This window comes from Triticum urartu, chromosome 3 (assembly GCF_003073215.2).
Source record: "Triticum urartu cultivar G1812 chromosome 3, Tu2.1, whole genome shotgun sequence".
NCBI classification, from domain to species: domain Eukaryota; kingdom Viridiplantae; phylum Streptophyta; class Magnoliopsida; order Poales; family Poaceae; genus Triticum; species Triticum urartu.
The window spans coordinates 652461352-652533440 of NC_053024.1; positions in this window are offsets into that span (position 1 = coordinate 652461352).

A 72089-nucleotide genomic window follows, 5' to 3' on the forward strand; every position below is an offset into this window, starting at 1 on the left:
GAGCTAAGGGTCGGAGCTGATGCGGGCACGGCCTCTGAAGTACCATCCGGTGGCAGAACTAGGTCATACGCATCGCGACTGTGCGGCGCGCCCGGCTGTGGCTCGGATCCGTCGAAGATCAAGTCCCCACGAATATTGGCCGCATAATTCAAACTTCCAAATCTGACCTGATGGCCACGGGCGTAGCTTTCAATCTGCTCCAGATGGCCAAGCGAATTAGCCCACAGTGCAAAGCCGCTGAATACGAAGATCTGTCCGGGGAGAAAAGTCTCACCCTGGACCGCATCGCTATCGACGATAGTAGGATCCATCAAGCCTAACGGCGACGACACAGAGGAACTCTCAATGAAAGCACCAATGTCTGTGTCAAAACCGGCGGATCTCAAGTAGGGGGTCCCGAACTGTGCGTCTAGGCCGGATGGTAACAGGAGGCAAGGGACACGAAGTTTTACCCAGGTTCGGGCCCTCTTGATGGAGGTAAAACCCTACGTCCTGCTTGATTGATATTGATGGTATGGGTGTTACAAGAGTAGATCTACCACGAGATCAGAGAGGCTAAACCCTAGAAGCTAGCCTATGGTATGATTGTATGTTGTGATTGTTGTCCTACGGACTAAAACCCTTTAGTTTATATAGACACCGGAGAGGGTTAGGGTTACACAAGGTCGGTTACAAAGGAGGAGATATCCATATACGTATTTCCTAGCTTGCCTTCCACGCCAAGTAGAGTCCCATCTGGACACGAGACGAAGTCTTCAATCTTGTATCTTCATAGCCTAACAGTCCGGCCAACGGAGATAGTCCGGCTGTCCGGAGACCCCCTAATCCAGGACTCCCTCATTAGGTTATGACTGTTGGGGAACGAAGTAATTTCAAAAAAAATCCGACGCACACGCAAGGATCATGGTGATGCATAGCAACGAGAGGGCAGAGTGTTTTCTACGTACCCTCATAGACCATAAGCGGAAGCGTTTATCAACGCGGTTGATGTAGTCGTACACCTTCACGATCCGTCCCGATCAAGTACCGTACATACGACACGTCCGCGTTCAGCACACGTTCATCTCGATGACGTCCTCGCCTTCTTGGTCCAGCAAGAGGGGCCAAGTAGTATATTAATTAGTTTCGGTAGCACGACGGCGTGGTGACGGTGTTCGTGAAGAACAATCTCCTCAGGGCTTCTCCAAAGCACTACGAAAATTATGACGGGGGATAAACTAGATAGAACGGGGTTGCCGGCACACGGCTTGGTGTTTCTTGATGTGTCTTGGGTGCTAGCCCTACCCCTCTATTTATATGTTGAGCCTTGGGGTCGAAACTTGGAGTAAAATCCTCCACAAAGTCGGTTTCACCCGAAAGGCAAGAGTCCTTCTCGGACTCCAGGGCCAGATGCCAGGGTTCCTGGTGTCTGGACCCAGATGCCAGGGACCCTGGCATCTGCCCTGTGGACTCCGCAAAACTTCCTTTTGCGCTTTCCAAAAACCTTGTGGGCTTTCCCCTTTGGCCCAAATAAAGTGTTCTCGTACCCAAACATTTCGGGAAACATCCGGATCACTACTGGAATCAGCTAGTTTGCCATCTGCCAGTTCTTTGCCGTCCGCTAGCGGACGGCAAAGAAGCTCTTTGCCATCAGCTTCCAAAAAGCAGACGGCAAAGAACTGGCTGATGGCAAAGACCAAGTTTGCCATCAGCCAGTTCTTTGCCATCCGCTAGCGGACGGCAAAGAGGGAGGGGCCGGCAAAGTGCCGCGGACGGCAAAGAGGGAGGCCCCACGTAACGTTAACGGGGCCGCGCCCCACACCCCCCCCCCTCTCTCTCTTTCTCTCCCACCTCTCGCCACCCCGTCGCACCACGCCCTGCCGCCGCCCCAGCGCCCCCCGCCGCCGCCCCGGCACCCCCCGCCCCGCCGTCGCCCCAGCGGCCCCCCCGCCGCCCCCCCCGCCCCGTCGCCCCCGCCGCCCCCGCCGCCCTGCCGTCTGGGCGCCGGCACCTCCGCGCCCCGCCGCCCCGGCCGGGCCCGGCGCCGCCGCCCCAGGCCGCCCCGCCCCGCCCCAGGCCGCCCCGCCCCGCTCCTCCGCCGCCCCAGGCCGCACCGCCCCCTCCTCCACCCTGCAGGTGAGCTTCTTCCTTTTTTTCCTTTTTTCTGTTTTTTTAGTTTTAGGTTTATGTTTAATTTAGATTTAGTTTTAGTTTTAGGATTAGTTTTTAGGTTTATAGGTTTAGTTTTAGTTTAGTTTTAGGTTTAGATTTAGTTTTTTTCTTTTTCTGTTTTTTTAGTTTTAGGTTTAGGTTTAGTTTAGTTTTAGGAAAGAAGAAAAAGAGAAAAAGAAGAGATCAGGAGAAGAAGAAGAAGAGGAGGAGGAGAAGAAAAAAGAAGAAGAGGAAGAAGAAGAAGAAGAGGAAAAAGGAAAGGAGGAAGAAGAAGAAGAAAAAAGAGGAGAGGAGGAGAAGAAGGAGAGGAAAAAGGAAAGGAGGAAGAAGAAGAAAGAAGAAGAAGAAGAAGGAAAAAAAGGAAGAAAAGGAAAAAGAGGAAGAAGAAGAAAAGGAAAAAAAACCCGACCCGACACGGTACCCTGACCCCGACCCGGCACCCTGACACGACACCCCGACCCCGAGACCCCGACCCCGACACCCCGACTCCGACCCCGACCCCGACCCCGACACCCGACCCCGACCCCCGACCCCCCAAGCCTGACCCGACACCCCGACCCCGACCCGACCCCGACCCGACACGGTACCCAGACCCCGACCCGGCACCCCGACACGACACCCCGACCCCGAGACCCGACCCCGACCCCGACACCCCCGACCCCCGACCCCGACACCCCCCCGACCCGACACCCCAGACCCCGACCCCACCCACACACACCCCGACCCCGACCCCGACCCGACCCCCCCGACCCCGACACCCCGACCCCGACCCCGACACCCCGACCCCGACCCCGACACCCCGACCCCCCGAGCCTGACCTGACACCCCGACCCCGAGCCTGACCCGACACCACACCCCGACCCCGAAACAACACCCCGACACCGACACGGCACTACCCCGACATCGACACGACACCCCGACCCCCCGACCCCGAAATAGCACCCCGACCCCGACACGGCACCCCGACACCGACAGGACACCCCGAGCACCGACACCTCCCGAAAAGGTGTTCTTTGGCCTTCCAGAGGCCGACGGGGTCCTATATTTGTGAATTATTAGTTAGGTCATATATTTTTCGATTTTGTTATGAAAAACATCATATATAATTGTGTTGATCGTGTAGTTTTAAATGTGCAGTTGTTTCATCGCTGCGAGGTTTGGTGTTCGACGACCTCGCCGTGCGTTTGACGAGCTCTGCCCCTTCGTTCGTGGGTGAGCACAAATGACAAGTCCTCCTCCCCCATTAATTATTTGATCTATTCCGATGAAACTTGATAGCTAGCTATATATGTGTCTTGAATCATCAGTATGCGTAACCAATATGTGTCTCCCGTTCGAAAGCGTCATAGTTATAAATATGCATGCATTTGCATATTTATAACCTTGATTCTTTCGAATTGTCCAACGCTATCCATGGACAGCCCGAGTATGTGTAGATTGGGTTCATTTTTCCATATGCTTTGCTCCGGATCCGACGCATATATTTCGTCAGTGCCTCCCCTGTTGTTCTCCGGGTACACATCCTCTTTGTTTATTGCAGAGACGTGTATCAGGAGAACAACTGGGAGGTGCTGCCGAAATTTTGCGTCGTATCCGGAGCATAGCATGGGAAAATAAACCCAATCTACACATACACGGGTGGGATTAGGACCTATCATTACCTATTAGAGTGTAGGTTGCATGGACGTAATAAAATTGACAAAGTAGATCAACTGATGAATATATACATGGTGAATTACATATATAATTGTTGTGTGTCCAGTAGCTCTGAAAGTCAAGATGAGTGACCGTGCTTGGATGTATACCGGTCACACTGGTCAGAACAAATGGAGCGCTGAATGGTTCACAAAAACTAAGGGGTTTGTGCAAGCCGCATTTGCAAATGGCCAATAGAAAACCTGGTGCCCCTGTTTCCGGTGCGGCAATTGGGAAAAGAAGACAGAGGCTGAAATGGGCAAACACCTGCAGAAGAGTGGTTTTACGCCCGATTATACGGTGTGGACATTTCATGGTGAGTCTGCCCAACGTGACCGAGCTGAGGTGGATTGTCGTCGCACCGACGAGCATGGTACCGGGATGGAAAACATGGTGCAAGGCTATGATGACGCTCGGGATTCGGACGAGGAGATGGAGGAATCTGCAAAGGCCTTCAATGAAATGTTGGAGTCTTCGAAACGTCCGCTCCACAAGCACACTGAGCTTTTTCAGTTGGATGCCATCTCACAAGTAATGGCTCTGAAGGCTCTGTTCAACATCACCCCAGAGCCGCTATACTTCACCCCAAAACATTGAAGTAGACCGCTATACTTCACCCCAAAACATTGAAGTAGACAGCGACAATGAATCCGACATAACCCCAGAGGAGGAACAAGAAGAGCCGGAACAAGAAGAGGTTACTGCTGCGGATGACCTGTCAATGCTTGACCGATTACGTCAAGGTGGCCTTGCACATGTTGATGCTAATGAACCCTATGAGCCCGTCATTGATTATAGTGATGATGATGATTATGCATTTATTGATGATACTGATCGAGATTATTAGTAGTGTCAGGTATTACATTTTTTTATGTTGTACTTGATGATGATACACTTAAGTGATACACATATTATTATTCATGTCGGTCTTTTTTTATGTTGTACTAATTTCGTTTACTGTTTGTCATGGCAGGTGTTGAAAGATGGTGGGCGCTGGTCGGGAGCGTGGTCTGAGGTCTTCCATTCCAGACGCACCTCTCCGCCGAGCGTTGCTGGACAGTATGGCCACACCGCCGGGCGCTTCTTCGTCGACCGCGGTGCCCAGCAGGGGACGAGGTAGGAAGAGAGGAGGTGGGGCACGTGGTCGTGGGAGAGGAGGTAGGGTGACTGCTACGGCGCCTTCCTCGCCGCCACCCCCAGCCGTTTCACCCGAGCACGTGACTGCTAGGGTGGACTCGTCCGAGGAGGAGGCTACACAGACTCCGGTCCACGAGCCTCCGGTCCACGGGTCTTGGGCCCACGAGCCTCGGGTCGACTGGCCTTCGGCCCATGAGATTTCGGCCCACGTGACCCCGGAGGAGCACACGTCCGGATGGGGTACCTGGCCGGATCAGCCCGAGGAGCCGAGTGGCCATGCTGATGATGGCGGGGAGCCGACTGATCTTGAGGAGGAGGGGGCACCGTCTACCAGCGTGGTGCTACACGGCTCCCGTCCGTGCCGGTGACCCGCGAGCAGAGGTGGTTGATTTTCCCTGATGGGGAGAGGTACGTAAGTGCATTTAATATTTTTGTACCTTGTGCATTCACGTTTTTTCAAATAACTAATGCGTTGGCCTTGTCATGCTGCAGGGGTTGGGACCACCATCATAGTGTCCGCCGGCCCAACTCCGTCCTTGGAGTTCTTTGCCGGCAAAACTTCCTGGGGTTTGTCACGTTGCCTGGTGAGGTTCGGCTTCCAGAGCTTGGATTGAGCTGGGAGCACTACGTGGCTGCCCCGGCCCCGCCGGATGAGATTATCGACGGTGTCGTGTGCAACACGAGGGCAGGCATGGTGATCAGAAAGTTCTGGGTAATTTCTCCTTTACACATTTAAAAATCTTCAACTAGCTAGTTATTAATTGTACTAATCAATATTGTCTCATTTGATTGCAGACATTCTACAGGTGTGAGGAGGGATACGAGGAGGACGCGGCACATGTTATCGAGAACGTCTGCAAGCGCCTACTCCAGAACTTACGGCACGAGGCTCGGGTGCAGGCTGTTCGAGACTACTACGCCTTGCGTGGTATCAAGAAGACCAAGCCGGCGTGCCGCGATAAGTTCCTGAGTAAGGAGCAGTATATGAAGGTAATTCTTAAGGCCTTCTCTACTTAAGTTCCTTCATTTAGTAATTCTTAGCCGTAGCGCTCAAGTTTCTATTTGCTAACTTAGGCGCCTCTGAGATGGTGTGCGGATCGGATGGATTGTTGGGAGGTGTTGGTCGATGAGTGGTGCTCACAACGATGGCTAGCCCTCCACAACGAGGCCAAGGACAAACGTGCCCAAATGGAAGGTGTGCCACACCATCAAGGCAGCTCCAACTTATATCAGTTCGGGCGCAACTGGGTATGTGGTTTGCTTCATGATTCATGCAATTCATTCATCATGCTAGCTTGAGCCCTTTAATTACTATTTTTCATTGTTTCTCTCTTTCAGGCACGCTACAATAAGGCGGATAAGGTGCCAGAGGTGTACGACCTGTATGCCATGGCCCACACTGCCTCTTTCAAGAAAGTCAAGGCTTTCTCTCAGCCTGACCTCGACGATGCAAACAACTTCACCAACATCTCCTCCCACAACAAGCTCGTGAGATATAGAGATGAGGGGAAGGCGAGGAAAGGGGAGGACTTTAACCCGAGCCAGGGTCCCATTGATCCAGAGCTGTTGATGATATCTGGTGGCGGGAGGTCCCATGGCTCCATAGCCATTGGAGATGGACTTATCCGTTGTCCTAGCACTCTCCCGGAGATCAAGGCGTGCCAGTCGAGCTCCGCTCCTGAGATAAGGCCTCGTGAACGGCCAGTGCAACTCGCCATCAAGGTTAGTGATACGTCTCAGTTATCTTTCTCCATTACATTGTGTGCGCTTCCATCAATGATTACAAATGGTCATGTGAGTGGTGTTGCAGGCTGCTATACAGAGTGAGAGAGATAGAACGGAGAAACTTCTGGCGGAGGCGGCGGAGAGGCAGCGGGAGTTGGAGGAGAGGACGACAAAGATGATGGAGGAGGAGAGGGCACGGAATGACATGCAGGCAAGGGCCATGTACGAGCTCCTTGTGGTAAGTTTCTTCTACAGATTAGCCAAAACATTCATGTAGTGTTTGTCTCATTACTAACTAGTATGACTGAGTCGTCAAAACCAAATGTGCAGTCTGTGTGCGAGAAGACAGGTCAGACCGCTCCGCCGATGCCAGTGATTGCTCCTGGGACCACGGTGAGTTTTACTGAATGGACATTACTTGCTAGTCTTAACATTTGAGTGTCATCATGCTAACAAGACATTGGAAATGGTCTTTGGTGCAGCGTAACTCCAAACAAGCATCGCAAGATCCTTCTCCAGCTACCGACATGAGCCACCCCGCTCCTACACCTCCTACATCTTGGTAAGTTTATCTAGTGTTTTGCTTAACACATGCATAAAGACCTAGACTTAGCTTTATTTCCTCCAATGCTTACCATAATGACCTAGACTTAGCTTCTTCACCTCCAAAATGACTTAATAAGCTTACTGACCTCCAAAACCATCCATTTTACCTAAGTTAGCTCTAAAACGATCTGTACTTAGCTTACTTATGTCAAAAATTGCATAATTAGCTTAGTTAGCTTATAGACGATCCATTTTACCTAAGTTAGCTCTAAAATGACCCATTTTACCTAGGTTAGCTTATAAATGATCCAGTTCATCCAAGTTAGCTCAAAAATGACCCATTTTACCTAGATTAGCTCCTAAATGATCCATTTTACCTACGTTAGCTTTAAAATGACCCATTTCACCTAGGTTAACTCCAAAATGACCAATCTTACCTAGGTTATCTCATAAACGATCCATTTCAACTAATTTAGCTCATAAACGATCCATTTCACCTAGGTTACCTAAAAAACGATCCATTTCACCTAAATTAGCTCTTAAATGATCCATTTCACCTAAGTTAGCTCAAAAAGATCCATTTCAACTAAATTAGCTCATAAATGATCCATTTCACCTAAGTTAGCTCAAAAACGATCCATTTCAACTAAGTTAGCTCATAAATGATCCATTTCATCTAAGTTAGCTAAAAAAGATCCATTTCACCTTAGTTACCTGAAAAACGATCCATTTGACCTTAGTTAGCTCATAAACGACCCATTTCAACTAAGTTAGCTCATAAATGATCCATTTCACCTTAGCTAGCTCATAAACGACCCATTTCAACTTAGTTAGCTCATATATGATCCATTTCACATAAGTTAGCTCATAAATGACATACTCTTCTTGTTCTAGTCTTCTTCTTGTTCTACTCTTCTTGTTCTAGTCTTCTTCTTGTTCTACTCTTCTTCTTGTTCTACTCTTCTTGTTCTAACTTTCTTATTTTTCATTTTGCAGAGTTCATTCACTTGACGAAAGCTTGCATAGATGGAGTGCTCCTTATCCCTTTCTCTGTTTCTTTTGTATCGTTGAACTATGCATGTATCGTTGGATGAAACTATTGTAATATATATGGTTGGATGCCTCTATGTTGAACTTGTTATGTATGATGGAACTATGCATGTAATATATATGGTTGGATGATGAAGTTATGTGTTGGATATCTTATATGTTTGCTCTGTAATGGCCTTTTGAAATATATCTATATATGTCATCTATATTTGTGATGAAAATTGTTGGATTTAATAAAAAACAGACAAAAGAGCCAATATGCAGGCTCTTTGCCGTCTGCCACCGACGGCAACGGGCTCTTTGCCGTCTGCCGCGGATGGCAAAGAAGACACGTGGCATCCAGCTGTGCTTCCTGGGAGCTGACCCATTTGGTCAGTTTGCCTACAGTGGCAGACGGCAAAGACTTTGCCATCAGTGGCACACGGCAAAGAACCTGCCATGTAGTGACGTGTAGATGACATCATACGGCGGACGGCAAAGACACTAGAAAGTTTGCCGTCAGCGGCGGACGGCAAAGTAGCTGTTTATCGAAGCCTACTTTGCCGGAGCCTTTTGCCGTCCGCGGCTGACGGCAAAGGCCTTTGCCGTCCGCCGTTCATGCCTTTGCCGTCCGCCGTGGCAGACGGCAAGTAGCTGATTCCTGTTCCGGACTATTCCATATATCAAACTTTATCTCTGGACTATTCCGGAGTTCCTCGTCATGTTCGTGATCTTATCCGGAACTCCGAACAACATTCGGTTACCAACATACATAACTCATAAATACTATATCATCAACGAACGTTAAGCACGCGGACCCTACGGGTTCAAGAACTATGTAGAGATGACTGAGACACTTCTCTGGTCAATCACCAATAGAGGAACCTAGATGCCCATATTGGTTCCTACATATTCTACGAAGATCTTTATCGGTCGAACCGCCTAACAACATACGATGTTCCCTTTGTCATCGGTATGTTACTTGCCCGAGATTCGATCGTCGGTATCTCAATACCTAGTTCAATCTCGTTACCGGCAAGTCTCTTTACTCGTTCCGTAATACATCATCCCGCAACTAACTCATTAGTTACAATGCTTGCAAGGATTATAGTGATGTGTATTAACGAGTGGGCCCAGAGATACCTCTCCGAGAATCAGAGTGACAAATCCTAATCTCAAAATACGCCAACTCAACAATTACCTTCGGAGACACCTGTAGAGCACCTTTATAATCACCCAGTTACGTTTTTAACGTTTGGTAGCACACAAAGTGTTCCTCTCGTAAAAGGGAGTTGCATAACCTCATAATCATAGGAACATGTATTAGTCATGAAGAAAGCAATAGCAACAAACTAAACGATCAAGTGCTAAGCTAACGAAATGGGTCAAGTCAATCACATCATTCTCCTAATGATGTGATCCCGTTAATAAAATGACAACTCGTGTCTATGGTTAGGAAACATAACCATCTTTGATCAACGAGCTAGTCAAGTAGAGGCATACTAGTGACACTATGTTTGTCTATGTATTCACACATGTATCATGTTTCCGATTAATACAATTCTAGCATGAATAATAAACATTTATCATGAAATAAGGAATTAAATAATAACTTTATTATTGCCTCTAGGGAATATTTCCTTCGGTCTCCCACTTGCACTAGAGTCAATAATCTAGATTACACAATAATGATTCTAACACCCATGGAGCCTTGGTGTTGATCATGTTTTGCTCGTGGCAGAGGCTTAGTCAACGGGTCTGCAACATTCAGATCCGTATGTATCTTGCGAATTTCTATGTCTCCCACCTGGACTTGATCCCGGATGCAGTTGAAGCATCTCTTGATGTGCTTGGTTCTCTTGTGAAATCTGGATTCCTTTGCCAAGGCAATTGCACCAGTATTGTCATAAAAGATTTTCATTGGACCCGATGCACTAGGTATGACACCTAGATCGGATATGAACTCCTTCATCCAGATTCCTTCATTCGCTGCTTCCGAAGCAGCAATGCACTCCGCTTCACATGTAGAACCCGCCGCGACGCTCTGTTTAGAACTGCTCCAACTGACAGCTCCACCGTTCAATATAAATACGTATCTGGTTGGCGATTTAGAATCGCCTGGATCAGTGTCTAAACTTGCATCAACATAACCATTTACAATGAGCTCTTTGTCACCTACATAAACGAGAAACATATCCTTAGTCTTTTTCAGGTATTTCAGGATGTTCTTGACCGTTGTCCAGTGATCCACTCCTGGATTACTTTGGTAACTCCCTGCTAAACTAATAGCAAGGCACACATCAGGTCTGGTACACAGCATTGCATACATGATAGAGCCTATGGCTGAAGCATAGGGAACATCTTTCATTTTCTCTCTATCTTCTGCAGTGGTCGGGCATTGAGTCTTACTCAACTTCACACCTTGTAACATAGGCAAGAACCCTTTCTTTGCCTGATCCATTTTGAACTTCTTCAAAATTTTGTCAAGGTATGTGCTTTGTGAAAGTCCAATTAAGCGTCTTGATCTATCTCTATAGATCTTGATGCCTAATATGTAAGCAGCTTCACTGAGGTCTTTAATTGAAAAACTCTTATTCAAGTATCCTTTTATGCTATCCAGAAATTCTATATCATTTCCAATCAACAATATGTCATCCACATATAATATTAGAAATGCTACAAAGCTCCCACTCACTTTCTTGTAAATACAGGCTTCTCCAAAAGTCTGTATAAAACCATATGCTTTGATCACACTATCAAAACGTCTATTCCAACTCCGAGAGGCTTGCACCAGTCCATAAATGGATCACTGGAGCTTGCACACTTTGTTAGTACCCTTTGGATCGATAAAACCTTCAGGTTGCATCATATACAACTCTTCTTCCAGAAATCCATTCAGGAATGTAGTCTTCACATCCATTTGCCAAATTTCATAATCATAAAATGCAGCAATTGCTAACATGATTCGGACAGACTTAAGCATTGCTACAGGTGAGAAGGTCTCATCGTAGTGAACTCCTTGAGCTTGTCGAAAACCTTTCGCAACAAGTCGAGCTTTGTAGATAGCAACATTACCGTCAGCGTCAGACTTCTTCTTGAAGATCCATTTATTCTCAATGGCTTGCCGATCATCGGGCAAGTCAACCAAAGTCCACACTTTGTTCTCATACATAGATCCCATGTCAGATTTCATGGCCTCAAGCCATTTCGCGGAATCTGGGCTCACCATCGCTTCTTCATAGTTCGAAGGTTCGTCATGGTCTAGTAACATAACCTCCAGAACAGGATTATCATACCACTCTGGTGCGGATCTTACTCTGGTTCACCTAGGAGGTTTAGTAGTAACTTGATCTGAAGTTTCATGATCAATATCATTAGCTTCCTCACTAATTGGTGTAGGTGTCACAGGAACCGGTTTCTGTGATGAACTACTTTCCAACAAGGGAGCAGGTATAGTTACCTCATCAAGCTCTACTTTCCTCCCACTCACTTCTTTCGAGAGAAACTCCTTCTCTAGAAAGGATCCAAATTTAGCAACAAAAGTCTTGCCTTCAGATCTGTGATAGAAGGTGTACCCAATAGTTTCCTTTGGGTATCCTATGAAGACACATTTCTCCGATTTGGGTTCAAGCTTATCAGGTTGAAGCTTTTTCACATAAGCATCACAGGCCCAAACTTTAAGAAACGACAAATTTGGTTTCTTGCCAAACCATAGTTCATAAGGCGTCGTCTCAACGGATTTCGACGGTGCCCTATTTAACATGAATGCAGCTGTCTCTAAAGCATAACCCTAAAATGATAGCGGTAAATCAGTAACAGACATCATAGATCGCACCATATCTAGTAAAGTACGATTACAACGTTCGGACAAACCATTACGTTGTGGTGTTCTGGGTGGCGTGAGTTGCGAAACTATTCCGCATTGTTTCAAATGTAGGCCAAACTTGTAACTCAAATATTCTCCTCCACGATCAGATCGTAGAAACTTTATTTTCTTGTTATGATGATTTTCCACTTCGCTCTGAAATTGTTTGAACTTTTCAAATGTTTCATACTTATGTTTCATTAAGTAGATATACCCATATCTGCTTAAATCATCTACGAAGGTGAGAAAATAACGATACCCGCCGCGAGCCTCAACATTCATTGGACCACATACATCAGTATGTATGATCTCTAACAAATCAGTTGCTCGCTCCATTGTTCCGGATAACGGTGTTTTAGTCATCTTGCCCATGAGGCATGGTTCGCAAGTACCAAGTGATTCATAATCAAGTGATTCCAGAAGTCCATCAGTATGGAGTTTCTTCATGCGCTTTACACCAATATGACCCAAACGGCAGTGCCACAAATAAGTTGCACTATCATTATCAACTCTGCATCTTTTGGCTTCAACATTATGAATATGTGTATCACTACTATCGAGATTCAACAAAAATAGACCACTCTTCAAGGGTGCATGACCATAAAAGATATTACTCATATAAATAGAACAACCATTATTCTCTGATTTAAATGAATTACCGTCTCGCATGAAACAAGATCCAGATATAATGTTCATGCTCAACGCTGGCACCAAATAACAATTATTTAGGTCTAAAACTAATCCCGAAGGTAGATGTAGAGGTAGCGTGCCGACCGCGATCACATCAACTTTGGAACCATTTCCTACGCACATCGTCACCTCATCCTTAGCCAATCTTCGCTTAATCCGTAGCCCCTGTTTCGAGTTGCAAATATTAGCAACAGAACCAGTATCAAATACCCAGGTGCTACTGCGAGCACTAGTAAGGTACACATCAATAACATGTATATCACATATACCTTTGTTGACCTTGCCATCCTTCTTATCCGCCAAATTCTTGGGGCAGTTCCGCTTCCAGTGACCAGTCTGTTTGCAGTAGAAGCACTCAGTCTCAAGCTTAGCTCCAGACTGGGGTTTCTTCTCTTGAGCAGGAACTTGTTTCCGTTCTTCTTGAAGTTCCCCTTCTTCTTCCCTTTACCCTTTTTCTTGAAACTGGTGGTCTTGTTGACCATCAAAACTTGATGCTCCTTTTTTGTTTCTACTTCCGCAGCCTTTAGCATCGCGAAGAGCTCGGGAATTGTCTTGTTCATCCCTTGCATATTTTAGTTCATCAAAAAGCTTTTGTAGCTTGGTGGCAGTGATTGAAGAACTCTGTCAATGACACTATCAACAGGAAGATTAACTCCCAGTTGAGTCAAGTGATTATGATACCCAGACATTTTGAGTATATGTTCACTAACAGAACTATTCTCCTCCATCTTGCAGCTATAGAACTTATTGGAGATTTCATATCTCTCAATCCGGGCATTTACTTGAAATATTAACTTCAACTCCTGGAACATCTCATATGCTCCATGATGTTCAAAACGTCGTTGAATTCCCAGTTCTAAGCCGTAAAGCATGGCACACTGAACTATCGAGTAGTCATCAGCTTTACTCTGCCAGACGTTCTTAACGTCATCAGCAGCATCTGCAGCAGGCCTGGCACCCAGCGGTGCTTCCAGGACGTAATTCTTCCGTGCAGCAATGAGGATAACCCTCAAGTTACGGACCCAGTCTGTGTAATTGCTACCATCATCTTTCAACTTTTCTTTTTCAAGGAACACATTAAAATTCAACGGAACAATAGCACGGGCCATCTATCTACAATCAACATAGACAAGCAAAATACTATCAGGTACTAAGTTCATGATAAATTTAAGTTCAATTAATCATATTACTCAAGAACTCCCACTTAGATAGACATCCCTCTAATCATCTAAGTGATCACGTGATCCAAATCAACTAAACCATGTCCGATCATCACGTGAGATGGAGTAGTTTACAATGGTGAACATCACTATGTTGATCATATCTACTATATGATTCACGCTCGACCTTTCGGTCTCAGTGTTCCGAGGCCATATCTGCATATGCTAGGCTTGTCAAGTTTAACATGAGTATTCTGCGTGTGCAACTATTTTGCACCCGTTGTATTTGAGCGTAGAGCCTATCACACACGGTCATCACATGGTGTCTCAGCACGAAGAACTTTCGCAACGGTGCATACTCAGGGAGAACACTTTTATCTTGAAATTTAGTGAGAGATCATCTTATAATGCTACCGTCAAACAAAGCAAGATAAGATGCATAAAAGATAAACATCACATGCAATCAATATAAGTGATATGATATGGCCATCATCATCTTGTGCTTGTGATCTCCATCTCCAAAGCGCCGTCATGATCACCATCATCACCAGCGCGACACCTTGATCTCCATCCTAGCATCATTGTCGTCTCGCCAACTTATGCTTCTACGACTATCGCTACCGCTTAGTGATAAAGTAAAGCATTACAGGGCAGTTGAATTGCATAGAATAAAGCGACAACCATATGGCTCCTACCAGTTGCCGATAACTCGGTTACAAAACATGATCATCTCATACAATAAAATATAGCATCATGTCTTGACCATATCACATCACAACCTGCCCTGCAAAAACAAGTTAGACATCCTCTACTTTGTTTTTGCAAGTTTTACATGGCTACTACGGGCTGAGCAAGAACCGTTCTTACCTATGCATCAAAACCACACGATAGTTCGTCAAGTTAGTGATGTTTTAACCTTCACAACGACCGGGCGTAGCCACACTCAGTTCAACTAAAGTTGGAGAAACTGACACCCTCCAGCCACATATGTGCAAAGCACGTCAGTAGAACCAGTCTCGCGTAAGCATACGCGTAATGTCGGTCTGGGCCGCTTCATCGAATAATACTGCCGAACCAAAGTGTGACATGCTAGTAAGCAGTATGACTTGTATCGCCCACAACTCACTTGTGTTCTACTCGTGCATATAAAATCTACGCAGAAAACCTGGTTCGGATGCCACTGTTGGGGAACGTAGTAATTTCAAAAAAAAAACCTACGCACACGCAAGGATCATGGTGGTGCATAACAACGAGAGGGGAGAGTGTTGTCTACGTACCCTCGCAGACCGTAAGTGGAAGCGTTTATCAACGCGGTTGATGTAGTCGTACACCTTCACGATCCATCCCGATCAAGTACCGAACCTACGGCACCTCCGCATTCAGCACACGTTCAGCTCGATGACGTCCTCGCCTTCTCGATCCAGCAAGAGGGGCGAAGTAGTAGATGAGTTCCGGCAGCATGACAGCATGGTGACGCTGTTGGTGAAGAACAATCTACGCAGGGCTTTGCCTAAGCACTACGAAAACTATTATGGAGGATAAACTAGAGAGGACGGGGTTGCCGGCACACGTCTTGGTGTTTCTTGATGTGTCTTGGGTGCTAGCCCTACCCCTCTATTTATATGTTGAGCCTTGGGGTCAAAACTTGGAGTAAAAGCCTCCACAAAGTCGGTTTCACCCGAAAGGCAAGAGTCCATCTCAGACTCCAGGGCCAGACGCCAGGGTTCTCGGCGTCTGGACCCAGACGCCAGTCACCCTGGCGTCTGGACCCTGGACTCCGCAAAACTTCCTTTTGCGCTTTCCAAAAACCTTGTGGGCTTTCCCCTTTGGCCCAAATAAAGTGTTCTCGTACCCAAACATTTCAGGAAACATCCGGAACCCCTTCCGGTGAATTCCGGAACCCTTCCGGAGACCAAACACTATTATCCCTTATATCAAACTTTATCTCCGGACCATTCTGGAGTTCCTCATCATGTCCGTGATCTTATCCGAAACTACGAACAACATTCGGTTACCAACATACATAACTCATAAATACTATATCGTCAACGAACGTTAAGTGTGTGAACCCTACGGGTTCGAGAACTATGTAGACATGACCAAGACACTTCTCTGGTCAATAACCAATAGTGGACCCCGGATGCCCATATTGGTTCCTACATATTGTATGAAGATCTTTATTGGTCGAACCGCATAAGAACATACGTTGTTCCCTTTGTCATCGGTATGTTACTTGCCCGAGATTCGATCGTCGGTATCTCAATACCTAGTTCAATCTCGTTACCGGCAAGTCTCTTTACTCGTTCTGTAATACATCATCCCGCAACTAACTCATTAGTTACAATGCTTGCAAGGCTTATAGTGATGTGTATTACAGAGTGGGCCCAGAGATACCTCTCCAACAATCGGAGTGACAAATCCTAATCTCGAAATACTCCAACTCAACAAGTACCTTCGGAGACAACTGTAGAGGACCTTTATAATCACCCAGTTACGTTGTGACGTTTGGTAGCACACAAAGTGTTCCTCCGGTAAACGGAAGTTGCATAATCTCATAGCCATAGGAACATGTATAATTCATGAAGAAAGCAATAGCAACAAACTAAACGATCAAGTGCTAAGCTAACGGAATGGGTCAAGTCAATCACATCCTTATCCTAATGATGTGATCCCGTTAATCAAATGAAAACTCATGTCTATGGTTAGGAAACATAACCATCTTTGATCGACGAGCTAGTCAAGTAGAGGCATACTAGTGACACTATGTTTGTCTATGTATTCACACATGTATCATGTTTCCGGTTAATACAATTCTAGCATGAATAATAAACATTTATCATGAAATAAGGAAATAAATAATAACTTTATTATTTCCTCTAGGGCATATTTCCTTCAATGATTGTTACATGATCGATTGCATCTGGCATAATTCTCCATCACCGATCCAATGCCTACGAGTTTTTTCCTATATTGTTCTTCGCTTATTTACTTTTCCATTGCTATTGTTACAATCACTACAAAACCCAAAAATATTACTTTTGCTACCGTTACCACTACTATCATATTACTTTGCTACAGATATTAAGTTTCCAGGTGTGGTTGAATTGACAACTCAGCTGCTAAATACTTGAGAATATTCTTTCGCTCCCCTTGTGTCGAATCAATAAATTTGGGTTGAATACTCTACCCTCAAAAACTATTGCGATCCCTTATACTTGTGGGTTATCATTCGCTTTGAATAAAACTCCACCAGCAAGGCCCAACCTTGGTTTTACATTTGCCTAACAACCTATTACCCTTCCCTTAGGTTGGAAAACCCGAGGTTCATCTTTAGTTTAAACCCCCGGGGCCAGTGCTTCTCTAAGTGTTGGTCCGAACCGAGCTGCCTGCGGGCCACCTCGGGGAAACTTCAGGGCTGGTTTTACTCGTAGCCTGTCTCATCCGGTGTGCCCTGAGAACGAGATACATGCGACTCCTATTGGGATTGTCGGCACATCAGGTGGTCTTGCTGGTTTAGTTTTACCATTTTCAAAATGTCTTGTGCACCGGGATTCCGAATCTGATCGGGTGTCTCGCGATGGAGGATTGTCTCAATGGATTGTGAGCTTGTGATGGGCTAAGTTGGGACACCCCTGCAGGGTATAAACTTTTGAGAGTCATGCCCATGGTTATATGGCAGATGGGAATTTGTTAATGTCCGGTTGTAGAGAACTTGACACTTGACTTAATTAAAATGCATCAACCGCGTGTGTAGCCATGATGGTCTCTTTTCTGCGGAGTCCGGGAAGTGAACATGGTTCTTGTGTTATGGTTTTGCATAAGTAGTTTCAGGATCACTTCTTGATCACTTCTAGCTTCACGACCGTTGCGTTGCTTCTCTTCTCGCTCTTATTTGCGTATGTTAGCCACCATATTTGCTTTTGCATGTTGTAGCTCCACCTCACTATCTTATCCTACCCATAAGCTTAAATAGTCTTGATCTCGCGGGTGTGAGATTGCTGAGTCCTCGTGACTCACGGTTACTTCCAAACAGTTGCAGGTGCCGATGATACCAGTGGAGGTGGCGCAACCGAGCTCAAGTGGGAGCTCGATGAAGATCTTTGTCGTTGTTTTGTGTCTTTTCCGGATGATCAGTAGTGGTGCCCAATTGGGACGATCGGGGATCTAGCATTTGGGGTTGTCTTCTTTTATTTTGGTTCCGTAGTCAGACCTTGATTGTACTCTGGATGATGTATGTTTAACTTGTAATTTGTGTGAAGTGGCGATTGTAAGCCAACACTTTATCCCTTTATTATTCAGTACACGGGATTGTGTGAAGATTACCCTCTTGCGACAAAACCACCATGCGGTTATGCCTCTAAGTCGTGCCTTGACACGTGGGAGATATAGCCGCATCGTGGGTGTTTCAAGTTGGTAATCAGAGCCATCCCCGACTTAGGAGCCCCCTGCTTGATCGAATCGTTGACGTTGTTGAGTCTAGAACAAAAATGTTTTGAGTCTTAGGATTATATATATCGGAGAGTAGGATTCTTTTTACTCCTCAGTCCCTTCGTCACTCTGGTGAGGCCTCCTGACGTAGAAGTTTTGACTTTCCTCTCATCAAATTTCACGAAAAAAATTTAGGATCACGCGGGTATCTTGGGATCGTTCCGATAGTCTTGTGATGAGAACATTGTTCTTGGTGCCTCCTAACATTTAGGGGTTGTGGCAGTGTCCCGGGGAGTTGAGGTCCAAGGTGTTGTCGTCACAATTTATCGTTGCAGTTCTGGAATACCTGAGTTCGCCGACATCAAAAATCTCTTTTATGCAGTTGTTGGTGAGATAACCTCGACGCCACCCAGTACTGGGGTGGGAGTTCGGGAGTATTGCCATAGCTCGTATAACGGATGCTTTTCGAAGGTTGAGGTACATGATTTCCGAAGGTTTCTTGGTTATGTGTTGAAGGATGGATACAACTAGATGTAGGGATTGTTAGTTTGGGTGAGATATTATGCTTCCCCTGTATCCCCAACACCAGATTGCATAACCAGAAAGTTTCGGGAGTTTTATAGGTGGGAATTCAAGTATCACGTAGCATATCCTTCCAACATACACATGATACGATATGGGGTCTATCATATGTTTGTTTCCTGCTTATTCTGCAAGCCAAATACTTTGTTTTGTTTTGAGTTGTGGTATTTGAGTTGCTTCAATGTCAAGTGTTGATTCCATACCTTCCCTAAGTAGTGTTCTCATATATCTATGTGGATGCTAATCTTTCTTTTTTATCGAGATTGTCATGTCAATTCTTTTTCAACCGGTGTGTTTCTCTTCAAGTGGATCCGATCATTTCAACATCCGCAAGATCAACTCTAAGTTTTCTCGATGGTATCCATTCCATCTGCCCAAGTTGCCTTTGTTTTCCCACCCTCCCACCCTTTTTCTTAAAGGACTCAGATTTCTTAATCAAGTATCCTTTTTATTGATGGGAAGTCTCTTCATTCTTTTCCATCAATATTCTATCCGGTGATTCTCATGAAGATACTAAGGAAGCTTCAAGTTCGTCATTCTTCACTCCTTTTCTTATCTGGTGGATTCAATTCAAGCTTTGTCGGTCATTTCTTTTTCTTCATTTCAAATGTTTTCTCATGCCAGTGCACCTCTTAATCATCCACCTCTTGATATTCTTATTTATCTGGAGGGCTAAAGATATCACAGAAGATTCAAGTTTCTATTCATAATCCTTTCAAGCTATTTCGAGGTCTTAAATTATTCAAGCCATTTATTTCAACCGACGCAATCTATCTTTTAAATTGTTCAATGGTGTTTCTTTTGAGTGGGCCCTAACCCACAGGTCTTTTCACGGGATCTTACCTGACTCTTCTAATTTTTCCGAAGCTATTCTGAAACTCATTTCAAAGTGTGACGTAAGAATGGATTCCATCAGTAATATGCCTTTCCAAGATTGGTTCCAAATTATTTTCATTGTTGTTTCAACCTCTTCGCTTTTCATTCTCTCAGAGCATCTCAACAATTTTGGTGGTGTTTCTCGTCGTCATTCTCGAATTTGAAGACCGAAGAAGAGTTTTTTCCTCCAAATCTTGCTCCGTTCACGTGAAGATTCGTGGTTCTAGCTTCGTGCCATCCTCACAATTATTTTCGATTGTGAGAATTCTTTTCACCCATACGGAGCAACTCAAGAGTCTTTTCAAATTGATTCTCTGTAGCCCATCATCTCAGAATTATTCATTCAAGCTTTCAGCTCCCGTTCTCCAAATCATACCGGTGCATCATTCAAGTACTCTCTAATCAGTTCGTGATCTCTTTGTCATCTTGTATCTAAATTCTCTCAAGTGTCTTCGTGCATTTTTAATGCTTCCCGGAGAGCCATTCTCTTTTTTTCAATCGTTTTTGATTCTTACGGTGGTATGTTCAAGATTCCTCTTCCTTTGCTATCATATCAATTCATTCGTTCTTCCCAAATCCTAGCGGTGGTTTGTTGAAGACCTTCAAGTTGAGCTATATCTCTCCATAATCGTTTCCACGAGAATAAGTAGTATGACAAATCCGTTGCTTTTCATCAATTTAAATTGATGAAGGATATGCAAAACGTAATTCTTATTATTGTTTCATCCAAGTGATATAGTTTCTTCTTTCCAGAGCGTTCATCGTGACACATTTCGCGGTTCGAGATACTTCATCTTTTCTTTTCCAGAGTTCCAAGCTTCCCGCTTTATCTCGTCATGAAGCTCCATCTAAATCATCGCAAGGCTTCACCTTATGTTCTCAACTTCTCTTTCTTTTTATCATCCTTTTATTACCGGAGTTCTTCATGGAGGCTCTACATGGTTTTTCGTCAAGGATTGCTTTCATTCTTCAATTGTTCTTCAAGATTTCTCTCGAAGCTAAGATCCGCCAAGCTATACTCTAAAATAAACATGGTGTTCAGCACATGAATTATCTGAGGAGTTCAAGCATTCTTCATCTTGCATCCGAAGTGCACTCCTTCCTATCTCATCTTTTGAGGTGGTGTTATGCCATTGTTGATAATTTCCCTTCGTGTTTCATGATTCACAAGTTTTCAAGAGTGACATATTTAAATCCATCATTTTCTCTTCGCTCAAGACATCTTTTAAACCAATCAATCTCTTTGTTAGAGTTATCTTGGGTTATATTTCACCTACAGCCTTCCCTAAGGAATGTTGTTATTGGGGTGCTTAACAATGATCCAAGTTATCTCTTTATCATCTTCGTGGAAGAAGTTTTTCATCTCTTTGGTGCTCTCAATCAAATCTTTTTTCCCGTGAGTGGCAGGTTCTCACCTCATAATGAGATGTTTTCCATAAGTCCACAACAAGCTTACTCTTTTCGTTGTTGGTTTTCCAACAACTCCGTTTGACCCTTCTCCTAGACATGCTTTTTCAAGCTCATTTCAGGTAGAAGATGTTGTTTTCTCCTCCGTTCTTTTGATACCATTCTTACATTTGTTCCGGAGGCATTGTGATGTTGCTCTCTTCGACCCATCATCTTGTTATGTCAAGATCATTTTCAATTACTTCCATTTACAGTCAGAGTGATGAACAAAATTATATCATTCTTATTCCTTCTCTATCTTGTTTTAACCGGAGTGTTGTGTCTATCATTCCTCTTCTAACTGGACTCTCATCCAAGTGCTTTCATTTTGCCAAGTTCATATTCTATGCCTTCAATTTCCAACCGAAGTGTTGTCGTAATTGATCTTTATCGTTCCTTGTACATCTCGTTTCAACCGGATTGCTTGCATGTACTTCTTGTCCATTGCAACCCTTTTCTTATGCCTTTCAACCTAAAAGGCTCTAGTAAGGTTCCTTGTTCCTCTTTTCTAATGGAGTGTTTTCAACTTTGTTCATCTTTGTTGTATTTTTTCTTTCAATTTGTTCAACTTCGCAAGGTTCTTCAGTTTCACACATTTGTCAAAGAAGCAACTTAGTTTTACCTCTTCCCCTTCCTCTTCCGTCGCCATCCTAGATCTCGGGACGAGATCCTCTTGTAGTGGTGGAGTGTTGTAACGCCCCGAGACCGTTGCGTCAGGTGTCTTCCAGTTATTCGCCGTTGTTTCCTCGTCATTCGCTTGTGTGTTGCATGTTGCCATGTCATCATGTGCATTACATAATCATGATTTCAAAACTTGCATCTGTTCGGGTCCCCCATTTTCTTTGTTATCCGTTCTGAGCCCAGGCACACTCGCATGCGCCCGCGGCACGTCCGAAATAGTATTTTATAAGTGGCCGGAGAATGTTCTCGGAATGGGATGAGAGTTGGCATGCGGTCTTGTTATGTTGTAGGTAGGCCTCCTGCCAAGTTTCATCGCATTTGGAGTCCGTTTGATGCCCTAATGGATAACTATAGCGGCATTATAGTCGGTCAAACGTCGGACGTTTTCGGTCTCCGAAAACTGCTATCGGGCCTCTCTCTTCTCTTCTCTTCTCTCAGCCCGAGGCCTTCTGCACAGCCCACCTGCAGCCAATCTAGTCCACCTGTGTCCGGAGCCGCACAAGAGCAATCCGAGGGTCCAAAAACCACCAACCCCCCCTAACCCAAGCCACCTACCCTATATAAACAACCCCTAGTCCATTTTTGGACAAACCTAGCTCTTCCCATACCCCTAGACCCCTTCTCCTCGGATCCGCCGCCACAAGCCTCAGCCAACCCCCTCCACCTCGAAATCCGCCGCCGACCAGCATCCCTTTGCCACTTGGCGCATCCCCAACGGTTAGCGCCGCCGCAGCCGCCCGCCCCAGCGAACCACCGAGCGCCACGTCGCCCCCTCAGCCTCCTCCACCACTGTGGCCCTCCAGGCCTATCCAAAGGCCCACCCGGGCCCAAATCGCGCTGCCGCTGTGCGCCCGAGCGTGCTCGCTCGCCCGCTCATACGCCTCCTCCCGCTGGAGCCCCGCGCCGCCTCGCGCTTCGCCTCCATCCTGCCAGCCACTGGAGTGCCGCCGCCGGCGACCTCCAGCTCAGGCCAGAGCTACATCGTCCCTGCCTCTTCTCTCTCTCTTCTCCTCCCATCGCTCACCTCGCCATCTCTCTCTTTCTCTCCTGCAGGTAACAGTGCGCCCCGCCGCCGTTCATCCAATGCTCTGCCTCGCCGCCGGTCGGATCCGGCCACATTCGCCTCGGATCCGTCGCCCCGACCCGTTTCCGGCCTCCCTTACCGTTGGCTCGCCCGGATCAGGTGGATCCGGCGAGCTCTTCGCTGCCGCCGTCCGCATCGAGCTTGTGCTCGATCCTCGCTTCAGGAACGAGACGATGAGCGCTCAGCAACCGCGTTGACCGCTTTGGTCAGATCCGATGGGCCCGCGCTGCTTCCCCGTCAGTCCAGTGCGCCTTCTCTCCAAGGCCCAGCCATGGCCTCCTCTCTGGCCCAGCTTCAGTTTTGGCCTGCTAGGACCGATGTGAGCAGCTCCCCCAAGCCCTTCACCCACATCTATTTTTTTCCCTGCTGTGAATTTGTTAATTATTCCAGAGAAAACCTGTTTTACAGATTAGCCCCTAAAATCTTCATGCATTTAATAACCCTTGAACCATGCATCGGATTAACATAAGTTATATATGAAAAATGCTTAGATTTTTGTCTAGTTTCATAATATGCCACTTTCATGCATGCTTAAAATGTTTAAAATGATGTTTGTGTTTATTTTGCATAATGCCATGTTAAAATGTTTTATTTCATAACTAATTAACCGTAGCTCCGAATTTAATAAACGTTATATGTAAATAGGGTAGAAAAATGCCTAGTTTAACATGTTGCACTTATCTTGCATGTTTAACAACTCTAAAATATGGTTTAGGGCATAACAGTACCAACTCTAAAATTTGCATATGAGGATTTTCCGGATTTGTTGTTTGTTGTTACGGCCTCATTTAAACATGCCTAGATAGGTAGTTTTCATATGCTTCACCCCTTTCCATGTTTAAACAAATTTAATATTGTTGGGTACATAAACGAGAGTGAACTACATGATTGAATGTGGTGTTTCGTCAATATGCAACTCGTTGCATATTGAGCTCCACTTAATTTGGAGTATTGTTTGTGCACTTTGCCATGCCATGCCTCATTAAACCGGACATGCATCATACTTGGTTGTGCATCATGCCATGTTCATGTGATGGTTGTTTACTATGTTGCTTGCTTCTTTCCGAGTTGCTTCTCTCATTAGCTTCGGTTTCGTCCGGAGTTGTGAGGATTCGTTCAACTACGTTGGGTCGTCTACTTCTTGGACTCGTTCTTCTTCCTTGCGGGATCTCAGGCAAGATGACCATACCCTCGATATCACTCCTATCTTTGATTGCTAGTTGTTCGCTCTATCGCTATGTCGCGCTACCTACCATTTGTTATATCATGCCTCCCATATTGCCATGTCAAGCCTCTAACCCGCCTTCCTAGCAAACCGTTGTTTGGCTATGTTACCACTTTTGCTCAGCCCCTCTTATAGCGTTGCTAGTTGCAGGTGAAGCTAAAGTTTGTTCCATGTTGGAGCATGGATATGTTGGGATATCACAATATTTCATATTTTAATTAATGCATCTATATACTTGGTAAAGGGTGGAAGGCTCGACCTTATGCCTGGTGTTTTGTTCCACTCTTGGCACCCTAGTTTCCGTCATACCGGTGTTATGTTCCTTGATTTTGCATCCCTAACACGATGAGGGGTATGGGACCCTCTTGAAAGTTCGCTGTGAATAAAACTCCTCCAGCAAGGCCCAACCTTGGTTTTGCATTTGCCTAACAACCTATTACCCTTCCCTTGGGTCGGCCAACCCGAGGGTCATCTTTATTTTAACCCCACCCCCCCGGGCCAGTGCTTCTCTAAGTGTTGGTCTGAACCGAGATGCCTGCGGGGCCACCTCGGGGAAACTTGAGGGATGGTTTTACTCGTAGGATGTCTCATCCGGTGTGCCCTGAGAACAAGATACGTGCGATTCCTATCGGGATTGTCGGCACATTGGGCGGTCTTGCTGGTTTAGTTTTACCATTATCGAAATGTCTTATGCACTGGGATTCCGAGTCTGATCGGGTGTCCTACGATGGAGGATTGTCTCCGCGGATCGTGAGCTTGTGATGGGCTAAGTTGGGACACCCCTGCAGGGTATAAACTTTTGAGGGCCGTGCCCGCGGTTATGTGGCAGATGGGAATCTGTTAATGTCTGGTTGTAGAGAACTTGACACTTGACTTAATTAAAATGCATCAACCGCGTGTGTAGCCATGATGGTCTCTTTTCGACAGTCTGGGAAGTGAACACGTTTCTTGTGTTATGGTTGTGTGTAACTAGTTTCAGGATCACTTCTTCATCACTTTTACCTTCACAACTGTTGCGTTGCTTCTCTTCTCGCTCTTATTTGTGTATGTTAGCCACCATATTTTCTTAGTGCTTGCTGTAGCTCCACCTCACTACCTTATCCGACCCATTAGCTTAAATAGTCTTGATCTCGCGGATGTGAGATTGCTGAGTCCTCGTGACTCATGGTTACTTCCAAATAGTTGTAGGTGCCGATGATACCAATGCAGGTGGCGCAACCGAGGTCAAGTGGGAGCTCAATGAAGATCTTGGTCATTGTTTTGTGTCTTTTCCGAATGATCAGTAGTGGTGCCCAGTTGGGACGATCGGGGATCTAGCATTTGGGGTTGTCTTCTTTTATTTTGGTTCCGTAGTTGGACCTTGATTGTACTCTGGATGATGTATGTTTAACTTGTTATTTGTGTGAAGTGACGATTGTAATCCAACTCTTTATCCCTTTCTTATTGAGTACACAGGATTGTGTGAAGATTACCCCTCTTGCAACAAAACCACCATGCGGTTATGCCGCTAAGTCGTGCCTCGACACATGGGAGATATAGCCGCATCATGGGTATTACAACCCTTCCTGAGGTTCGAGCGCTAAGAGGAGGAGCACTCCTGAGCTCGGTCCGCAGGCAGGGGCTCCCGAGGCTGGTGGCTTGAGGAGCTCCTCCCAAGGTGGCGCCGGCTCCGCGGGCGGAGGTGCCACCGAAGGCTAGAATAGCCGTTCCTTGAAGATGCCAGGCTCTTGGTGTAGCCGCTCGGATGCGCTTTTAGCGATGTCGTCGGCCTCCTTGTTGTTGCCATGGGGCACATGCTGTAGCTCCAAGCCTAGGAAGTGCTTCTCCATTTTGCGTACCTCTGCGAGGTATGCCTCCATTTGCTCATCCTTTGGTTCATACACCTTGTTGGAGAAGTTGAAGAGGAGTTGTGAGTCTCCCTTGATCGTGAGGCGTTTCAGCCCTAGGGCCACCGCAGCCTTGAGGCCGGCGATGAGACCCTCGTACTCTGTGATGTTATTGGAGACCTTCTCGCCCCGCTGGAAGCAGAGCTGCATGACGTAGTAAAGTTTGTCCTGAGTGGGCGAGATGAGCACGGCTCCAGCCCCCGTGCCCTGGCGTGCGAACGCGCCATCAAAGTACATGACCCAGCCATCCGGCGCTTCACTCCCTGGCGAGAGGGATCGGTTCTCGCCTGCTTCGAGCTCCGGGGTGTCAGTCCATTCTGCCACAAAGTCGACGAATGTAGCCCACTTGATGACCCTGGTTGTGCTGAACTCCAGGTCAAACGCTTGCAGCTCGATGATCCATTCGGCGACTCTTCCCGCGGCATTGGGGCTCCTGAGCACTCTCTCCAATGGGTAAGTTGAGACGACCTTGATGGGGTGATCCTGGAAGTAGTGGCATAGCTTACCCGAGGCCACTAGGAGCGTGAGCAAGAGCTTCTGAGGCATGGGGTATCGCGCTCTCGCATCTCGTAGCATTGTGCTGACGAAGTACACTGAGTGCTCGACGAGGGCGGGAGAGCTGACGAAGTTTTTGGCTCCCGGGGGCTGAGGCTGCCTCAGGAGCATAGCCTCGATGTTGTGCTGCCTCATCCGGCTTGGCAGCTCCACTTGGCGGGCCCTTGACCTAGGGCTCCTCTTTGAGGGCCACCAAGGCCGCGTTGGCGGAGTGGGGTGTGGCAGACATGTAGAGTACCAAGGGCTCGAGAGGACGAGGCGCCACCATCACCGCGGGCTGGTCAAGTATATCTTGAGGTCTTGAAATGCCAGTTCGACCTCGGGGGTCCACTCGAATGGACCCTTCTTCTTCATCAGCTTGAAGAACAGCAAGGCGCACTCCCCCAACTTGGAGATGAAGCGCCCCAGCGAAGTCACGCAGCCCGCAAGCTTCTGCATCTCCTTGAGGTTTTGTTGTGGGCTCATGTCTTCGATTGCCTTGACCTTCTCCGGGTTGGCCTCGACCCCCCTGTGGGACATTAGGAAGCCCAGCAGCTTGCCAGAAGGAACACCAAACACACACTTCTCCAGGTTGAGCCGCAGGTCCACCTGGCGCAATCTCGCGAAGGTCTCCTCTGGGTCCTGAATTAAGGTTCTTGCCTCCCAAGACTTCACCACAATGTCATCGACGTAGGCCTCAGCGTTTCTCCCAAGCTGCCGCCCCAAGGCGATGTGCATCAGTCGCTGGAAGGTCACTCCCGCATTGCGCAGTTCGAATGGCATACAAGTGTAGCAGTATACCCCGCATGGGGTCAAGAAAGCTGTTTTCTCCACATCTTCCACCGCCATCTTGATCTGGTGGTAGCCCGAGAACGCATCCAGGAAACATAGCAGATCAAACTCGGGGGTGGAGTCAACAATCCGATCGATGTGCGGCAGTGGGAATGGGTCTTGAGGGCAAGCCTTGTTGAGGTTGAAGTCGACACACATTCGCTCCTTCCCTCCTTCCTTCGGCACGACGACCGGGTTCGCCAGCCACTTTGGGTACCGGACCTCGCGAATGAAACCCGCTGCCTCCAGCTTGCGGGTTTCCTAAACGATAAAGGACTGCTTCTCCGTGGACTGTCGCCTCGCCCTCGGCTTCACAGGGCGCATGTTGGGGCATACCCTCAGATGATGCTCAATCACTCCTCTCGGGACCCCAACCAGCTGCTTGGGCTCCTAGGAGAATACTTCCTTGTTCGCCCGCAAGAAGCCCACCAACTCCATTTCTTGATCTGGGGCGAGGTCGGCGCCTATAGTAAAGGGGGCGCCAGAGGCCCCGTTATCGTCGACCGATATCTGCTTCATCTTGGCTTGACCTTGAGTGAATAGCTGCTTCTTCTTGGTCGGCGCAGCCCCCTTGGTTCTGGACACGGCCTTGTCGGCCGGGCAAGCTGCCGCTGTGGCCCTGAAGGCGAGCTTGAGGGCCGCCACGGCTTCCTTGGTGTCTCCGGCCACGGTGAGGACGCCCTTGCTCCCTGGCATCTTCATGAGGTTGTAGGCAGGATGGGTAGCTGCCATGAACTGGGCCAGCACCGGGTACCCGAGGATGGCGTTGTACAGTAAGCCGATGCAAGCGATGTCGAAGTCGATTAGCTCGGTGCGGTAGTTGTCGCGTGTGTCGGTGGTCACGGGGAGACGGATCTGCCCCAGGGGGTTGGAGGAGCCGCCGCCGACTCTAGAGAAAGGATTGCTGGGGCGGAGCCGCTCAAGTGGTACATGAAGGAGACTAAAAGCCTCCACAGAGAGCACGTTGAGGACGGCCCCGCAATCGATGAGGGTATTGGTGACGGCCACGCTGCAGATGGTGGGCATGCAAAGCATCAGGAGCACGCCCGAACCGATGGTGGTGACTGGGTGATCCCTTGAGTCGAAGGTCAGGTCGGCCTTGGGCACCGCCCAAACCGAGGAAACCCCCTATCGTGCGGAGGTGGCGCCGATCTGGTGAAAGAGCAGCTAGGCATGACGGTCCGAGGGCGGCACTTGCGAGCCACCGAGGAGAGCCGCGACGATTGGGGGTGCTGGTCCCTCGAAGCGCGTGATGAAGAGATTGCGCAGCTCCTCTCAGGAGGCCACAGAAGATTCCAGCAGATGGAGGAGCCCGGCACGCGGCAGGCCAGCATCCGGCCTGCAGGACGACCTCCTCGTACGCCAGCAGGAAGGCTGCGAGATCCGCCACACCATCATAACGGGGCGACATCTCCGGCTTGAACTTGTGCGGCCACCACACCCGCCGCAAGGCGGGGATGAAGGCCCAAAGCCCCACGGCGTTGTGGAGGGCGCCCGTCGATCCAGTCAGAGAAGCGGCGACGTCCATGAGAGCCGGTCGAAGCGGTGAGGCCGTCGGGGGCAAGCTTCGGCGTACCCCTACCTGGCGCGCCAAATGTCAAATTTTGGGTTCCGGCAAAACCCTTGAGGTTCGAACACTGGGGTGCACACGAAGATCTCTCCCCCTCTAGCTCGCACACACCATGATCTCACGGCCTAGCTCGGCGAACCCAAAGAACACGGGACGCAAGAGTTTATACTGGTTCGGGCCACCAATGCGGTGTAATACCCTACTCCAGTGTGGTGGATTGCCTCTTGGGCTGAGGATGAACAGTTACAAGGGAAGAATAGCCTCGTAAGGAGAGGTGCTCTTGTGCTTGGTGAGTGTGGCGGCTTTGGTGGAATGGGTCTGGTCCAAGATGAGACCATCCTACGGTGGTGGCTAGTCCTATACTTATAGAGCCCCGGGTCCTCTTCCCAAATATCAGGCGGAAGGTATCCCACAATGGCCGATTGGAAGGGGGACAGCTAGTACAAGCTATCCTAACAAAAGTAGTCTTCGCCTGCCAAAGGCTCTAGTGGTGACGCCATCTTGGGCTCCACAGTGACCTCCGTCCTGCTGTTCTTGGTCTCGTTGCACCGATATGGAAACCTTTGCCTGACGCCTTGGGACTCCTTGCCTGCGCTTGCCTCTTTAGCACCAAAGAGAAAACAAGGACACTACGTGTGCTGGCGCCCGCCTAGCTCCAGTCGTCATGGCTTGTGTCACACAAACCTCAGGAGGTGTCCCTTGCCTTGATCTCTCCGCCCCTCGTGAGCCAGCCTGGTGAGGCCGTCCCTGAGGAGCTCTTGCGTCATCCACCTCGCGAGGCTTGGCCCCCCGCGAGGGTCTTGAGTGTTTGCTAGTGACGATGGGTCGTACATCACCGTTGATGGAGCCACGCTGTGGGCCGCAGGCAGGCAAGTTTGGGGACCCCCATTCGTAGAACGCCGACAGGTATCAATGAAATGGGTAGTATCGGTGGACTGAACTACAGAATGCCATAATAAGAGGGGGATAGCTAGTCCTATCGAAGACTACGCTTCTGGCAGACTCCATCTTGAAGCATATAGAAGAGAGTATATTGTAAGTTAACCAAGTAACATCGTGTAGCATAATTGTCGTGGAAAAATCACGGCAGATGTCCTTAGTGTCAGGACTTAGTCGCGAGGCCAACGCATCTATGTGGTAGCTTGAGAGGGGTTGAGCGGGACGAGAGACGCGATGTTTTACCCAGGTTCGGCCCCTCGCGGTGGAGGTAAAAGCCTACATCCTGCTTCATTGATATTGATGATGATGATGATCATGGTTACAAGTGTGCTCTCTCTCGAGAGCTATGGTCTAAACCTAACTTATCAAACTTGTGGAACTTGTCCCACTTTGAGGAGCCCTGCCCCTCCTTATATATGTTGAAGGGGCAGTTTACATGTGGAGTCCTATTGGGATTAGGACTAGTCTATCTCTAATACAAACCGGATACAAGTCCAGGTCTTAACTCTTTGTAAGACAAATATTCCTCATGCCTTTCCTCTTAAACCGGCCCACCATTAAACGTGAACCGGCCTTCTGGGCCTTGGGCCTTGTTATCCGTCTGTCCCGCATGCCGGATCACCAGTGAGTCATAATGACCAGGTGGGTTGCTTGTAATCTGCCAGGTCAGGGCGGGTCGCCAGTAACTCGCCAAGTGTCAACGGGGTCTTCAGATAAACCGCCAAGTCCTGGCCGGGTTAACTTCCGGCCGGTTTACGCCGCGGGCTATATCCCCGACATTAGCCCCCAAGTTTAGCTTGGATTTATTCATGGTAAACTTATGTTGCAAAATAAACACAAGAACAAATTTGACAGGTTATGCTCCGGGTTAAGAATTTTTGTAAACCGGTACCTGATCATCCTTAAGTCCTTGTAATTTCCTCCTTTTGAGAAATCTGGGTTAACAGACCAGCTTCATAATCAATTTGCCGACCTTGGTTTGTCACCGAGAAATATCATGAAGAATAACTCCTTTGACTCAGCTCCCAAAGCGCCAGTTTAAGAAACATGGGTCTGAAAATACTTATCTGATATTCAACCGGTTTGAAGATGTAAAACTTGCCGGTTTAATATTACCAAAATAGCCGGTTTATAAATATTGATGGCGCCGGGTCATAATTGTTGTCGACACCGGGTCATGTAATTGATCTTCCTGATTTGCTCAAAACTGATAAAATGAAGATGTTCCTCCTTTATATGCATAATACCTGTAGCCCCCAAGTCTTAAGAGGAGAACATAGTGATAACTTAAGACTTGCTCCAATAAGTGTTTCAACCTTGAGGAAATCCGGTTTGTTCATCTCAAAACTGAATACTCCATATATGTAGCCCGCAAGTGCCGGGTTGTCATGTTTGCAGCAACCCGGGACTTGTAATTTGCTTATAAAAACTTCAATCAGTATAGCCCCCAAGGGCCGGCTCAGTAAGATAATATTGAGCTGGGACTTTATATATGATTCATTGATAATAACATCATATGATGTAATCTCCACCATGGGGCTTGAACCCGCGTCCACAAGGTTAAGAGCTTTGCACTCTACCAATTGGGTAGTGGATCTTTCAATATAATTAATTAAGGCTTGTGTACCTTGAATTTCCGACAGGAGCAATTGGTAGCCCCCAAGGGCCGGCTCATTATAATATGATAAGTCGGGTCTTCAATAAGACTAAAAATGACTTGGCATTAGCCCCCAAGTGTCATGATGCATGCTTGCAGCGACATGAGACTTGCATGTAATCATGATTTGAATAACGTAGCCCCCAAGTGCCGGGTTGTAAGCCTGCAGCGACTCGGGACTATTCATTCCATTGTAGAATAAATCATATCCTTTGATAAAATAGTAGACATTGCGCTATAGCGACTTTGAAAACTCAATAATACCGGTTATTAATAACCATAAAAATCCAGCCATGTTGGCTATTAAAGATATATAATCCGATGAAAACTTTATTCATTCAATATCATAATGAAAATTCAGCCAAGTTTTGGCTATTTGAATAATATAATCCAATGATTTATAAGCGCATGATTCCAATGGCGCAATCCAAATATATATATACTGGCAACTTATAGTCCAAAGCCAGGCCGGTTTAACAAACCTGTTTCTGCCAACAGGTTTAAAGTGTCCTGGCGGTTTACCGCCGGACGGGTCATAATGCCCAACATATAACCCGGGTTTATAACCAAGGCTGCCCTTAAGAATAATCAAATATAAATCGATCATACTTGTGATATTGAATCACATTGTTGGTTTTACCAACTTTTTGTAGTAAAGGTGATAACCCCAATCTTGAGTATTAATAACTCCTTCCATATTGTGTCGGTTTATGATAAAACCGTGCCGGGCTGTGATAAACACCGGTTTACTCCATAATAGGATGGTAACAGAAAATCAAACCGGGCAGATATTCTCCGGATTAAGATTTGACCGTGTTCCGTCAATTTGTAATTGACAGTTTGGGCCGGCTTAAAACTTTGTGGTTTAAAAATGCAACAAAAATAAAGAAACAGTTATCAAGGAAAATTGTGAAGCAAAGGCAATGACAAAAACCGTTTGCAAAAAGAGGCTTATTTGAGCTGATCAGATGGCGTTACCATGGTTGGACACGACCAAGCTCCTGATAGGTGTAGCTATGGTTCAAGTCAGCCAGGTCCCCAAATGAAACCGTGGCATTTATGCCGATCAAGTGGCATGGCAATGGTTTGGGTTCGACCAAGCCCCCAAGTGATTCTGTGGCCTTAGGCCGATCAAGAGGCATGACTGGTTCAGACGTGACCAAGTCCCCAAGTGATCTGGTGGCTCTCACCTATCAAGAGGTATTGCATTGGTTCGGACACGACCAAGCCCCCAAGTGATATAACATGATGCTTTTGAAAAGCTAACTCAAGGGGTAAACCGGAGGCCGCTTTAGAACAACTCCGTGTAACCACACATGATGTAAAAGAACAAATACCCCGCTTTAGCTGAGGTTCCCATGTGATCAATAATATGTCATGGCCAGTAAGGCAGAATACCCATGTTTGAACCGCACATCGTGGCAGCAGGTCCTCTTTGGCAATTTTTAACTTTTTGCAAGAGATAAATTCTTCTTGAACCGGGATCTTGAACCGGATATTGAGAGCTTCAAAGCTTTGTGGGAGACATCTTTCCCTTGAACCGGATTTTAAACCAGAATCTTCATTTTTAGCCAGAAATTTTCTGATGGCCTTTAAACTCTTACTTGCGAGAAGTTAATTCCTTTTTGAACCGGAAATTCTTAAACCGGATTTGAGAGCTTTAGAGATTTGCAAGAGATAGTTTCCTCTTAAACCGGATTGTAAATCGGAAGCATCATTGTGAGCCGGAATATTTCTGACGGCCTTTAAATTTTCATCAATATAACAGTAGCCTCCAGGACCGAGTTATCTTTCTCTCCAATGTCCTGGGGTTCTTGACTTCACTGAAAAACCGGCATATAGCTGAATCATATCATTGTAGCCCCGAGTCTCAAGGTGGCTCGAGGAGTTGGCTTGAGATTCTCCGTGTTTGACCATAGCAGAAGGTGTATATCATTGATGTTGATAATGCGATGTGAATCCACAGAAAGTTGAGGTGACTGCGGCGGGTTAAAATGATCCCATACGAGCCGTGTCAGCAACTCGGCTAATGGTTCCTTCCAACTGGCGATTTGAAGTTTAACCAAAACTGTAGTGGCGGCGACTTGCGTGCCTGCCCATTGAGCCATCCAGTGCAGACGACGGCTGATAATACATGATAATTTGCCTCCAATTTGTTGGAAGAAAACCGGCTTCCCAAGCAGTGACTTGCTCATACTCAAATAAACAGCTCATGCAGTCAGGTGCGGCTCGTTGTGTTGATGTAGACCAGGCCGCGAGAGACGGACGGCAGAGACGACCGCAGCATCAGTGGCGGCTCCGACAGATGAGTCGGCCGCGGCGTTGTAAGCCGGTGCGGATGGGGAAAATCTTCACTAGTGTTGTAAACCGGCACGGACGGGCGAGTTAATCGCAAGTGCGGTCCCGGTGAGTTGAAGTAGTCCGGGCCACAAGGGCGGCGTCTTGCACACATGTTCTTTGATCATTGTGGCACGGTCATATGCTAGCACATGACAGTAATTACGCAATTTATATATCCATGATCCGGCCATCTGCTTTGCAATGACCAATTGTCCTGCATATAAAATGCAAAGACCAAAGTAATTGTTCTTTGACAAAAAACAATATGTACTAGAAATATATTTAGATGAATATCACCTGGTATCTTTGCAGGTCCAACGTTTATGCTAATGTTGGACAGCGGAGACAGTACTAACAGTACTTTAGTCGCTTCATGCATGTTGGTTTTTCCTTCTGGCCAGCTTGTCCATACTGGAATTTTTGCATTGATGCTTATGGTGTGACACTGGCTCCACTGCTTCCTTTTTCCACTGTTTCCTTTGACCCAGCAGATCTCCCGTGGGATATGCAGCTATGGTCAGGTGCGTGACACTGCATAAGTACCCATCGCAGAGGAGGCGGAGGCGGCCGGTGACACGGAGTCGAGGCGCCTTGGGAGGCCGTGGGTATGACCCTGACAACGGAGGCGGCAACTCGGGCGGAGCGAGGCAGGCTCTGACGGCGGCGACTCCAGTCAGGAGGTTCGAGGTGAGGCAGCTGCTCGCAGAGGCCAGTTTAGGCAGTGGAGTCCGGCTTATAGCCATATTTTGCAGGCGCTGACTTGGGTTGTATATGGCACTTGAAAGGGTGTGTTTTATTAATTATCCGGTTCTAGTTGTCATAAGGTCAAGGTACAACTCCTGGTGGTCCTTTTACCGAGGGACACGACTATTCGAATAGATAAACTTCCCTGCAGGGGTGCACCACATAACCCAACACTGCCGATCCCTCTGGCCAGACACACTTTCCTGGGTCATGCCTGGCCTCGGAAGATCAACACATCGCAGCCCCACCTATGCACAACAGAGATGTCAGCACGCCGGTCTAAATCCTATGGCGTAGGGGCCTGGGCCCGTCACCCATTGCACACCTGCACGTTGCGAGGGCGGCCCGAAGCAGACCTAGCCTCCCTAATACAAGAGCAGGCGTTCCAGTCCAATCCGGCGCACGCCACTCAGTCGCTGACGTCAAGAAGGCTTCGGCTGATACCACGACGTTGAGTGCCCATAACTGTTCCCACGTAGTTGGTTAGTGCATATAGGCCAGTGGCCAGACTCAGATCAAATACCAAGATCTCGTTAAGCGTGTTATTTTGAAGTAACCGCAGATGCTGACCAGGACGAGGCCCACCTCTCACCTTGGTGGTCTCAACCTGCCCTGTCGCTCCACCACAAAGTAACAGTCAGGGGCCATCTGAAACCCAGGCCCACCACTACCCAGATTGAACCACCTGCCCCTTCAGCCCCCACATCAGAATCACTTGCGAGTACTCTACGAGCCGACCCGACTTTAGTCACCACCTGCATAACATATAATGTATATAAGTATATACCCGTGATCACCTCCCGAGTGATCACGGCCCGGTAGTATAGCATGGCAGACAAACAAGAATGTAGGGCCACTAATGTAATACTAGCATCCTATACTAAGCATTTAGGATTGCAGGTAAGGGTAACAACTGTAGCAACAATGACAGGCTATGTAGCATAATAGGATTAACCGAAAGTAGTAACATGCTACACTACTCTAATGCAAGCAGTAGAGAGAAGGAATAGGCGATATCTGGTGATCAAGAGGGGGCTTGCCAGGAAGCTCCGCCGAGAAGGAGGGGCCGTCAACACCGTAGTCGTACTGGGTATAGCGGCGGCATCGGTCTCAATGTCTAACAAGAGAAGAGGGGGGAGAAACTATAAATATAATGCAAACATAAACATGATGATGCATGACATGACAATGCGCGGTGCTAGGTGTGCCCTAGCGCGGTAGGAGGTGGTACCGGCGAAGGGGGGAAACATCCGGGAAAGTATTCTCGGTGTTTCGTGTTTTCGGACAGATGAACTAGAGGGGGAAAGTTGCATGTTCGCTATGCTAGGGATGTGCGGCGGACGAACGGGCTACATATCCGGATTCGTCTCCTTGTTCTGAGCAACTTTCATGTACAAAACATTTTCATCCGAGTTACGGTTTATTTTATATTATTTTCCAAAGTTTTAATAATATTCTAGAATTATTATTAATACGAAATTAAATAGCTAAATGCTAGGTGCACCCAGCTCTGCGTACACAGAAGTGTACCAGAGGCTCACAGGTGGGCCAGGGAGTCTGATAACCCACAAGTATAGGGGGTCGCAGCAGTTTTCGAGGGTAGAGTATTCAACCCAAATTTATTGATTCGACACAAGGGGAGCCAAAGAATATTCTCAAGTATTAATAGTTGAGTTGTCAATTCAACCGCACCTGAAAGACTTAATATCTGCAGCAATGAATTTAGTAGCAAAGTAATATGGAAGTAACGGTAACGGTGGCAAAAGTAACAGTATTGGTTTTGTAGTGATTGTAGTAGTGGCAACGAAAAAATAACTAAGCAAAGATCAATATATGAAAAGCTCGTAGGCATTGGATTAGTGATGGATAATTATGTCAGATGCAATTCCTCATGCAACAGTTATAACATAGGGTGACACAGAACTAGCTCTAGTTCATCAATGTAATGTAGGCATGTATTCCTTATATAGTCATACGTGCTTATGGAAAAGAACTTGTATGACATCTTTTGTCCTACCCTCCCGTGGCAAAGGGGTCCTATTGGAAACTAAGGGATATTAAGCCCTCCTTTTAATAGAGTACCGGAACAAAGCATTAGCACTTAGTGAATAAATGGACTCCTCAAACTATAGTCATCACCGGTAATTGTCCCGATTATTGTCACTTCGGGTTAACGGACCATAACACATAGTAGGTGACATTGACTTGCAAGATAGAATCAACAAGTCACATATATTCATCAAAACATTATAGTTTCATATCTGAAATCATGGCACTCGGGCCCTAGTGGCAAGCATTAAGCATAGCAAAATCATAGCAACATCAATCTCAGAACATAATGGATACTAGGGATCAAACCCTAACAAAACTAACTCGATTACATGATAAATCGCATCCAACCCATCACTGTCCAGCAAGCCTACGATGGAATTACTCACGCACGGCGGTGAGCATCATGAAATTGGTGATGGAGGAAGGTTGATGATGACGATGGCAATGGATTCCCCTCTCCGGAGCCCTGAACAGACTCCAGATCAGCCCTCCCGAGAGAGATTAGGGCTTGGCGGCGGCTCCGTATCGTAAACCGCGATGAATCCTTCTCTCTGATTTTTTTCTCCACGAACGTGAATATATGGAGTTGGAGTTGAGGCCCGTGGAGCACCAGGGGGCCCACGAGGCAGGGGGCACGCCCAGGGGGGTAGGCGCGCCCCGCACCCTCATGGACAGCGTGTGGGCCCCTTGGCCTTGATTCTTTCGCCAGTATTATTTATATATTCCAAAAATATTCTCCGTTGATTTTTAGGTCATTCTGAGAACTTTTATTTCTGCAGAAAAATAACACGATGGCTATTCTGCTGAAAACAATGCCGGTTCATGTTAGTTCCATTCAAATCATGCAAGTTAGAGTCCAAAACAAGGGAAAAAGTGTTTGGAAAAGTAGATACGTTGGAGACGTATCAACTCCCCCAAGCTTAAACCGTTGCTTGTCCTCATGCAATTCAGTTGACAAACTGAAAGTGATAAAGAAAAACTTTTACAAACTCTGCTTGCTCTTGTTATTCTAAATATGTAAAGCCAGCTGATACGTCTCCGTCGTATCTATAATTTTTGATTGTTCCATGCCAATATTCTACAACTTTCATATACTTTTGGCATCTTTTTATACTATTTTTGGGACTAACATATTGATCCAGTGCCCAGTGCCAGTTCCTATTTGTTGCATGTTTTTTATTTCGCAGAATATCCATATCAAACGGGATAAAAACTGACGGAGATTTTTTTGGAATATATATTATTTTGGGGAAGAAAAATCCACGTGAGACGGTGCCCGAGGTGGCCACGAGGCAGGGGGCGCGCCTGCCCCCCTGGGCGCGCCCCTGACCCTCGTGGGCCACCCGTAAGGCGGTTGATTCCCTTATTTTGTCGCAAGAAAGCTAATATCCGGATAGAGATCGTGTTAAAATTTCAGCCCAATCAGAGTTACGGATCTCCGGGAATATAAGAAACGGTGAAAGGGAAGAATCTGGGTGCGCAGAAACAGAGAGAGATAGAGAGACAGATCCAATCTCGGAGGGGCTCTCGCCCCTCCCATGCCATGGAGGCCAAGCACCAGAGGGGAAACCCTTCTCCCATCTAGGGAGGAGGTCAAGGAAGAAGAAGACGAAGGAGCCCCCTCTACCCTTCTCTTCCGATGGCGCCGGAACGCTGCCGTGGCCATCATCATCATTACCGCGGTCTACACCAACACCTCCGCCATCTTCACCAACATCTCCATCACCTTCCCCCCTCTATCTACAGCGGTCCACTATCCCGCAACCCACTGTACCCTCTACTTGAACATGGTGCTTTATGCTTCATATTATTATCCAATGATGTGTTGCCATCCTATGATGTCTGAGTAGATTTTCGTTGTCCTATCGGTGGTTGATGAATTGCTATGATTGATTTAATTTGCTTATGTTTACGTTGCTGTCCTTTGGTGCCCATCATATGATTGTGCGCATGGATCACACCCTAGGGTTAGTTGTATGTTGATAGGACTATGTATTGGAGGGTAAGAGTGACAGAAGCTTCAACCTAGCATAGAAATTGATGCATACGGGATTGAAGGGGGACCAATATACCTTAATGCTATGGTTGGGTTTTACCTTAATGAACATTAGTAGTTGCGGATGCTTGCTAATAGTTCCAATCATAAGTGCATAGAATTCCAAGTCAAGGATGACATGCTAGCAGTGGCCTCTCCCACATAATACTTGCTATCGGTCTAGAAAGTAGTCAATTGCTTAAGGGGCAATTTCGCAACTCCTACCACCACTTTTCCACACTCGCTATATTTACTTTATTGTTTCTTTATCTAAACAGCCCCTACTTTTTACTTACGTACTCTTTATTATCTTGCAAACCTATCCAACAACACCTACAATGTACTTCTAGTTTCATACTTGTTCTAGGTAAAGCGAACGTCAAGCGTGCGTAGTGTTGTATCGGTGGTCGATAGAACTTGAGGGAATATTTATTCTACCTTTAGCTCCACGTTGGGTTCAACACTCTTACTTATCGAAAACTGTTGCGATCCCCTATACTTGTGGGTTATTGAGGGAGTCCTGGATTAGGGGGTGTCCGGATAGCCGGGCTATACCTTCGGCCGGACTCCTGGACTATGAAGATACAAGATTGAAGACTTCGTCCCGTGTCCGGAAGGGACTTTCCTTGGCGTGGAAGGCAAGTTTGGCGATACGGATATGTAGATCTCCTACCATTGTAACCGACTCTGTGTAACCCTAGCCCTCTCCGGTGTCTATATAAACCAGAGGGTTTTAGTGCATAAAAACAACAATCATACCATAGGCTAGCTTCTAGGGTTTAGCCTCCTTGATTTCGTGGTAAATCTACTCTTGTACTACCCATATCATCAATATTAATCAAGGAGGATGTAGGGTTTTACCTCCATCAAGAGGGCCCGAACCTGGGTAAAACATCGTGTCCCCTGCCTCCTGTTACCATCCGCCTTAGATGCACAGTTCGGGACCCCCTACCCGAGATCCGCCGGTTTTGACACCGACATTGGTGCTTTCCTTGAGAGTTCCTCTGTGTCGTCACTTTTAGGCCCGATGGCTTCTCCGATCATCGACAGCGATGCGATCTAGGGTGAGACCTTTCTCTCCGGAAAGATCTTCGTATTCGGCGGCTTTGCACTACGGGCCAATTCGCTTGGTTATCAGGAGCAGATCGAAAGCTACGCCCCTGGCCGTCAGGTGAGATTTGGAAGTTTAAACTACACAGCGGACCTTCGCGGAGACTTGATCTTCGACGGATTCGAGCCGCAGCCGAGCGCGCCGCACTGTCATGATGGGCATGATCTAGTTCTGCCGCCGAACACTGACCTGGAGGCCGCACCCGCATCAGCTCCGACCCTTAATTCGGAGCCAACTGCGCCAATCAAGAATGGGTGGTTGGACACCGCCTCGGGGGATGCAATCTCTACGGCGACCGAGCCGAACACCAGCCCTATTCTCTGTGAAGCCCATGACTCCAAGGAGCCGGACTCCTCTCCAGACTCCAAGCCCTCCACGCCCCTACCGATCGAATCCGATTGGGTGCCGGTCATGGAGTTCACCGCCGCAGACATCTTTCAGCACTCGCCCTTTGGCGACATCCTGAATTCACTCAGGTCTCTCTTTGTCAGGAGAGTCCTGGCCGGACTATGACCGGCAGGATTGGGATGTGGACGACGAAGAAATTCGATGCCCACCCACCACCCACTTCGTAGCCATTGTCGATAATTTAAATGACGTGCTCGACTTCGACTCCGAAGACATCGACGGTATGGACGACGATGTAGGAGATGAACATGAATCAACGCCTATAAGGCACTGGACAGCCACCTCATCTCATGATGTATACATGGTGGACACACCCAAAGGAAGCGACGACGAGGAACACAGGGATGCAATGAGGGATCGTTCACTCGAAAAGCAATCAAAGCGGCGACGTAAGCGCCGCTCCAAGCCCTGCCTCGACAGAGACATCAGCCATACAGACCCAGCCATAGAGCTGGACGAGCCGGCGGATGACGAACATGCCTTCGAGCAACCGTCCGAACAGGGCAACTTGGATAAACAAACCGAACACCCCGTCCCCGGCGAAAATAACAGTCCGGACGACCTTACGCCGGATAGGCCCATGGAGCAGAAGAACCTCCACAAAAGGCTCGTCGCCACTGCGCGTAGCCTGAAAAAGCAGAAGCGGAAGCTCAAAACTGCGGAAGATGCACTCAGAATCAGATGGAGCAAAGTACGCAACACCGCAGACAAATATGGCGGCAGTCGCCGCACAAAAAGCTAGCCAAAGCGAAAGCTACTGCCTGAATTTGACGAGGAGGCCTTAGAGCCCCCGCAGTCAAAAAATAGGAAAGCCACCCGGTCGGATAGACGACCGCATGGCCAGCATGGAGCGGCAAGCGGCGCCGCACACAAGCCGGCACGCGATCCACCAAAGGATCCACATCAAAAAGATGGCCCAGCAAGATCTATCTACGGGCCAAGAAAGCAAGCTCTAGTAAGCAATGCAACACAACAAATATCCGAACATCACGGCACACCCAAATACAGGGGTGCCGCACACCCCCTATGTTTCACCGATGAGATGTTGGACCATGAATTTCCAGTGGGATTCAGGCCCGTAAACATAGAGGCGTACGATGGAACAACAGGCCCTGGGGTCTGGATCGAGGATTATATCCTCCACATACACATGGCTAGAGGAGATGACCTCCACGCCATAAAATACTTACCCCTCAAGCTTAAAGGGCCAGCCCGGCATTGGCTCAAAAGCCTTCCCGAAAACACCATTGGATGTTGGGAAGAGCTTGAGGATGCTTTCTGGGCAAATTTTCAGGGGACCTATGTCCGCCCTCCGAATGCAGACGATCTCAGTCACATAACTCAACAGCCCGGAGAGTTAGCCCAGAAATTCTGGAACAGATTTCTTACTAAAAAGAATTAGATAGTCGACTGTCCGGACGCCGAAGCCCTAGCAGCTTTTAAGCATAACGTTCGAGACGAATGGCTCGCCAGACACCTCGGCCAAGAAAAGCCAAGAACAATGGCCGCATTAACAAGCCTCATGACCCGCTTTTGCGCAGGAGAGGACAGTTGGTTGGCAAGATGTAGCACCAGCAACCCAAGTACATCCGAAGTTAGGGATGGAAATGGAAAACCCCGACGCAGCAAGGACCAGCGCTGGAATAAGGGAAACATCCCAAAGAGCACGGCGGTCAACGCCGGATTCAAAAGCTCGCGGCAGAATCAGAGAAAGCCGCCCCTCAAGGATAACAGGGACGAGCTATCCAACTTAAACAAAATCTTGGACAAGATATGTCAAATACACAGTACTCCCGGGAAGCATGCGAACCATACCCAAAAAGATTGTTGGGTTTTCAAGCAATCCGGCAAACTCAATGCCGAACACAAGGGGCTCGACACACCAAGTGAGGACGATGACAAACCCCACAAGCAGAGCACCAGGAAACAAAAGGATTTCCCACAAGAAGTCAAAACAGTAAACTTACTTCACGTGATGAACAGAATGGCGCCAACAGAGATACGCGCCATACGGCCTATCCCAAAGGAGTCTCGCCAATGGTTGTTAAAACCGATCACCTTCGACCATCAGGATTACTCTAGAAGTATCCGGAACGCAGGCTGGACTGCCTTGGTATTAGATCCAATAATCGGCGGACTCCACTTTACAAATGTCCTGATGGACGGCGGCAGTGGCCTAAACCTGTTATGCCAGGACACAATCCGCAACATGGGGATAGACCCAACAAAAAATTGCCATAGCAAAACCTCCTTTCAAGGGGTAACGCCAGGCCTGGATGCCCGTTGTATGGGTTCTCTCCGGCTAGAAGTTATGTTCGGCTCCCCCGATAACTTCCGTCGCGAACAACTAACTTTCCACATCGCCCCATTCTCAAGTAGCTATCAAGCACTGCTGGGGCGCGAAGCTTTCGCCCGCTTTAACGCAATACCGCATTATGCATCTCTTACGCTTAAGATGCCCGGTCCACGAGGCATCATCTCATTAAAGGGAAAACATTGAGTGTTCCTCCCGTGCGGAAGACAGTGCGGCTGCCTTGATAGCCCCACAATTAAGCGGCTTCACCAGCCAAAGCACCTAAACAGGTCGTCAAGACCACGGACATGGCTAGATGAGTCCGGCATAAACATACAATTGATAAAGGCTGAATAGCCGTATACCCCTGTACTAGGGGCTCCGCGCATATAAAACAAGAGACAATAAAGCTAAATTTTACCCATTTCGATTTATACTTTGTTTATTTAGTATAACTCATGTTCGGCACGATCTTTATTTAACTAAGTTCCTCTCTTTTACAGATGAACACCATGCTACGCCCGTCCAGGATACGGCACAATGGAGACACAGGCGCCGACGTGCAGCAGGGACCCGTTCCAAGGATTCTTTTCAGATTAAGACCCTGCGTAAACCTTTTTTACTGTCTCTTGTTGATACACATCCCCTGGTTTCGTGGTATAACCAAGGAGGAGGCTGGCGTTTTGGCATGTGGCCACGTCAGAGTTTTGCACGTACCTGGACACTAGGGGCTTATTACTAAGGGCGTTATCCCGCCTGCCCTCATAAAGACCGAATACCTTAGGGAGTGTTCGGCATCGCGAGTTTGGCCTTATATGCATCAGCTCCGAATCATGTCTTTGGTCAAATGTTGGGTTTGCCCGGCTCCTATGTTTTTCTACCTTACGTTCCGCTCTATCGGCTAAGGCGGCACCAGGAGAACTACTGCGATTGTGCCCCGGTTCGGCTAGGCGAGCACCTCAGTAGAGAAAGCCGAAAATTGACTGTCATGATATAGCGTGAGACTGGTCAACCACTCGATGACTTACCAGAATCTTTAGGATTCCTCCGCATTAACGAAGGGCCGCTTCCCGGCCAGGCACATACGCGCCCCGTGTTCGGGCCAGCGCAGGCGCCACCAGGGGCTATATAAGTAGCCCCATTGTCAAACTCTTATGGCTAAGTGAAAGTGATAAAGCATCATAGTCCGATTGCCTAGTTCGCTGCGCTATCACCTCCTTTGTAGGACCGAGACGTTGGATCAAGTGTGAAAATGCGCCTTCTGCGAACACCCCCGCATTATGTGCGTGGGGGCTGAAGCCGACGACTGCCATCTTTCAGATTATATATACATATATGTTAAACGGCCGCACAAGAGGTATTATAATACTTGTAGGCACAAGTATAAAAAGCTTCTACAATTTATCAAAATATTAATTTACAATAATATATGCTATTCGAATATAGTATCCTTTGAGCACTGCATCTCTATTAAACGAGCACCTTGCAGAACTTCCTGAAAATAGTGCTCGGCAGGTACTCGGCTTCCATCCGAGTCTGGGGATGCAACAGCGGTGGCCTCCATTTCCGCCCAGTATGTCTTGACACGGGCAAGAGCCATCCGCGCACCCTCTATGCACGCTGACCTCTTCATCGCATTGATATGCGGCGCCGCACCAAGGAACTGCTGCACCAAGTTGAAATAACTTTTTGGCTCTGGCCTCTCTGGGCACAGATGACTCATGACATACTTCATGGTGAGTCCGGACAACCTATTTAGCGCGGCCCATTCGGCCAAACGATCGGCTAATGAAAGTGGACGCTCCGGATTGTGGAACTGCGACCAAAAGAGCTTTTCCACTTCGTGATCTTCTTGATCTCGGAAGTGTTCGGCCGCATCTGCGGCACTCGCTGCCAAATCCAGATAGGTGTCCGCCGTACTCCACATCCGGTCTAATGGAGCATGTTTAGGATCACAAAACTTCCTCCGCAGCATAAAGGGCTTTCCAGCCGCGATCTCTCCAGCCTGACGCAGCTCCTCCTTCATAGCTCTCATCGCAGAGCGAGCATCCTTGGCATCGGCAACGGCCTTCTCCAGGTCCGTCTGTTCCGCCCGATCTTCTTTTTCAAGAAGCTTGCAACGGTCAGCAGCGTTCTTCAGCTTCACGGCCATCTCGGCCATTTCCTTCTTACTTCGGCAGTGAGTAGCCTATTCGGCTTTTAGCTCTTCAATTACCTTTCCGGCAGCCGCATCACTTTTCCTGGCTTGCTCCTTGGCTCGGGCAAGTTCGCCCGAAGATTCTCCATGGCAGTAGCACCATCTGCATCAAGCGCACACATTGTAAGATACTGGCATAAAGCTCCTCTTACCAGGTGCTGCCGGAGGAATTACATACCTTGTACCTCGTCAAGCCGCTTGTTGGCAAGCGTGATGTCGGCATCTGCCACGTCAAGTTGCCGCTTTAGCTCGGCAAATTCATCAGTCCGGCTTGCCACCGGACACTTCGCCACCTACGTATGAAGGCGGCATATTAGACCTGGGATTATGATCCTCTGCGCGCCGTCACTTTTGACAATGCACAGAGTCTCAGGGGCTACTATCTACATAGGGCGCATCTTATTTATGCGCAACTGTCCAAAAAGGGTACATTATTTCGCGTACCTCAAAACCTGTCAGTAAACTCCTGACGGCCTCGTGCAATCCGCTCTCCGCGGATGAAATCCTCTCAATCACCGTATCCATCAATGCACGGTGATCCTCTGAGATAGATGCTCGCCCCAGCAGATCCTTCAGCTCCTCCGACCGCGCACCAAATGGTGCCGGACTCGTCTGATGGCCCTTTTCGAAGGCCGGACGTGGAGGGCTTTGGGGGGCCATATGACTACCTTCCGGCCCTGCCGGATTCGGAGAAACCCTCCACGACGATACATCAGGATCTCCCGCCTTGCAAGGCGGTACGGCAGGGGGAGGCGTTCCGCTCTCCATCATCTCCGGAAGAAGATCCCCCGAAGATGAGCTCTGCTGAGAAGGGCTAAGGTCCGAGCTACCAGGTAAATTTTCGATTACTCTTCTCAGATATAACGCAAGGATTTCTCTCATTTCTTAAAAAGAAAAACTCCTCTCTACTTACGGCTCGATGGAGGGATGATCCCCTTGAGGGCATAATTCAGCCGAAGTATCCCCCGGCGCAGGACCCTCCGACGAAGATTTCTTCCCCCGCTTTGAGGCCATGGTCTCCGGGTCGTCAGAGGCGGTCCTCTTCTTCCCCTGAAGAGAGGAATTTTCGATTCCTCCCTTCCGGACAACCTGCTTCGAGGAGGTTGTAGCTTCCTTGTCCCCTCCCTTTCTTTCCTCCGAAGGCACAACCTCCAACATCGTGACTAGCACGGGATCCGGCGTGGTCTCGGGGAGGGGGGCCGGACACCTGATTAGCTTTGCTTTTGCTATCCACTCATGTTTAAAGGACAACTCTTTTAGGGGCAATTTTATGATAAATATACGGATAGCGAGTCCGGGCACAAGGCTACTTACTTGAGTATCCGGATGATTGCAGCTCAGACCTGCGTCCTCCGTAGAATTCGGACACACTACTTGTGGTCCGAAGAACAATTTGTACATCTCCACGGGCGTCATGCCAAGAAAATGTTGGAGAACTCGTGGTCCCTCTGGGTTGAACTCCCACAGGTGGAGGGGGCGACGTTTGCAGGGCAGAACTCGGTGAATTAACATAACCTACGTCACCACGACCAGAGTGATGTCTCTTTCTAGGAGATCTCGAATGCGGCCCTGCAACAGGGGCACGTCCTTTACCGACCCCCGGTCCAGCCCCTTATTGACCCATGACGCTAGTCGTGGCAGGGGACCCGAGCGGAAAGCAGGCAGCGCCACCCACTTGGCGCTCCTGGGAGATGTGATATAAAACCACTCTCGTTGCCATAAGCTGGACTCCCCTTGAAAAGAGCCCTCGGGCCATGGATCACCAGCATTCTTTCTTATAAAAGCACCTCCGCACTCCGCGTGCCGTCCCTCGATCATCTTCGGCTCTACTTTGAAGGTCTTGAGCCATAGTCCGAAGTGAGGAGTAATACGGAGGAAGACTTCACACACGACGATGAATGAGGAAATATGGAGGATGGACTCCGGAGCTAAGTCGTGAAATTCCAGCCCATAATAAAACATGAGCCCCCTCATGAAGGAATCCGTCGGGAAGCCTAGCCCCCGAAGGAAGTGAGACATGAACACCACACTCTCACCAGGCTTGGGAGTGGGAATGACCTGCCCTTGAGCAGGCAGCCTATGCGAGATTTCACCGATCAAGAACCTGGCCTCTCTCAACTTCAGCACGTCCTCCTCCGTGACGGAGGAGGGCATCCATCGGCCTCGAAGGTCGGAACCGGACATTATCGAAGGTCCGAAGCGCCTAAAATCTGGAGCCTTGGGTGTTGGAACTCGAGGCGAAGGGCAAACTCGTTTGAGATTGAAAGAAAGGAGTAAGGCCTTGGTCTGTTTATAAGAGGTTGAATACCAAGGGCCCTCCCCGTGACTGTTTGGGACTCGCCTTTGATCGAGAAAACATACCAACGGGTACGGTTGGGTTACCCACGTCCGTATTGATGAGAATCCCGGAATAAGGGACACAATCCCTGCTTTGACAAGATGTGCCAAGGAAACCGCCTCGCTAAACACGCTGATGTGGGACAGTAAATCGATTCGAATAAAGACTTGGACGTGGTGTGATGTCACGCTACGGAATACGTCAGCAGATTAGATTTGTGTAAATATAATTCTCTCTATGGCAATATGTGGAAACTTATTTTGCAGAGCCGGACACTACCTTTGTGTTCAAAATCTTCTATGAAGTACTTGGAGGAGGAACCCGCCTTGCAATGCCGAAGACAATCTGCGCGCCGGACTCATCATCATTGAAGCCTGGTTCAGGGGCTACTGAGGGAGTCCTGGATTAGGGGGTGTCCGGATAGCCGGGCTATACCTTCGGCCGGACTCCTGGACTATGAAGATACAAGATTGAAGACTTCGTCCCGTGTCCGGAAGGGACTTTCCTTGGCGTGGAAGGCAAGTTTGGCGATACGGATATGTAGATCTCCTACCATTGTAACCGACTCTATGTAACACTAGCCCTCTCCGGTGTCTATATAAACCGGAGGGTTTTAGTCCATAAAAACAACAATCATACCATAGGCTAGCTTCTAGGGTTTAGCCTCCTTCATCTCGTGGTAGATCTACTCTTGTACTACCCATATCATCAATATTAATCAAGCAGGACGTAGGGTTTTACCTCCAACAAGAGGGTCCGAACCTGGGTAAAACATCGTGTCCCCTGCCTCCTGTTACCATCCGCCTTAGACGCACAGTTCGGGACCCCCTAACCAAGATCCGCCGGTTTTGACACCGACGGTTATCAAGACCTTTTTCTGGCGCCGTTGTCGGGGAGCAATAGCGTGGGGTGAATATTCTCGTGTGTGCTTGTTTGCTTTATCACTAAGTAATTTTTATTTGCTGTTCTAGTTGTTATTTATCTTTAGTTATGGATATGGAACACGAAATACCAAAAAAAATTAGGTGTACTTGCTACTCATGGAGACGGGGAACCTCCTAAAACCCTCGATGTTGGTTATGTGAAAAATATTATGTACTACTTTAATAATCCTGAGAAAACCCCATTCAATTATGTAATGGGAGTAACGTTGGATCAACGTGAATACTTTAGGGATTACCGCTTGACACAAAAAGGGAAACTATTATGGGATCAAATTCATATATTGAATTGGTATGCTAGGCAACTATGCTTGAGATATGATTATACTTGTTGCTCTAAGATGAAGGCTCCACACCTTCCCTTTTTATGCGAATTTAATGATAATAAAACCTTAGCTTCTTATGCTAGAGGTATATATGATTACTATGATGTGGAACAAATAGAAGAATTTGTTGCTTTTATGGGTGCTTATGAAATCGAATCTATGTTTAAAGAGCTTGAAGATTTTGATGATTCGGTTTATAGACCTGAAAATTTAGCTATCCTTAAATATTGTTATGAGAATTATGAATACAATTACGATATTAATGCACTTATTGAGAAAGTCTCCGCTGTCCAAGAAGAGACTAATATTTTATAGGAAAATATGGAAGAAGAAGTTGATGAAACTGTGAGCCCATTGGATGAAAAAGATGAGGAGGAGAGCGAAGAACAAAAGGAGGAAGAGCGGATTGATCACCCGTGCCCACCTTCTAATGAGAGTAACTCTTCAACTCATACATTGTTTAATTCCCCTTCATGCTTACCGAAGGATGAATATTATGATAATTGCTATGATCCCGTCGATTCTTTTGAAATATCCCTTTTTGATGATGCTTGCTATGCTTGTGGCCAAGATGCCAATATGCACTATGATTATGGAGATAAACTTGCTATAGTTCCTTATGTTAAACATGAAATTGTTGCTATTGCACCCACGCATGATAGTCCTATTATCTTTTTGAATTCTCCCGACTACAATATATCGGAGAAGTTTGCACTTATTAAGGATTATATTGATGGGTTGCGTTTTCCTATTACACATGATGATTTTTGATGTGTATAATATTCATGTGCTTGCTGCTCCTACTTGCAATTATTATGAGAGAGGAACTATATCTCCACCTCTCTATGTTTCCAATACATTAAAATTGCAAGAAACTGTTTATACTATGCATTGGCCTTTACTTCGTGTGCATGAATTGTTCTTTTATGACATGCCTACGCATAGGAAGAGAGTTAGACTTTGTCATTACATGATATATGTTACTTTGTGCTCACCACTAAATTACAAATCATTGTTAATTAAAATTGGCTTTGATATACCTTGGGATCCGGGTGGATCCATTACTTGAGCACTATATGCCTAGCTTAATGGCTTTAAAGAAAGCGCTGCCAGGGAGACAACCCGGATGTTTTAGAGAGTCATTTATTTCTGTTGAGTGCTTTTATATAGTTGAAAAACAACAAAAATAAAGAGGGGAACCCAAAAAAATTTCAAAAAGGAAAGAGAAAGTGAGAAAGACAAGCATTGTTGAAGTGGGAGCTAGCCTTGAACTTTGTTCATGCTCATGGAAACTTTGTAAATCTTGATTACAGAAACTTTTCAACAAAAATAATTATCCCCTTGTACAATTCTTTTGTATTATAAAAATAATGTGCCAAGGTTTTCCTTTAGGATGTTTACATTTGCTTGATGGTTTGTATGGTGCAGGACAGAAACTTTGTCTGTAGTGTGTGATTTTAAATGTTTTGCTGGAACGTCAAATGGTTCTGATTCTTTTTGCACTATCTTCCTATAAAAAAATTTTATTTTTCCTAATTTTGGTAGAATTTTTCAAGTACCATAAGTATGGTGAATGTTCAGATTATTACAGAACGTGCTGTTTTAGACAGATTCTGTTTTTGATGCATAGTTTGCTTGTTTTGATGAAACTATCAATTTATATTAGTGGATTAAGCCATGAAAAAGTTATATTACAGTAGACACAATGCAAAAAAAATATGAATTGGTTTGCAACATAACTTAGAGTAGTGATTTGCTTTATTATACTAACGAATCTTATCGAGTTTTCTGTTGAAGTTTTGTGTGGATGAAGTGTTCGATGATCGAGAAGGTCTCGATGTGAGAAGAAGGAAGAGAGGCAAGAGCTCAAGCCTGGGGATGCCCGAGGAACCCCATGTAAATATTCAAGGAGACTCAAGCGTCTAAGCTTGGGGATGCCCCAGAAGGCATCCCCTCTTTCTTCAACAAGTATCGGTATGTTTTCGGATTCGTTTCGTTCATGAGATATGTGCAATCTTGGAGCATCTTTTGCATTTAGTTTTCATTTTTCTTTTATGCACCATGCTGGTATGAGATAGTCCTTGGTTGATTTATAGAATGCTCTATGCACTTCACTTATATCTTTTGAGTATGGCTTTATAGAATGCTTCATGTGCTTCACTTATATCATTTGAAGTTTGGATTGCCTGTTTCTCTTTACATAGGAAACCGCCATTTGTAGAATGGTCTTTTGCTTCACTTAGATTTGTTAGAGCATGGGAATATCTTTTGTAGAAAGAACTAAACTCTCTTTCTTCACTTATATCTATTTAGAGAGATGATAGGAACTGGTCATTCACATGGTTAGTCATAAAATCCTACATAAAATTTGTAGATCACTGAATATGATATGTTTGATTCCTTGCAATAGTTTTGCGATATAAAGATGGTGATATTAGAGTCATGCTAGTGGGTAGTTGTGGATTAGTAGAGATACTTGTGTTGAGGTTTGTGATTCCCGTAGCATGCACGTATGGTGAACCGTTATGTAACGAAGTCAGAGCATGATTTATTTATTGATTGTCTTCCTTATGAGTGGCGGTCGGGGACGAGTGATGGTCTTTTCCTACCAATCTATCCCCCTAGGAGCATGTGCGTAGTACTTTGTTTCGATGACTAATAGATTTTTGCAATAATTATGTGAGTTCTTTATGACTAATGTTGAGTCCATGGATTATACGCACTCTCACCCTTCCACCATTGCTGGCCTCTCTAGTACTGCACAACTTTCGCTGGTACCATAAACCCACCATATACCTTCCTCAAAACAGCCACCATACCTACCTATCATGGCATTTCCATAGGCATTCCGAGATATATTGCCATGCAACTTCCATCTGTTAGGGAACGTGGTAATTTCAAAAAATTTCCATCTGTTAGCATCATGCCTTGACCATATCACATCACAACATGCCCTGCAAAAACAAGTTAGACGTCCTCTACTTTGTTGTTGCAAGTTTTACGTGGCTGCTACGGGCTTAAGTAAGAACTCATCTCACCTACGCATCAAAACCACAACGATAGTTTGTCAAATAGACTCCGTTTTAACCTTCTCAAGGACCGGGCGTAGTCACACTTGGTTCAACTAAAGTTGGAGAGACAGTCTTCCGCAAGCCATCTATGTGCAAAGCACGTCGAGGGAACCGGTCTCGCATAAGAGTATGCGTAAGGTTGGTCCGGATCGTCTTGTCCAACAATACCGCCGAACCAAAGTATGACATGCTGGTAGGCAGTATGACTTGTATCGCCCACAACTTACTTGTGTTCTACTCGTGCAAATAACATCAAACCATAAAACCTAGGCTCGGATGCCACTGTTAGGGAACGTGGTAATTTCAAAAAATTTCCTACGCACACACAAGATCATGGTGATGCATAGCAACGAGGGGAGAGTATGATCTACGTACCCTTGTAGATCGCAACGGAAGCGTTGACACAATGTAGAGGAAGTAGTCGTACATCTTCTTCCCGGTCCGACCGATCCAAGCACCGTTACTCCGGCACCTCCGAGTTCTTAGCACACGTTCAGCTCGATGACGATCCTCGGGCTCCGATCCAGCAAAGTGTCGAGGAAGAGTTTCGTCAGCACAACGGCGTGGTGACGATCTTGATGTACTACCGACGCAGGGCTTCGCCTAAGCACTGCAACAATATGATCGAGGTGGAATTTGGTGGCAGGGGGCACCGCACACGGCTAAGGAAAGATCTCAATGATCAATTGTGTGTCTAGAGGTGCCCCCTGCCCCCATATATAAAGGAGCAAAGGGGGAGGGGTGCGGCAGCCATAGGAGGAGTCCTACTCCCGCTGGGAGTAGGACTCCCCTTCCAATCCTATTCCAAATAGGACTCCCCAAGTGGGGAAAGAGAGAGGGGTTGGCCGGCCACCTTCCCTAGTCCAAATACGACTAGGGTAAGGGGGGAGGCGTGCAGCCCATGGGGCAGCCCTTTTACCTTTCCACCAAGGCCCATGTTGGCCCATTTGGCTCCCGGGGGGTTCCGGTAACCCTCCCGGTATTCCGGTAAAATCCCGATTTCACCCGGAACACTTCCGATGTCCAAACATAGGCTTCCAATATATCAATCTTTACGTCTCGACCATTTCGAGAATCCTCGTCATGTCCGTGATCACATCCGGGACTCCAAACAACCTTCGGTACATCAAAATGCATAAACTCATAATAACTGTCATCGTAACTTTAAGTGTGCGGACCCTACGGTTCGAGAACAATGTAGACATGACCGAGACACGTCTCCGGTCAATAACCAATAGCGGGACCTGGATGCCCATATTGGTTCCTACATATTCTACGAAGATCTTTATCGGTCAGACCGCATAACAACATACGTTGTTCCCTTTGTCATCGGTATGTTACTTGCCCGAGATTCGATCGTCAATATCCAATACTTAGTTCAATCTCGTTGCCGGCAAGTCTCTTTACTCGTTCCGTAATACATCATCCCGCAACTAACTCATTAGTTGCCATGCTTGCAAGGCTTAAGTGATGTGCATTACCAAGAAGGGCCCAGAGATACCTCTCCGACGATCGGAGTGACAAATCCTAATCCCGAAATACGCCAACCCAACATCTACCATTGGAGACACCTGTAGTACTCCTTTATAATCACCCAGTTACGTTGTGACGTTTGGTAGTACCCAAAGTGTTCCTCCGGCAAACGGGAGTTGCATAATCTCATAGTCATAGGAACATAAGTCATGGATAAAGCAATAGCAACATACTAAACGATCGGGTGCTAAGCTAATAGAATGGGTCATGTCAATCAGATCATTCAACTAATGATGTGACCTCGTTAATCAAATAACAACTCTTTGTTCATGGTTAGGAAACATAACCATCTTTGATTAACGAGCTAGTCTAGTAGAGGCATACTAGTGACACTCTGTTTGTCTATGTATTCACACATGTATTATGTTTCCGGTTAATACAATTCTAGCATGAATAATAAACCTTTATCATGATATAAGGAAATAAATAATAACTTTATTATTGCCTCTAGGGCATATTTCCTTCAGTCTCCCACTTGCACTAGAGTCAATAATCTAGATTACACTGTAATGATCCTAACACCCATGGAGTCTTGGTGCTGATCATGTTTTGCTCGTGGAAGAGGCTTAGTCAACGGGTCTGCAACATTCAGATCCGTATGTATCTTGCAAATCTCTATGTCTCCCACCTGGACTAGATCCCGGATGGAGTTGAAGCGTCTCTTGATGTGTTTGGTCCTTTTGTGAAATCTGGATTCCTTTGCCAAGGCAATTGCACCAGTATTGTCACAAAAGATTTTCATCGGACCCGATGCACTAGGTATGACACCTAGATCGGATATGAACTCCTTCATCCAGACTCCTTCGTTTGCTGCTTCCGAAGCAGCTATATACTCCGCTTCACATGTAGATCCCGCTACGACGCTTTGTTTAGAACTGCACCAACTGACAGCTCCACCGTTTAATGTAAATACGTATCCGGTTTGCGATTTAGAATCGTCCGGATCAGTGTCAAAGCTTGCATCAACGTAACCTCTTACGTTGAGCTCTTTGTCACCTCCATATACGAGAAACATATCCTTAGTCCTTTTTAGGTATTTCAGGATGTTCTTGACCGCTGTCCAGTGATCCACTCCTGGATCACTTTGGTACCTCCCTGCTAAACTTATAGCAAGGCACACATCAGGTCTGGTACACAGCATTGCATACATGATAGAGCCTATGGCTGAAGCATAGGGAACATCTTTCATTTTCTCTCTATCTTCTGCAGTGGTCGGGCTTTGAGTCTTACTCAATCTCACACCTTGTAACACAGGCAAGAACCCTTTCTTTGCTTGATCCATTTTGAACTTCTTCAAAATCTTGTCAAGGTATGTGCTTTGTGAAAGTCCAATTAAGCGTCTTGATCTATCTCTATAGATCTTTATGCCTAATATGTAAGCAGCTTCCCCGAGGTCTTTCATTGAAAAACTTTTATTCAAGTATCCCTTTATGCTATCCAGAAATTCTATATCATTTCCAATCAGTAATATGTCATCCACATATAATATTAGAAATGCTACAGAGCTCCCACTCACTTTCTTGTAAATACAGGCTTCTCCGAAAGTCTGTATAAAACCAAATGCTTTGATCACACTATCAAAGCGTTTATTCCAACTCCGAGAGGCTTGCACCAGTCCATAAATGGATCGCTGGAGCTTGTACACTTTGTTAGCTCCCTTTGGATCGACAAAACCTTCTGGTTGCATCATATACAACTCTTCTTCCAGAAATCCATTCAGGAATGCAGTTTTGACATCCATCTGCCAAATTTCATAATCATAAAATGCGGCAATTGCTAACATGATTCGGACAGACTTAAGCATCGCTACGGGTGAGAAAGTCTCATCGTAGTCAATCCCTTGAACTTGTCGAAAACCTTTTGCGACAAGTCGAGCTTTGTAGACAGTAACATTACCATCAGCGTCAGTCTCCTTCTTAAAGATCCATTTATTCTCAATTGCTTGCCGATCATCAGGCAAGTCAACCAAAGTCCATACTTTGTTCTCATACATGGATCCCATCTCAGATTTCATGGCTTCAAGCCACTTTGCGGAATCTGGGCTCACCATCACTTATTCATAGTTCGTAGGTTCATCATGATCTAGTAGCATGACTTCCAGAACAGGATTTCCGTACCACTCTGGTGCGGATCTCACTCTGGTTGATCTACGAGGTTCAATCGTATCTTGATCTAAACTTTCATGATCATCATCATTAGCTTCCTCACTTATTGGTGTAGGTGTCGCAGAAACAGTTTTCTGTGATGTTCTACTTTCTAATAAGGGAGTAGGTACAGTTACCTCGTCAAGTTCTACTTTCCTCCCACTCACTTCTTTCGAGAGAAACTCCTTCTCTAGAAAGTTTCCGAATTTAGCAACAAAAATCTTGCCTTCGGATCTGTGATAGAAGGTGTATCCAATAGTTTCCTTTGGATATCCTATGAAGACACATTTCTCCGATTTGGGTTCGAGCTTATCAGGTTGAAGCTTTTTCACATAAGCATCACAGCCCCAAACTTTAAGAAATGACAACTTTGGTTTCTTGCCAAACCATAGTTCATGAGGCGTCGTCTCAACGGAGTTTGATGGTGCCCTATTTAACGTGAATGCGGCCGTCTCTAAAGCATAACCCCAAAATGATAGCGGTAAATCAGTAAGAGACATCATAGATCGTACCATATCTAGTAAAGTAAGATTACGACGTTCGGACACACCATTACGCTGTGGTGTTCCGGGTGGCGTGAGTTGCGAAACTATTCCACAATTTTTCAAATGTACACCAAACTCGTAACTCAAATATTCTCCTCCACGATCAGATCGTAGAAATTTTATTTTCTTTTTACGATGATTTTCAACTTCACTCTGAAATTCTTTGAACTTTTCAAATGTTTCAGACTTGTGTTTCATTAAGTAGATATACCCATATCTGCTTAAGTCATCTGTGAAGGTGAGAAAATAACGATATCCTCCACGAGCCTCAATATTCATCGGTCCACATACATCGGTATGTATGATTTCCAACAAATCTATTGCTCTCTCCATAGTACCGGAGAACGGTGTTTTAGTCATCTTGCCCATGAGGCACGGTTCGCAAGTACCAAGTGATTCATAATCAAGTGGTTCCAAAAGTCCATCAGCATGGAGTTTCTTCATGCGCTTTACACCGATATGACCTAAACGACAGTGCCACAAATAAGTTGCACTTTCATTATCAACTCTGTATCTTTTGGCTTCAACATTATGAATATGTGTGTCACTACTATCGAGATTCATCAAAAATAGACCACTCTTCAAAGGTGCATGACCATAAAAGATATTACTCATATAAATAGAACAACCATTATTCTCTGACTTAAATGAATAACCGTCTCGCATTAAACAAGATCCAGATATAATGTTCATGCTCAACGCTGGCACCAAATAACAATTATTTAGGTCTAATATTAATCCCGAAGGTAGATGTAGAGGTAGCGTGCCGACCGCGATCACATCGACTTTGGAACCGTTTCCCACGCGCATCGTCACCTCGTCCTTTGCTAGTGTCCGCTTATTCTGTAGTCCCTGTTTCGAGTTGCAAATATTAGCAACAGAACCAGTATCAAATACCCAGGTGCTACTGCGAGCATTAGTAAGGTACACATCAATAACATGTATATCACATATACCTTTGTTCACCTTGCCATCCTTCTTATCCGCCAAATACTTGAGGCAGTTCCGCTTCCAGTGACCAGTCTGCTTGCAGTAGAAGCACTCAGTTTCAGGCTTAGGTCCAGACTTGGGTTTCTTCTCTTGAGCAGCAACTTGCTTGCTGTTCTTCTTGAAGTTCCCCTTCTTCTTCCCTTTGCCCTTTTTCTTGAAACTAGTGGTTTTGTTAACCATCAACACTTGATGCTCCTTCTTGATTTCTACCTCCGCAGCTTTCAGCATTGCGAAAGAGCTCGGGAATAGTCTTGTTCATCCCTTGCATATTATAGTTCATCACGAAGCTTTTGTAGCTTGGTGGCAGTGATTGGAGAATTCTGTCAATGACGCAATCATCCGGAAGAGTAACTCCCAATTGAATCAAGTGATTATTATACCCAGACATTTTGAGTATATGCTCACTGACAGAACTGTCTCCTCCATCTTACAGCTATAGAACTTATTGGAGATTTCATATCTCTCAATCCGGGCATTTGCTTGAAATATTAACTTCAACTCCTGGAACATCTCATATGCTCCATGACGTTCAAAACGTCGTTGAAGTCCCGATTCTAAGCCGTAAAGCATGGCACACTGAACTATCGAGTAGTCATCAGCTTTGCTCTACCAGATGTTCATAACTTCTGGTGTTGCTCTAGCAGCAGGCCTGGCACCTAGCGGTGCTTCCAGGACGTAATTCTTCTGTGCAGCAATGAGGATAATCCTCAAGTTACGGACCCAGTCCGTGTAATTGCTACCATCATCTTTCAACTTTGCTTTCTCAAGGAACGCATTAAAATTTAACGGAACAACAGCACGAGCCATCTATCTACAATCAACATAAACAAGCAAGATACTATCAGGTACTAAGTTCATGATAAGTTTAAGTTCAGTTAATCAAATTTACTTAAGAACTCCCACTTAGATAGACATCCCTCTAATCCTCTAAGTGATCACGTGATCCAAATCAACTAAACCATAACCGATCATCACGTGAGATGGAGTAGTTTTCAATGGTGAACATCGTTATGTTGATTATATCTACTATATGATTCACGCTCGACCTTTAGGTCTCCGTGTTCCGAGGCCATATCTGTATATGCTTGGCTCGTCAAGTATAACCTGAGTATTCCGCGTGTGCAACTGTTTTGCACCCGTTGTATTTGAACGTAGAGCCTATCACACCCGATCATCACGTGGTGTCTCAGCATGAAGAACTTTTGCAACGGTGCATACTCAGGGAGAACACTTCTTGATAATTTAGTGAGAGATCATCTTATAATGCTACCGTCAATCAAAGCAAGATAAGATGCATAAAAGGATAAACATCACATGCAATCAATATAAGTGATATTATATGGCCATCATCATCTTGTGCTTGTGATCTCCATCTCTAAAGCACCGTCATGATCACCATCGTCACCGGCACAACACCTTGATCTCCATCGTAGCATCGTTGTCGTCTCGCCAATCTTATGCTTCCACGACTATCACTACCGCTTAGTAATAAAGTAAAGCATTACATCGCGATTGCATTGCATACAATAAAGCGACAACCATATGGCTCCTGCCAGTTGCCGATAACTCGGTTACAAAACATGATCATCTCATACAATAAAATTTAGCATCCTGCCTTGACCATATCACATCACAACATGCCCTGCAAAAACAAGTTAGACGTCCTCTACTTTGTTGTTGCAAGTTTTACGTGGCTGCTACGGGCTTAAGTAAGAACTCATCTCACCTACGCATCAAAACCACAACGATAGTTTGTCAAATAGACTCCGTTTTAACCTTCTCAAGGACCGGGCGTAGTCACACTTGGTTCAACTAAAGTTGGAGAGACAGTCTTCCGCAAGCCATCTATGTGCAAAGCACGTCGAGGGAACCGGTCTCGCATAAGAGTATGCGTAAGGTTGGTCCGGATCGTCTCGTCCAACAATACCGCCGAACCAAAGTATGACATGCTGGTAGGCAGTATGACTTGTATCGCCCACAACTTACTTGTGTTCTACTCGTGCAAATAACATCAAAACCATAAAACCTAGGCTCGGATGCCACTGTTAGGGAACGTAGTAATTTCAAAAAATTTCCTACGCACACGCAAGATCATGGTGATGCATAGCAACGAGGGGAGAGTATGATCTACGTACCCTTGTAGATCGCAACGGAAGCATTGACACAATGTAGAGGAAGTAGTCGTACGTCTTCTTCCCGATCCGACCGATCCAAGCACCGTTACTCCGGCACCTCCGAGTGCTTAGCACACGTTCAGCTCGAGGACGATCCTCGGGCTCCGATCCAGCAAAGCGTCGAGGAAGAGTTCCGTCAGCACGACGGCGTGGTGACGATCTTGATGTACTACCGACGCAGGGCTTCGCCTAAGCACTGCAACAATATGATCGAGGTGGAATTTGGTGGCAGGGGGCACCGCACACGGCTAAGGAAATCTCAATGATCATTGTGTGTCTAGAGGTGCCCCCTGCCCCCATATATAAAGGAGCAAAGGGGGAGGGGTGCGGCAGCCATAGGAGGAGTCCTACTCCCGCTGGGAGTAGGACTCCCCTTCCAATCCTATTCCAAATAGGACTCCCCAAGTGGGGAAAGAGAGAGGGGTTGGCCGGCCACCTTCCCTAGTCCAAATACGACTAGGGTAAGGGGGGAGGCGTGCAGCCCATGGGGCAGCCCTTTTACCTTTCCACCAAGGCCCATGTTGGCCCATTTGGCTCCCGGGGGTTCCGGTAACCCTCCCGGTATTCCGGTAAAATCCCGATTTCACCCGAAACACTTCCGATGTCCAAACATAGGCTTCCAATATATCAATCTTTATGTCTCGACCATTTCGAGAATCCTCGTCATGTCCGTGATCACATCCGGGACTCCAAACAACCTTCGGTACATCAAAATGCATAAACTCATAATAACTGTCATCGTAACTTTAAGCGTGCGGACCCTACGGTTCGAGAACAATGTAGACATGACCGAGACACGTCTCCGGTCAATAACCAGTAGCGGGACCTGGATGCCCATATTGTTCCTACATATTCTACGAAGATCTTTATCGTCAGCGCGATAACAACATCGTTGTCATCCCTTTCTCGATATTCTATTCGATATATCCAATACTTAGTTCAATCTCGTTGCCGGCAGTCTCTTACTCGTTCCGTAATACATCATCCCGCAACTAACTCATTAGTTGCCATGCTTGCAGGCTTAAGTGATGTGCATTACCAAGGCCCAGAGATACCTCTCCGACGATCGAGTGACAAATCCTAACCCGAAATACGCCAACCAACATCTACCATTGAGACACCTGTAGTACTCCTTATAATCACCCAGTTACGGACGTGTTGGTAGTACCCAAGTGTTCCTTCCGGCAAACGAGTTGCATAATCTCATAGTCATAGGACATAAGTCATGGGATAAAAGCAATAGCAACATACTAAACGATCGGGTGCTAAGCTAATAGAATGGGTCATGTCAATCAGATCATTCAACTAATGATGTGACCTCGTTAATCAAATAACAACTCTTTGTTCATGGTTAGGAAACATAACCATCTTTGATTAACGAGCTAGTCTAGTAGAGGCATACTAGTGACACTCTGTTTGTCTATGTATTCACACATGTATTATGTTTCCGGTTAATACAATTCTAGCATGAATAATAAACCTTTATCATGATATAAGGAAATAAATAATAACTTTATTATTGCCTATAGGGCATATTTCCTTCACCATCATCATCATATACATGACTTGAGCATCATTGTCATATTGCTTTGCATGATCGTAAGATAGCTAGCATGATGTTTTCATGGCTTGTCCATTTTTTTATGTCATTGCTACGCTAGATCATTGCACATCCAGGTACACCGCCGGAGGCATTCATATAGAGTCATATCTTTGTTCTAGTATCGAGTTGTAATATTGATTTGTAAGTAAATAAAAGTGTGATGATCATCATTATTAGAGCATTGCCCCAGTGAGGAAAGGATGATGGAGACTATGATTCCCCCATAAGTCGGGATGAGACTCCGAACTTCACAAAAAAATAAAAGAGGCCTGTTGGTGTCAAAACCGGCATCTCGAGTAGGGGGTCCCGAACTGTGCGTCTAGGCCGGATGGTAACAGGAGGCAAGGGACACGAAGTTTTACCCAGGTTCGAGCCCTCTCGATGGAGGTAAAACCCTACGTCCTGCTTGATTAATATTGATGATATGGGTAGTACAAGAGTAGATCTACCACGAGATCGGAGAGGCTAAACCCTAGAAGCTAGCCTATGGTATGATTGTTGTTGTGTATGTTGTCCTACGGACTAAAACCCTCCGATTTATATAGACACCAGAGAGGGTTAGGGTTACACAAAGTTGGTTACAATGGTAGGAGATCTGAATATCCGTATCGCCAAGCTTGCCTTCCACACCAAGGAAAGTCCCTTCCGGACACGGGACGAAGTCTTCAATCTCGTATCTTCATAGTCCAGGAGTCCGGCTGAAGGTATAGTCCGGCTATCCGAACACCCCCTTATCCAGGACTCCCTCAGTAGCCCCCGAACCAGGCTTCAATGACGATGAGTCCGGCGCGTAGATTGTCTTCGGCATCGCAAGGCAGGTTCTCCCCCAAATTCCGTGTACCTGTTGAATAAAGTCCGGTTTCTTGTAGATGTTGCGCTCCTTGGCTTCTACGCCCAATAATGGCCGCTTCCCACGTGTCAAACGAATATGAAAAGTCTGAGTGTTTTTACATTCACACCCCTAGCCGCGTAAATGAGCTGCCCTATTTAAGGGGACGAGGATTTAGATCCAAACCACACCTTCCCCCCTCCGCGAGTGTTCATCAAGGCGCATCCGACAAAGGTCCATTCCACCATGGCCAGCCGTCGCAACTCCTCCTCTCGCCCTTCCAGCCCTCGGCCTGGATATTGGGAGAGATGCTCCATCCCGCATAGTGAGCTAGTGACGCTCCAGACCAAGGGATTTCTTCCCCCGGCCTACATGATCCCGATTCGAGCCGGTCTTGTCGTCTACAACGGCGGAAAGCAAGCAGAGAGTGCCCCCAATCCCTCCAAAGGAGAGCGGGTATGCCTTGTCCCTTATTTAATAAGGGGGCTCGGGTTTCCAATCCATCCATTTCTCTGGGGGCTGCTGGAGTTCTACGGCCTCCAGCTACACAATCTCACGCCTGCCTCCGTACTGCATATCGCGGGCTTCGTAGCCCTCTACGAGCTGTTTTTGGGCATCAAGGCTCATTTCGGGCTATGGAAAAGGTTATTCTGCCTTGTGCCCCGCTCTAAGGAGGGGTCAATGTATCAAGTGGGCGGAGCCGAAGTGTGGCGCATCGCCGGGACCGGATATTTGTCCGGAACCCCAAAGAAGGCGTCCAAAGACTGGCCCTCGGAATGGTTTTACATAGAAGATTTCCCGCTACCGGATCCTGTCCGGATCGGCTTCCCTGAATTCGACAGTGCTCCCTTAAAGAAGTGCCTAAGCTGGCGTCCACGGAGCCCTTAGAGGGAAAGTGACAGGGACATCATTTACCTGATGGGCCGAATAAGATTGTTAGCCCATTCCGGACTAACCATGATCGGGTTATGGCCGAATGCATCATGCGGGGGGTGCAGCCGCTTCAGTATAGAAGCCACCCCATGTGGGACTTCAACGGAGAGGACGACGCCACCCGCTACAGCCGTAAGGGGACGGATTCAGCTGCCGCTCTACTAAAGATCTTGTCCACTTTGTATAAGGGAGAAGAGGAGGAATTCCTCCATGTCAACCCACAGGGTGGATTCTCTATGCACAATCCCCCAAGCTGGGTAAGCGGTCACATTTACTTGCCCATCCGTTTTGTATTCCCATTGTTAAATATTCAGTCTGACGACTTCAACGTAGGAACTGCGTCGGCCTGTTAAGGAAATAAGCAGCCCTCCTCCACAACCCGAGGACCCAGGACGGTCCCTCGACCCGGCCTCTCAAGAGGATCCGGACATATCTATGGAGCTTATTGATGGAGTGTTCCATCAATTGAGCAAGGACAACACCTTGGTGGCCATTACGGATGATTTCCCAGGGCTAATCCCGGCCTCCCAGGTAACTGAGATTGAAGTCCCAGTACCCCGAATATGTGTCAGTCCTCTCGTGTTTTCAGTTTCCTGATTACAACCGAACTTTGCAGGGGAGGTTTTTGAGGCGGAAGGCCGAACTTGCGGTGACAAGCCAACAAGGGGCCGCAGGGCCCCGTGGGCAGAAAAGAAGTGCAGTCCAGACTGAGGCGTCAGCGCAAAGGTATGGCGCGCCCCCTTATCCCAGGTGTTATACCTTCGAGGCACATTGACACTCGTGCTCTCTTCAGGACAAAGAGACCTCGCCGGACTATATCCGGAGAGGCTGCCAATCGCGCCTCCACCAGCCAGGCTCCAAATCCTGGTCCGGAGGCGTAGGCGAACGGAAGGCGCGCGCCAGACGCTCCTCCGACGGAGGATGTGGATGGGTTGTCTGCCACCAACCCTGAGGTGGAGAGTGCCATGAACCACAGGCGTCGCTGGACAATTCTTCGCGACGCTTGTTTCTCCCAAGGGTCGTTAGATGCCTTCAACTCGGGAGATGCGTACCTCCATACCGCTCAAAATGGTCTAGCCAGAGCCACGGAGCAATATGTAAAAGATATACGGGTAAGAAAATTTTGGTAATTATATATATATACCAGTAGCCCCCGAGACATAAAACAGTTAGAATAACTGATTTAAGGATCATTTGTTATGCAGGTTCTTACAAAAAAGAATTCGCTACTGTCCAAGGAGCTGGAAGAGTGCAAAACCCAACTTGAGGCTGCACTAGTCGCAGCAGGGGAGCCCAAGGAGACCCCCTCTGGTAATATACACTTCGAAAGATAAGTATTTGCGAATCACGGCATGGGTGCGAATCTGACAAATGAAATTGCAGATGGCGCCGGATTGAATCCGGAAAGGCAACACCTCCTACGCCAGCTAAAGGCTGGTGAGAAGGTGCTGACAAAGGTGAGGCGGGAGAAGAACGATCTCCAAGATGCCAACACCAAGTTGGGCGTCGAGCTGAAAGATGTTCGTGCCCAGCTGTCAGACTCCGTAAAGGAGAATCAGCGGCTTCGGCGCGGCATATTTAGTAAGTGCTTGAACGAACCTTTGAAAGAAAGTTTGGCGGGGAAGTCAACTAACAGAGCAATGTCTGTAGGTTTGCTAACAGGTCGTCCTGTAGAGGAGATGCCCGGTTCTACGGGTGACCTTCTTCCCGAGCTCTCGCAACTGCTCGATCGAGTTTGGCAGTCGATGCAAGGCGTCACCCAGGCCCTGTGGACATCTGTCTCCATGCCCGAAGGTCTTGGAGAGCTTGCGGAGAAGCTAAAGAGAGCACGGCGGCGCTTCCGATTGTGGAAGATATCGACCTGCCATCAAGGCGCTAGGGAGGCCTAGGCCATGGTGAAGACGCGGTACACAAAGGCTGACCCCAACCACATGGCCGAGGTCGGTCCTGTAGGGCCCGATGGGAAGGAGATCCCTGTAAGCATAGTATACGTCCAAGTAGAGTTGGCCGCAAAGTATTCCTAGCAGGACTGTAAATTAGGCAGCCTGTTAGATGGTATTGAAGAGGAATACAATCAGTCAAAATGACTATGTAATTTAATTGACATTTATAATGCCTTCTAGCCGGATTGTAGATCATTTGTCATGGCCGACCTTTTCGCTTCAGCCTCGGGACCTGACGGTCCGAAGTGTGTCCGAATTCCCATGCGGTTATATAGGAACCGGGGAATGCATGGAGACCAGGCGTAGGGGTCATTAGTGCGTGAACAGACAAGTGCTCGACTAATTATGTTATATTACATGGTTAGTAAGAAACATCTTCCAGGGAGAATAGTTCCGTTAGGGGTTCCTTTCCCTGGGAGGCATGCCCTAAGGTGCATGTCCATGCTGTGAAAAGAAACGCAGGAAAAACATCTGGGGCGTATAGATAAATAAAATAAAAAAGATCATATTTAGTTCACCGACCGAATATTCCCTTAAGAACGCTAGCTTTCGGCTTCACCCAGTCTGAGGTACACGTCCGGCTGACCCGGCAGTAACAATCGCAGAGGTGCTCCCTTTACCACCTAGCCAAACAATCGGGAACGTAGGGGTAAGCACAGGAGCCAGGCAACCCAGCTTGGCCAAAACTTAAGTCATATAGATGCATATAATGGTGAATAAAAGGTACATGTGGAAGTGTGACACATGTGTCGGGCATGAAGCCCGTATAAATAAGCTTCTGTTTAAAGAAGCCCCCAGGTTTAATGAGCACGGATAGCGCGTCACTTCATGAGCCTTTAAAGGCTATAACAGAGAGAGAGAAGAAGAGGAATGTAAGACAGAAAGTATATAAAAAATGGACAGAGGAAGGAGACGAACACAGAGTTCGGCGCTAGGCATAGAATCTTTGGAGACAGGCTGCGTTCCATGGGTTCGGCTCGAGTCGGTTATCTGATGCATCCCGCGGGCAGTACGCTCCACCAGTCAGGACTTGGTCAATTATGAAGGGACCTTCCCACTTGGGCTTGAGTTTGTCCTTTTTCTTGTCTGGTAGTCGTAGAACTAATTCGCCAACGTTGTAATTTTTGGCCCGTACTTCTCTGCTTTGGTATCTTCGAGCCTGCTGTTGATAGAATGCGGAACGGGCTTTTGCCACGTCACGCTCCTCCTCTAATGCGTCCAAGCTGTCCTGCCGATCGAGCTCGGCTTCTCTTTCTTTGTACATGCGCACTCGAGGTGAGTCATGAATTATGTCTCAAGGCAAAACTGCCTCTGCGCCGTACACCATAAAGAATGGTGTGTATCCGGTGGTGCGATTCGGCGTGGTCCGCAGCCCCCAGAGTACGGAGTCGAGCTCCTCTACCCAGTGCGTGTTAGATTCCTTGAGGGACCGCACTAATCTGGGTTTGATGCCGCTCATGATAAGACCATTTGCACGTTTGACCTGGCCATTAGTTTGTGGGTGATAGACGGAAGCATAATCAAGCTAGATGCCCATGTTTTTGCACCAGAGTTTTACCTCGTCGGCCGTAAAGTTCGTGTCGTTATCCATGATGATGTTGTGGGGGACGCCGTAATGGTGTACAACCCCGGATATAAAGTCTATCATCGGTCCGGATTCGGCCGTCTTAACAAGCTTGGCTTCTATCCATTTGGTGAATTTATCCACCATGACCAGTAAGTATTTTTGCTTGTGGGTGCCGCCTTTAAGGGGTCCAACCATGTCAAGCCCCCAGACCGTGAAGCGCCAAGTGATGGGGATATTTTGGAGGGCGGTGGGTGGCATATGGCTTTGGTTTGCAAAGAGCTGGCAACTGGTGCATCATTGGACTAAGTCCTGGGCGTCTGCCCGGGCCGTCGGCCAATAAAAGCCTGTACGGAAGGCCTTGCTTACAAGGGACCGAGCTGCCGCGTGATGACCGCCGAGTCCGGCATGAATTTCAGCCAGGAGGTTCTGCCCTTCCTCTTCGGAGATGCACCTTTGAAGGACTCCGGTAGTGCTTTTCTTATAAAGCTCTCCCTCGTGGACTTTGTAAGCTTTGGATCGCTGCACTATGCAGTGTGCCTCATTTTGGTCCTCGGGGAGTTCCTGCCTAGTAAGGTAGGCGAGGAATGGCTCCGTCCACGGGGTGATAACGGACATTATTACGTGGGTTGAAGGTGTTATTTCATTGGCAGAGCCTCCGATTGTGTCGGAATGTTCGGTGTCGGGCAGTGCGGTTGGGTCCGGGCTGTTATTGTTTGGCTCCCCTTCCCATACTATGGATGGCTTGAACAGCCTTTCCAAGAAGATGTTGGGGGGGACTACATCGCGTTTTGCGCCGATGCATGCCAGGACATCTGCCGCCTGATTATTTTCCCGGGCTACATGGTGGAATTCAAGCCCTTCGAACCAAGCTGACATTTTTAGGACGGTGTTGCGGTAAGCTGCCATTTTTGGATCCTTGGCATCGAAGTCTCCATTTATTTGGGATATTGCGAGGTTCGAGTCCCCGCGCACCTCTAGGCGTTGAATGCCCATGGATACTGCCATCCGGAGACCATGTAAAAGGGCCTCATATTCGGCTGCATTGTTGGAGTCCGTGTACATAATCTGGAGTACGTATTGAACTGTGTCTCCTATGGGGGAGGTCAAAACGACGCCAGCCCCCAGTCTGGCCAACATCTTGGAGCCGTCGAAATGCATGATCCAATTTGAATATGTGCCGTACTCTTTAGGGAGTTCGGCCTCCGTCCATTCTGCGACGAAGTCGGCCAAGACTTGTGACTTGATGGCTCGCCATGGCTTATAAGTTATATCGAACGGGAGGAGCTCAATTGCCCATTTTGCAATCCGGCCCGTTGCGTCACGGTTGTTTATAATGTCGTTAAGTGGTACTTCTGAGGCTACTGTTATTGAACACTCTTGAAAGTAGTGTCGTAGCTTCCGGGATGCCATGAATACCGCGTATGCAATATTTTGATAATGCGGGTACCATGATTTGCAGGGAGTGAGGACAGTGGACACATAATAGACCGGCTTTTGAAGGGGGGATTTGTGTCCGTCCATTTCTCGTTCGACGACGAGTACTGCGCTTACAACCTGATGTGTTGCTGCAATGTACAATACCATTGGTTCGCCAATGTTTGGCGCGGCCAAGACTGGGTTTGTTGCCAATATGGCTTTTATTTCGTCGAGTCCGGCCGTGGCTGCATCCGTCCATTCGAAGTGTTCGGTGCACCGAAGGAGGCAATAAAGGGGTAGGGCCTTTTCTCCCAAGCGGGAGATAAAGCGGCTTAGAGCCGCCACGCATCCGGTTAACTTTTGTATTTGTTTAAGGTCCTTTGGGATATCCAATTGCGATAGAGCTCGGATCTTGGCTGGATTTGCTTCAATTCCTCTACCGGATACAATGAAGCCCAAGAGCTTTCCGGCTGGAACGCCGAAAACGCATTTTTCCGGGTTGAGCTTGATGTCATATGTTCGGAGGTTATCGAATGTGAGCCTCAAGTCGTCTACTAGAGATTCGACATGTATTGTTTTGACGACCACATCATCTACATATGCCTCCACTGTTTTGCCGATCTGGTTTGCCAGACATGTCTGAATCATGCGCTGATATGTTGCGCCGGCGTTTTTGAGCCCGAAGGGCATTGTGTTGAAGCAGAATGGGCCGTATGGTGTGATGAATGCCATTGCGGCTTGGTCTGGTTCTACCATCTTGATTTGATGGTAGCCAGAATATGTGTCAAGGAAACACAACAAATCGTGTCATGCGGTAGTGTCAATAATTTGATTGATGCGGGGGAGGGGGAAGGGATCCTTTGGGCAAGCCTTGTTAAGGTCCTTAAAATCAACGCACAGGCGCCAGGATTTGTCCTTCTTTGGTACCATCACCAGGTTTGCTAGCCAGTCCAGATGTTTTATATCTCTGATGAATCCGGCCTCCAATAGCTTTGCTAGCTCTTCTCCCATGGCCTGGCTCTTAGGTTCGGAAAAACGCCGAAGAGCTTGTTTGACAGGCTTGAATCCTTTGAGGATATTTGAGCTGTGCTCGGCCAGCCTGCGTGGGATTCCTGGCATGTCTGAAGGGTGCCAGGCGAAAATGTCCCAGTTCTCTCGTAGGAACTATCGTAGTGCGGCGTCTACATCAGGGTCTAAATGTGCCCCGATGGAAGCTGTTTTATTGGGGTCCGTTGGATGGACCTGGAATTTGACTATTTCGTCCGCCGGTTTAAAGGAGGTGGACTTGGATCTTTTATCGAGTACCACATCGTCCCTATTCACCGTAGAGCGCAGTGCAGTCAGTTCCTCAGCCGCTAGGGCTTCGGATAGTGCCTCGAGGGCCAGTGCGGCTGTCTTGTTTTCGGTGCGGAGTGCTATGTCTGGATCACTAGCGAGAGTGATGATCCCGTTAGGCCCGGGCATCTTGAGCTTCATGTACCCGTAATGGGGTATTGCTTGGAAGATTGTAAACGCTTCCCACCCTAGCAGAGCGTGATAACCGCTGCTGAATGGAGCCACATGGAACGTGACCTCTTCGGACCTGTAATTATCCGGCATGAAGAACACCACATCTAGTGTGATTTTTCCTGTACAGCGTGCTTCCCGACTGGGGATTATTCCTCTAAAGGTTGTGCTGCTTCGCTCAATGCGGTTCCAGTCTATTTCCATTTTTTGAAGCGTTTCCTCATAAATGAGGTTCAATCCGCTGCCTCCGTCCATGAGTACATTGGTAAGACGAAAGCCGTCCACTATTGGACTGAGGACCAATGCGGCTGGTGCTCGGGCTGTTCGGAATTTAGGTTCATCACTGGCGTTAAAGGTAATAGCCGTGTCACTCCATGGGTTTATTCTTGCTACTTGCTAGACTTCGGCAAGGCTGCGGAGTGTCCTTTTTCGCATATTATTTGATGCGAAAGTCTCGAAGACTGTTAATACCGTATTGGTGTCTCTGGGGTGGCTTTCTGTGGCCTCCGGAATTAGGAGATTTTCGCCAATTTTGGCCACCTACCAGAGTATCCAACATGCTCTGAGGCTGTGAGTTGGTGTTGCGTCCTCTGTACTGTGAATTTTACAGGGTCCATTGAGCCATCCTTCCAGTACAGTTCCATGCCCTGTAGAGGGTTTTTTCTTTTTAGTGCTTGACCCGGGTGTCTGGTGATGATGCACCCTTTTATTTTGGACTGGGTTTGTATTCAGGGCCGGATTGTCCCAAAAATTTATTTCGGTTTTCCAGGCGCTTTCCATCGCACAGTACTTTCGTACAATGGATGCCAAGTCAGCGAAGCGTGTAATATCACGGTGACTTATGGCGTTGAGTATTCCCTTGTCCGTGCAATTATTGTAGAAGATTGAGATTGCGTCTTCCTCGTGGCAGTCCCTTAGCCTGTTCTTAACCAGGAGGAATCTGGCCCAGTAATGATGTACTGTTTCATCGGGCTCTTGCCTGATTTTGGATAGATCGCTTATGTTGGGGTGGGTGGGTGGGATTAAATCCGAAGCCTCACCCCATCTGAGGCTCAGAGGCCGAGGAGTTTCCAAACTCGAAAATTTGGATTTCTGGATGTTGTCCAATGAATCCAGCCCGTCGTCTGACTCTAAGTTCAGGTCTTGAGTGACATCCTCCCCTCCGCGGGTATCCGGCTTGGAGGGATCGGGAATCCGGACGTAGCGAGTCCTTAAGATAGATGAAGGGTCACCGCACTGTCCCTCTACCATGGTCACGTGATGGGTGACTTGGGGAGAGTTAATCTCTCTCAGATCGGGTTTAGGCCGAATCTGGTCGTAATCCGTAGCGACTCCCAGGGCGGCGAAGCGATCCAAGAGCTCGTTTATGGAGGAGACCTCCATTGGATCTAACTGCTCGGCGAGTTCCGAGCTGACATGAAGATTGTTTTCGATGGCTCGAGAGGTCATCGTCGGCGCAGAAGCCGAACAGGCGGTCATAAGAAAACCACCTAGCCGAAGGGTTTGGCCGATAGCCAAGGCTCCCTTAGCAACGGTGCCGTCTTTAAAGACGGGGCGAGGCATCCTTCCTGATGGCGACGACACAGAGGTACTCTCAATGAAAGCACCAATGTCGGTGTCAAAACCGGTGGATCTCGGGTAGGGGGTCCCGAACTGTGCGTCTAGGCCGGATGGTAACAGGAGGCAAGGGACATGAAGTTTTACCCAGGTTCGGGCCCTCTCGATGGAGGTAAAACCCTACGTCCTGCTTGATTAATATTGATGATATGGGTAGTACAAGAGTAGATCTACCATGAGATCGGAGAGGCTAAACCCTAGAAGCTAGCCTATGGTATGATTGTTGTTGTGTATGTTGTCCTACGGATTAAAACCCTCCGGTTTATATAGACACCGGAGAGGGTTAGGGTTACACAAAGTCGGTTACAATGGTAGGAGATCTGAATATCCGTATCGCCAAGCTTGCCTTCCACGCCAAGGAAAGTCCCTTCTGGACACGGGACGAAGTCTTCAATCTCGTATCTTCATAGTCCAGGAGTCCGGCTGAAGGTATAGTCCGGCTATCCGAACACCCCCTTATCCAGGACTCCCTCAAGGCCAAAGAAGCCCAAATAAAAAAAGAGGCCAAAGAAGCCCACCAAAAAATATATATATAATAAAAAATGAGAGAAAAAGAGAGAAGGGGCAGTGCTACTATCCTTTTCCACACTTGTGCTTCAAAGTAGCACCATGTTCTTCATATAGAGAGACTATTGAGTTATCACTTTCATATACTAGTGGGAATTTTCATTATAGAACTTGGCTTGTATATTCCGATGATGGGCTTCCTCAAACACCCGAGGTCTTCATGAGCACGCAAGTTGGATGCACACCCACTTAGTTTTTAGTCTGAGCTTTCATACACTTAGCTCTTAGTGCATCCATTGCATGGCAATCCCTACTCACTCACATTGATATCTATTGATGGGCATCTCCATAGCCCGTTGATACGCCTAGTTGATGTGAGACTATCTTCTCCTTTTTGTCTTATCCACCATCATATTTTATTCCACCTATAGTGCTATGTCCATGGCTCACGCTCATGTATTGCGTGAAAGATGAAAAGGTTTGAGAACGTCAAAAGTATGAAACAATTTCTTGGCTTGTCATCGGGGTTGTGCATGATGTGAATATTTTGTGTGGTGAAGATGGAGCATATCCAGACTATATGATTTTGTAAGGATAACTTTCTTTGGCCATGTTATTTTGAAAAGACATGATTGCTTTATTAGTAGGCTTGAAGTATTATTGTTTTTATGTCAAATGATAGACTATTGCTTTGAATCACTCGTGTCTTAATATTCATGCCATCATTAGATATGTGATCAAGATTATGCTAGGTAGCATTCCACATCAAAAATTATCTTTTTTATCATTTACCTACTCGAGGACGAGCAGGAATTAAGCTTGGGGATGCTGATACGTCTCTGTCGTATCTATAATTTTTTATTGTTCCATGCCAATATTCTACAACTTTCATATACTTTTGGCAACTTTTTATACTATTTTTGGGACTAACATATTGATCCATTGCCCAGTGCCAGTTCCTGTTTGTTGCATGTTTTTTGTTTCGCATAATATCCATATCAAACGGAGTCCAAACGGGATAAAAAGTGACGGAGCTTTTTTTGGAATATATATTATTTTTGGGAAGAAAAATCCACGCGAGTCGGTGCCCGAGGTGGCCACGAGGCAGGGGGGCGCGCCTGCCCCCCTGGGCGCGCCCTGACCCTCGTGGGCCACCCGTAAGGCGGTTGATGCCCTTCTTTCACCGCAA